The following is a 72,089-nucleotide window of genomic DNA, read 5'->3' as shown; positions in this document are numbered from 1 at the left end:
CACGTTCTAGGACATAAAAACCTCACAATTCTATGCAGTAAGGCAGAAATATTGAATGCATCCTTCTCAGATCATGATGCAATAAAAATTATATGCAATAAAGGGCCAGGGAAAGACAGACTAAAAACTAATTGTAAATCAAACAATTTAATCCTAAAGAATGAGTGGATCAAACAAGAAATTATAGAATCAATCAGTAATTTCATTCAAAAGAAAGATAATAATGAGACAACATACCAAAATTTGTGGGGTACATTAAAGGAAGTTCTTAGGGGAAGTTTTATATGACTGAGTGCATATATGATTAAATTAGAGAAAAGGGAGCTCAATGAATTGGGCATGCACTTAAAAAATCTAGAAGAAGAACAAACTCAAAATCCCCAATTAAATACTAAATTAGAAATATTGAAAACCAAAAGAGAAATTAATTAAATTGAAATTAAGAAAACTATTGAATTAATAAATAAAACCAAGAACTGGTTTTATGAAAAAACCAACAAAATTGATAGACCCTTAGTCAATATGATAAAAAAAAAGAAAGAAGAAAACCAAATTATGAGTATCAAAAATGAAAAGGGTGAATCTACCTCCAATGAAGAGGAAATCAAAACAATAATTAGGAATTATTTTTCCCAATTGTATGCACATAAATTTGAAAATCTTAGGGAAATGGATGAATATTTACAAACATACAAGTTGCCCAGATTAACTGAAGAGGAAGTAAATTACTTAAATAATCCCATCTCAGAAAAAGAATTTGAACAAGCCATCAGTGAACTGCCTAGGAAAAAATCTCCAGGGCCAGATGGATTCGCTAGTGAATTCTATCAAACATTGAAAGAACAATTTATTCCAACACTCTATAAACTATTTGGGAAAATTAGTGAAGAAGGAGTCCTACCAAACTTTTTTTATGACACAAATATGGTATTAATACCTAAATCAAGAAGAGATGAAACAGAGAAAGAAAATTATAGACCAATCTCCCTCATGAATATAGATGCAAAAATTCAAAATAAAATATTAGCAAAAAGACTACAGCAACTTGTCTCAAGAATAATACACTTTGATCAGGTAGGATTTATTCCAGGAATGCAAGGATGGTTTAATATTAGGAAAACCATCAGTATAATTGATCATATCAACAATAAAACTAGCAGAACCACATGATCATCTCAATAGATGCAGAAAAGGCTTCTGACAAAATACAATATCCATTTTTATTAAAAACGTTAGAAAGTATAGGAATAAATGGAGCCTTCCTTAAACTAATAGGTAGCATCTATTTAAAGCCATCAGCAAGTATTTATTATATGTAATGGGGAGAAGCTAGAAGCATTTCCCATAAGACCAGGGGTGAAACAAGGGTGTTCACTATAACCGCTCTTATTCAGTCTGGTACTAGAAATGTTAGCAGTAGCAATTAGAAAAGAAAAATAAATCAAAGAATCAAATTAGTCAAAGAAGAGACCAAGCTATGACTCTTTGCAGATGATATGATGATATACTTAGAGAATCTTAGAGAATCAAGTAAAAAACTACTTGAGACAATAAATAAATTTGGCAAAGTTGCAGGATATAAAATAAACCCACATAATTCCTCAGCATTCCTATATATTTCGAATGAAATTCAACAGCAAGAGATAGAAAGAGAAATCCCATTTAAAGTTACTGTAGACATTATAAAATATTTGGGAATCTACCTGCCAAAACAAACTCAGGACCTATATGAACATAACTACAAAACACTTTTCACACAAATAAAGTCAGATCTAACTAATTGGAAAAATATCAATTGCTCATGTCTGCATCGAGCTAATATAATAAAAATAACAATTTTACCTAAATTAAATCATATATTTAGTGATATACCAATTAATTTACCAAAAAACTACTTTATAGAGCTAGGAAAAATAGTAACAAAATTCATTTGGAAGAATAAACGGTCCAGAATATCAAGAGATTTAATGAAAAGAAATGCTAGGGAAGGTGGACTAGCTATACCAGATTTCAGTCTGTATTATAAAGCAGCAGTCATCAAAACTACTTGGTACTGTCTGAGGAATAGAGAAGTGGATCAATGGAATAGATTAGGCACACAAGATTCAGAAGTCAATGACTATAGTAATCTATTGTTTGATAAACCCCTAGACCCTAGTTTTTGAGATAAGAACTCAGTATTTGACAAAAACTGTTGGGAAAACTGGAATATAGTATGGCAGAAACTGGCCATAGACCATTATCTAACACCGTATACCAAAATCAAGTATAAATAGGTGCATGATCTACGTATAAAGGTTGATATTGTAAGCAGTCTCCTAAAACAAGGAATAGTTTCCCTATCAGACTTGTGGAGAGGGAAAGACTTTATGACTAAACAAGAATTAGAGAACATTATAAAATATAAAATGGATAATTTTGACTACATGAAATTGAAAAGCTTCTGTGCAAACAAAGCAATGTAACCAAATTTCAGAGGGAGGTGGGAAATTGGGAAAGAATCTTTACAACCTATGTCTCTGACAAAGGACTCATTTCTAAAATATACAGAGAAATGAGCCAAATTGATAAGAAAACAAGTCATTCCCCAATTGATAAGTGGTGAAAGGATATGAACAGGCAGTTTTCAGAGAAAGAAATTAAAGATATCTATAAGCACACGAAGAAATGCTGTAATTCAATATTGATTAGAGAAACGCAAATCAAAACAACTCTGAGGTACCACATCTCACCAATCAGATTGGCTAAGATGACAAAACAGGAAAATGACAAATGCTGGAGAGGATATGGGCAAATTGGACCACTAATGCATTGTTGTTCGAGTTGTGAACTGATCCAGCCTTTCTGAAGAGCAATCTGGAATTATGCCCAAAGAGCTATAAATACTTTCATACCCTTTGATACAGCAATACCACTTCTAGGGTTATATTTCAAAGGTGTCACAGAAATAGGAGAAAGACCCATATATACAAAAATATTTATAGCAGCTCTTTTTGTGGTAGCAAAGAATTGGAAATTAAGGGGGTGCCCATCAATTGGGCAATGGCTGAAGAAGTTGTGGTATATTCATGTTGTGGAATAGTATTGTGCTATAAGAAATGAGGAGCAGGCGGTCTTCATATTTATCTGGAGAGGCTTATACACAATGATGCTGAGTGAGAAGAGTAGAACCAGGAGAAATTTGTGCATAATTACAGACACAACATACATGTGATGACCAACTTTGATAGACTGGACTCTTCTCAGCAATGCAGTGATATACGTCAATCCCAAAATACTCATGATGGAGAGAAATATGTGCATCCAGAGAAAGAACTAGAAAGAACTGAGTTTATATCCAGATGGAAGCAAAATACCTGATCTTTTTCCTTCTCTTATTTGATTTTATGTCCTCTTTACCATTTTTCATTCCATCTGATACAATCCTTCTTTATAACCTGACTAAAGTATAATGTGAAAATATTTACAGATCCTATACTTGACTAATGTCACCATGGTGGGAGGGGAGGGAGGGGAGCAAAATGTGAAACTCAAGGAATTGTGGAATCAAATCCTGTAAACTAAAAGTAAACAAACAAATTAATTTAAAAAAAAATAAAAAAAAGAAATAAGACCCAAGGGGAAAAATAATAATGTGTAGTTAGTAATAATGATAAAAAAAATTCTTTGGTCTGTCTATGCTTCCTTTGCTTGCTCTTCTTGACAGCCAATTACTTGATTTTTGAGCTCTTTTCCTTGGTAGAACTCTGGCCCCACAATGGAGAGAGCTTGGTCCCAAATCACTGAGGTTTTTGCAAATATTGTCAGAGGTATGAGGAAGGCTCCCTCTCTACACACATCCCAAGCTGTGGCACACTGTCCACACAACCACAGACCACCACCCAAGACTGTGATCCAGATCCAAGCAGATCAAATCAATCGTGATCACCTTCTGAATGGTTGCATTGTCTCCCTGCAATCTACAGGCCAGGAGCTCTGGAGGCAGCCACGTGGCATCAGCTGTAGCTGACACTCCTCCTCCACCTCTTACCCAGGGGCAGGGGCCAGATCATGCTCTTCTGTCTCCTCATTCCAACAGAGTTCCTCCCTGACCTTTTACTTTTTCTTTCTTGTTTATGGGTTTAGAAGTCAGGAAACTGGCACAACTGCTGGTGATTCACTCTGCTAAAGTCTTCTCCAGCTGGTCTATGTCACTGGTCAGGGCTGCCTCAGGGCCAGAACTGTATTAGACTGTGCTAGGCTCCCAGCTCAGTGTGACAGACCCTCCTGTGAGCCTGCCAGGCTGCCTTCAGTGAAAGATTGGGTTTTTTTTCTGTCACTTTGTTGATTAAATAACTCCAAATTTTATTTAGAGTCATATTGTACAGGTATTGGAGATGGTTGGGGTGGAGCACAGATAACTTCCTGTTTTTACTCCACCATCTTGGCTCTTTCTCCAGTTCTGGACTCAGCCAATTATTTTAAAAACAGAAGTGGCAAAATGGAAAATATAGTTTCTCTGAAGAAAACAACTCCTTAAAAAATACAATTAGTCAAATGGGAAAGGAGGTACATAACCTAACTAGAGAAAATAATTGCTTGAGAGTAAAAATTAGAAAAATGGAAAAGGAGATACTGAGGTAAAAAAAAATCACTAAAAATTAGAGTTAGACAAATTGAAGCTAATGGTTTTATGAGGCATCAAGAATCAGTCAAACAAATCTAAAGAATAAAAAAATAGAAGAAAATGCAAAATATCACACTGAAAAACAACTGACCTTGAAAAGAGATCGAGAAGAGATAACCTAAGAATTACTGGTCTACCAGAAAGCCATGATGAAAAAAAGAGCCTGGTCAATGTCTTCTAAGAAATCATCAAGGAAAACTGCCCTGACGTCCTAGAACTAGAGAGTAAAATAGTTATTGAAAGAAGCCACTGAAAACCTCCTGAGATTCCAATTTGAAAACTCCCAAGGAATGTTATAGCCAAATTCCAGAATGATCAGGTCAAAGAGAAAATACAACAAGCAGCCAGAAAAGAACAATTCAAATATCACAGAACTACAGTCAGGATCACACAGGAGCTTGCACCTCCTATATTAAGAGAATGGAGGGATTTAAATACTGTATATTGTAAGGCAAAGGAGGTTGGATTACAATGTAGCATCAACTGATCGTAAAAATTGGGGATAGCTTTCAGGCAAGGAGATTATCATTCAAAGAAATAAGGCACTTCCAGACCTTTGTGATGAAAAGGTAAGGGCTCAATGGAAAATTTGATCTTTAAATACAAGACTCAAGTGATAGATAATAAGCTAAACAGGGAAACACACAGAATAACAAAACCTTGCTATTCAGTAAGAGCAAACTGTTTACATCACTATATGGGAGCATGATGATTGTCAATATTGAGAATTGTATAATTACTGTGACATTTAAAAGGGATATACATAGATAGAGGGTGTGGGTATAAATAAACTGATGTGATGATAAAAATCCTAATTAAGGGGTGCAAAGGAATTGTAATGGCAGAAGAGGAAAGGAAGAGGAATAAAAGGGTAAATTATCACAAATGAAGAAGCGTAAAGAGAATTATAACTGCGAAAAAGAATTATAATTGTGGAAGGGAGGGAGATGAGAATTGTATGTGCATTACACTCATTGGTTTTCTTTCAAGGAGGAAATAACATGCTCAGCTAAGTATAGGAAACTTGCATGAAGAGACAATAACTTTATTATACTACATGTAAAGAAGGGAGGGAGAAGAGAATTATTTGAGATTTACTCTCACTGGATTTGGTTCAAAGAGGGAATAACATACTTTGTTAAGTATAAAAATCTAAAGTGTCCTATGATCAGTAGGAGTGGAAAGGGGAAAAAGGGAGGTAGTAGTTAGAAGGGAGGGAAGAAGTAGTAAAGGGAAAGAGTATGAAAAGAGAGGGGGACTGATAGGGAGAGAATATAGAGGGAGATGGTGATCAAAAGGGAAACTTTTAAGGAGGGAAAGGGATAAGGGAGAAATAAAAGCATAAACAGGGGAGGGAATAGGATGGATAGAGACATAGATGGTAATCATAACTATGAATGTGAATGGGATGAATTTTCCCATAAAATGGAGACAGATTGCAGAATGGACTAAAAATAAAAAAACCTACAATATGCTATTTACAAGAAACACTTCTGGAACAGGGGCATATACAGAGGGTAAAGGTAAAAGGCTGTAGTAGAATGTATTATACTTGAGCTAAAGTATAAGAAGCAGGGGTAGCAATAGTCTCTATTTCATTCTGTCTGTCTGTTTCTTTTTCAAATGTTGGCATGTATCCTTATTTCTGTCATATATAATTAGAGCTGAGGATAAGAGAGAGATGTCAGGAAATGATCTCACTTAATTAGTATGAAACAAAATTTCAGTTGAAATAGTTGGAAGTAAGGGGATCAACAGAAAGGTTAATTTATTAAAACTTTTGGAAAGTCACTCTACTGAGTCACTTTGTAAATCAAGTGGGTTGTGTGTAAAAAGGGAAGACAATGCAATCAAAATTGCCTTGCTCCAGTGAAGATCCTGTTGAGATTGTGTAACGTAAAATTTTAATGTGTCCAGTCAGCATTATTTTATGATTTTCTCCAGCTTCTTTCATCAGTGTGGGAAGAATAATAAAGGCAGGAGGTAGTGGGAAATAATATAGGAATGGTGCATATCAGGGTAATGTTATAGATAGAGAACAAAGGAGTAAAGAGAACAGTATATAGTTGGACTGGTTCATGTTGCCATCAAAATGGGGAAGGATGAAAGGATAATGACCTTCAAATGACCTTAGGATGGAGGACTATAATAAAGATGAAGAAAAGTATTCCGAGTTTCAGGGCAGGCAGGAGATGTAGAATCACATTATATTGTCACCCAATAATGGAATTTCTAATTTTATAAACATATAAAATAACATTTTTGAGGGATAACTAGGAGTGTGGTCTGACCCTCTGTGTATAGCTGAGATAAGATGGAGGAATAAGGCACTGGAAATGAATTCCTATCAATATATTTGCTGATATCACCTAGCATAGGAGTTGAGTAGAAAAGAGACTGAATCAGGAGCTTAACTCAGTAGAGATCATATTAGAATCTTGATTGGAGATAAATATTGATTGAATGACCTTTCAAAGGAACTTTCAAACTTTCAGAATGAAGTAAGTTACTGAGTAATGCAAGGAGAGGCAGTCTGGAAGTGGTAATGGGGAAAAAGGACCATTCCAACTGCCCAACTTAAGCTAAAAAAAAAACAAGGAAAAACAAAAAAAATGTTTCATATATTTGTAAGTACTTACATAAACTTTTAAAATCATATGAAGTTATTGAACATAAGAGAGTGAAAATCAATTAGTAAATTGTTGATGGCATACTGTTGTGTATAAATGCATTGGAATATCATTGCACAGTAATAAGCATTGGAGTCAGAGACACCTGGAAAGTTTTACATGAACTAACAGCAAATGAAGTGAACAAAGAAAAGAGGAAAATTTATACAAAACCAGTATTGTAAATAAAAATGACTTTGAAAGTCATTTAAAAATTGTCAGTGACCAACTATGGTTGCAGAGGATGATGATAAGGTTTTGAAAAGTAATTCACTTTATACTGTGTCATGGCTGCAAGCTTTTGAATAACTCCACTGGGATGTTTGTGTAGTTTTGAAAATTCCATATAGGGGTAGACCCAAGATGCCAGAGTAGAAACACAAACTTGATGTGAGCTCCCACTTCAATCATTTCCAATCCATGTGAAAAATGACTCTAAACAAACTTTACAGCTACAAAACTCACAGAAAGACACAGAGAAACAAATCTCCCACTGAATGGAGCCTGGCAGTCTCACAGAAAGGGTCTATCACACTGAGCTGGAAGCTGAGCACAGTCCTACAGGAGTCACACAGTTTTGGCCCCAGGGTGGCCATGAGCAGTAGTGGCCAGAGCATACTTCAGAAGAATGAACCACCAGCAGCTGTGGTGGTTTCCTGACTTCTCAACCCATAAATCCTAAAGAAAAAGCAAATGGTCAGTGTGGAACTCTGTTGGTACAGGAGTGGATGGAAGAGAAGATTCTGGCCCCTGACCCTAGGGCAATAAGATGTGGAAGTGTGGCAGCTGCACCACATGGCTTCCTCAGGAGCTCCTTCCCTGCAGATTGTAGGAGGATCAAGTGACCATTCAGAGGGAAATTTCTCTTGCTTAACCTGCCTGGATCTGGATCACAGTCTTGGGTGGTGTTCCTGGGGTGAGTGGCCAGTAAGCCAGAGATTGTGGGGGCAATAGAGCATGTGCTCCCCTAATCGCACCAGAACCTACAAAAATCCCAGCAATCTGGGACATAGCCCTCTCCATTCTGGAAGCAGAGTTCTACGGTGGAAAAGAGCTCAAAAGTCAAGTAATTGGCTGGTGAGATGAGCAAGCAAAGAAACACAGACAATAGAATCCTTTTTGGGGAACAAAAAGCATCAAGGCATGGAGTGGGAGGAAGACAGCAAAGTCAGAACTCTTGCATGAAAAGCCTCCAAGAAAAATATGAACTGGTTACAGGCCATGGAGAACCTTAAGAAGGATTTTGAAAATCAAGTAAGAGAAATGTAGGAAACATTGGGAAGAGAAATGAGAATGATGCAAGAAAGTCATGAAAAGTGAGTCAACAGCTTGCTAAGGGTGACCCAAAAATACACAGAAGAAAATAACTCCTTAAAAATAGGCTAACTTAAATGGTAAAAGAGGGCCCAAAAGCCAATGAGAAGAAGAAAGCCTTGAAAAGCTGAATTTGTCAGAAGAAAAAGGAATTTGAAAAATTCACTGAAGAGAATAACTCCTTTGAAATTAGATTAGAGCAAATGGGAGCTAAGGACGTTTTGAGAAATCAAGATACTATAAAACAAATCCAAACAAATGAAAAATTAGAAGGCAATGTGAACTATTTCATTGGAAAAACCACTGACCTGGAAAATAGATCCAGGAGAGATAATTTAAAAATTATTGGACTAAGTGAAAGCCATGATCAAAAAAGGGCCTACACATCATCTTTCAAGAAATTATCGAGCAAAATTACCCTGATATTCTAGAACCAGAGGGCAAAATAGAAATTTAAAGAATTCACCAATTGCCTCTTGAAAAAGATCCCCATAAGAAAATTCCTAGGAATATCACAGCCAAATTCTAGAGTTCCCAAGTCAAAGAGAAAATACTGCAAGTAGTCAGGAAGAAACAATTTGAATATTGGGGAAACACAATCAGGATAACACAAGACCTAGCAGCTACTACATTAAGGAATCGAACTTCTTGGAATATGATATTTTGGAGGTCAAAGGAGCTAGGACTAAAACCAAGAATCACCTAATCAGCAAAACTGAGTATAATAATACAGAGTAAAATATGATCATTCAATGAAATGGAGTATTTTTAAGCATTCTTGATGAATAAAACAGACCTGAATAGAAAATTTGACTTTCCAATTTGACTAGAAGCAAGAGAAGCATAAGAAGGTAAACAGGGAAAAGAAATCATATAGAACTTTTAAAATTGAACTATTTACATTCCTACATGGAAAAATGATATTCAGAACTCATAAGACTTTTCTCAGTATGAGGATAATTGAAGGGAATATATATATATATATATATGTATGTGTGTCTGTGTCTGTATCTGTGTGTATACAGACATATATATGTATGCATAAGAGGGTGTATGTGTATATGAATATATATGTAAGTGTGGTCATATGTATGTTCATTTATACATAGAGAGAGGGCACAGAATGACTTGAATATGAAGGGATGATATCTAAAAAATAAAATTAAGACGTGAGAGAGGTGGGTGCCTAGGTGGCACAGTGAATAGTGCACCGGTCCTGGAGTCAGGAGGACCTGAGTTTAAATCCGTTCTCAGACACTTAACAAAAGAACTAGCTTTGTGACCTTGGGCAAGTCCCTTAATCCCAATTGCCATCCAAAAAGCAAAAAAAAGAGGTGAGAGAAATTTATTGGGAGAAGGAGAAAGGGAGAGATAGATTAGGGTAAATTATCTCATATAAAAGAGGCAAGAGGAAACTGTTAAAATGGAGGGGGAGAGCAGGAAAGTGAAAGGGAATAGGACAACCTGATTCTCATTGAATTTGGCTTAAGAGGGCAATAACATACACACTCAGGTATCTTAACCTACAGGAAAATAGGGGGGCTAAGGGATAAGGGGGGGAGGATAGAAGGGAGGGCAGATTGGGGAAGAGGGTAATTAGAAGCAAACATTTTTGAAAAGGGATAGTGTCAAAGAAGAAAATAGAATAAGTGGGGAGTGGGATTGGATGGACGGAAATATAGTTATTCTTTCACAATATAACTACTATGGAAATTATTTGGGTAACTACACATGTACAACGTATATTGAATTTCTTACCTTCCCAGTGGTGGTGGGTGAGGAAAGAAGAAGGGAAAAATCTGGAACTCAAAGTTTTTTTAAAAATGTTAAAAAAAATTTTTTTACATGCAACTTGGAAATAAGACATACAGGCACTTGGGTATGGAAATCCATATTGCCCTGCCAGAAAGTTAGGGAATGATGGGGGAGGATATAAGAGAGAACAGATAGGGCAAAGGCATATTCAATAGGCTTGCTATTTTGGGGTGGGGGTAGGGGAAAGATGGGGAGAAAAAATTGTAACTCAAAATATTGTGTAAATGAGTGTTGAAAACTAAGATTAAATAAATAAAATTATTTTTTAAGTTGCCTATATTATCCATCATCAAGTTAGATTTAAAGTTTTCAAATTTAACACTGACTGTTCTTCAGTCTCTCTTTAAAACATATCAAACTTTCAATGTAGAAATAAAGCTGCTTTCATATATCTCCCTATCTATAACTAAGCGTTCTTCTCTGAGTTCAAGGAAGTAATTGAGAGTATGCATAGAAACCTTTAAATGTGCTGCAAAGGTTAAGATTGAATCACATTCTTTCACTGCAGCCAAGAGGAAATGTTACAGTTATTTATCATTGAACTGAAAGTCAAAGTAGACTTTAAGAAGAAGAATCACCTCTATGACTTGTCATTTGTATTGTCACACATTCAATAGTGTAAGGAAGAATGGAAATCTGTATAGCAAACCCTTTTTTAACTGAGTAGGTCATCTCATTAGGTGCCCTTCCTTTCCTCTCTCCAACAATTAAAAGACACTCTCATCATTGCAGTCCAGAACCTGCACTTTCCACACCATTGCTCACTATTCCCTTTATCAGAAGTATTCTTTGGGAAAAGAAAACTCATAGTAATAGTCAGAGACAACATACCACATGAGGATGAAACACAGATAACGTGATGTAGTGCTTAGAGCAATGAACTAGTATTAAAAACAAATGGCTTGTAGTTCAAGTTCTCCCATTAATTGTATTTGAGACTGGGGAAGCTGTTTTATCCCATGCTCAGGGATTTTCTCTGGATAATGGGAAATTAGACCTGTAAATCCTATAGGATTCCTTCATATTATTAAAGTTTAATGACACAGACTATTTCTTTGATAATAAAGGTTGTGTTTTTCCTTAATTTTCTAAAAGGACCATGGCATCAGGTAAATGATGACTTTGATTTGACTGAGGGAGTGTGCAGTGCTCAAGGGCAGGCCCACACTCTCCCATGTTTAAGTTTTCAAAATTGTACTGATGATATCATTGGTGTAGGAATTTCCAGGCAAGATACAATTTCCACAAATGAAAGTTTATTGCCTTCTCGGAAATATGTAGTCTCTGAGAGTTGCTTAGAGTACAGAGAGCTAAGGGACATGGCCAGGGTCACAGAGTCTCTATGTGGCAGATAGATTTTTTTAACTTTAGCTTCCTGACTCCAAGATCCACTACCTAACTATTTCATCATACTATGCCTCTCAAGGGACTGATGGATCTTCTGAAAGTGTCAGGGTCATATTGCCCACCTGAGGATACTTATAGAGGTCAAATAGCGTCCCCATCTGGAGAGACAGAGCAGATGTGGCTCCTCCAATGACAGTCACACACTTGTCCTGCTCCCAGCAGCTGTAGTTAGGGATGAACTGGCCCAGCCCAGAGAGCCACCTCAGGGAGCTCTCCAAGGTCCTTTCATCACTGTGGTAGCAGTTGTAGAGGTGGAATCCCAGGGTAATGTTGGGTAGCAGGTTACGGTCCTTGTTGATCTCTTCTACAGCAAACATCAATGTCAGGGCTTGTTGGTAATTTTTGTATAACCACCTAAAGGGAAGAGAATCAGAAACCATTGCAAAGCCTGTAGAAATGATTCACTTAAGGGAAGTGAATGTTCCAGCCATATGAGGGTCAAACCTATGGACCCAACCTCATTTTAAGAGAGTTAATAAAATCTTCTTGTGTTCCTATACTGCTTCCCTCTTGTGGTTGGAATATTGAAGAAGATTTAAGTTCCTAAAATGGCTCTACCTGCTTGAATCAGTCACTCATTCACTAACTCATTCATTCATTTAACACATATATAAAAAACAACTACCATTTCAGAATTGTACTGACCATCATAACATTTCTCATAACTTACCTAGTCGTTTCTTCTAAGACCGGGGGAGGGACCCTGCAGCCTGAAAACCACAAGTGGCCCTCTAGGTCCTCAAGTGCAGCCCTTTGACTGAATACACAATTCATATAACAAATCTCTTAATAAAAACACATGTTCTGTAAAACTTGAACTCAGACAAAAGTCCACACTGAAGAACCTAGAAGGAAAACATAGAATCCCATCCCTGCTCTAAGAGATAAATGAAGAAGTCCTGGGAAATTAAAAAAAAAGTTAATAAATTATTTAATCATTTTGCAAGAGTAAGAGCAAAGTAACTGCCTGAAAGCACATTCCCTTTTGGATTCTGTGTTTGAATATCAGCTCACTCACACATTCCCCTGGCCTTCATCAAACTTTCGTCAGAATTAGTCTGGAACTTGACCCACACCCAGGTATAAGCTCCCATGGCCCCACTCTGAAAGACTGATTCTGCTTGTCCCAGATAATAACTCTCATCATTCTTTCCCTCCTCAGAAAGCTTACTCTGTCCAAGACTCCATATGACTGAAGTGTGTCCCTTCTCCTTTTGTACCCTGTACCTTTGTGAGCATCTCCTTGATTCATGCCAAAAAATCTCCCCTCCTATAGTTTCTCCACTTCTGCTTCCTCTTGTCTCTGTCCAATGTATCTTTACCCTCCAGAAATGCCAGTTCTTGCAGAACTCTCTTCTTAGAAACATGTGTGACTAACAACTCAGTATCTGCACCACTTTTCCAACTGTTCTGATTTAGAGAAAATAGAGAACAAGGAATGAATTGGGAAGCTGGTGACTCAGTGCCACTGACCCCTGGCTATTCCTTGACATGATGACTGTGTCTAGGGGTCTTATTAAAAACTGCATTGCTATCCCCCAGACACACAAGACAGAGAGATAAGGGAGATTTCTGTCTTTCCTGGGTGAAATTCTAATTCCTGCCTCTGTGTTAGGACAGAACCTGACAAGGGTATATTCCCGTAATTTATGCAAATAACCCCTGTCCCCAAATATTAGGATAGAATAAAGTTTGATTAGTTCACAAACCAGTAAGCTAAGGCAGTAGGGAACATTGGACCTGGGAATGGTTCAGAGAAAGTAGGAATATGGAGCAGGAGGAGGCACCTTCCCAATAGAGGAAAACTCCATGAAGTAAATCATAGCCCTGGAAGGATGGGGATATTCATGGGTGAAAATGGGAATGCCCAGTAGAGGGAAATGAGTGGACAAGGTCACAGAAGCATGCTTGAAGAATAGGAAGTGCTCCAGATATATATGAGGGGATCTGCAAGAAAGTGGTGTCTAAGCACATTAAAGGCAATATCCAGAGAGTTCACTCTACCCTATCTTCTCTCCTCATCTTTTCCCCTTTATGGTAGGGACTGAGAAAAGCAAAGAGATGGAGAGACACAGAAAGAAATAGAGAGAGACAGACAGACAGAAAGACATACAGAGAGGCAGAGACAGATAGAGGGAGACAGAGAGAGGCAGAGACAGACATAGAAAGAGACAGAGAGATGGCTATGAAAAATTTAATCATGCAAGGGGTGGCTAGGTGGCTCAATGAGTAGAGCACTGGCCCTGAAGTCAGGAGGACCCGAATTCAGTTCTGGCCCCAGACACTTAACACTTAACTAGCCATGTATCCTTGGACAAGTTACTTAACCCTAATTGCCCTCCAAAAGGCAAAAAATAAAATAATCACCCAGCCCCAAACTCATAGCCAAATAGACCTCATATTTATGTCAATATGCTCCAAAAAGTGTAGAATCCAGAAATATTTCTCTAGCAATTCTCATCTTGAAGATAATTCAGACCTGTATTCCAGAACATAAATAAATAAAAGGGAATCTTCAGGCTTCTCATTCACTCTATCATTAACAACCAAACTGACTTTCCATGTATTAACTACTTATTTTCAGAGAATTTGAAAGCCTTTTTCCATTCTTTCTTCATTCAGTCTTGCTAAAATTACAATAAGGGAGAAAAAAACCCAATTCTCATGTCCATGTCCTCAAACACTGAACTCAAGCAAATGTCTGACAAAGGCTACGTAGAAACCAAAAAGGAAATTTGGTTCACAATGGTCTTTTATCCAATGTTACACATAAGGTGAGAGCATGGTTCCCTGTTTCTTGATAACTATCATGCACTAGGCTTAAGTGGTGAAGAATCACAGAATAGAAAAGAATTGGGAATATATTAAAATATTTAAGAAATAGAATCACAGGAAAATATTTCCTAACTTAAGCCAATGGAGATGAAAATATGGAGGAGAGAAAAGAAAGGCACAAAGGATGTAAAATTCAGAAAGAACTCAAGAACAATAGAGAAGCACTGACACAGAGACATACAGAGGAGGTCACAATGGTCATCTTCCAAGTCCCATTCTTAGTGTCCCAAACCATGGCTGCAAATCTCTTTTCATGGTTATGCTTTGAAGGAACCTCACAGTGACATTGTACAGGGATATCACTGGAAGGAGAGAGAGAGAGAGAGTGTGTGTGTGTGTGTGTGTGTGTGTGTGTGTGTGTTTAGGTCTAAATCCAATTTCTATATTGAAGATATTCATTGTTAATATTTGAGGTTTCATTGCTTGATACTGGGTCCTTGTATTTACTGGAGTTGTTCACAACGTGAGCACAGCCAAGACAAAACTCCAGAGATCTTCACTGCCTCAAGGTCAGTGAGAGAAGAGAAAGAATATAAGTACGTGCACAGAGAAAGAGAGAGGAAAAGACAGAAGAGAGACGGAGAGACAGGCAGATATAATCCTTTCACTCTAAAGCTTTAAAAGAAAATTAGATGGATGCAAACTGACTATCAGCAAAAAAGCCAGGGAAGATGTGGTAGAAGAGATCTCAGAATTAGCAAGCAAGGTCCCATCTGCCTGTCCCTTCAGTAAAGTCCCCTGAAATCATCGACCTGGTCAGAGCCATAGGTAGCTAGGCACTTACTTATAATCCCGACAGTCCTTGTCAGGTTTACTTCCAAAGAGTCCTGTTCCTTTGACACTGCTCACTTCAACTGAATACATGGGGATAAAAGTCCCAATTGTGAGATCCCCATTTCTGACAATACTGGGGCTGATTTGGGGGAAGCATAGTGGCTCCTTTGTCCTGTTTTCAGAAGTTGGAAGCTGCAGTAGCAGTGACAGGAGCAGGACAGAAAGGAACAGAGAAATCTTTCTCTGAACAGGAGGCCACATAACCTTGAGCATTAGATAAAGTCCCAAACCTGGCAGAAGCCAAGTGGCTGCCAGAAATAGAACAAAATCCAACATCCTAGGCTTGCTCTGCTGAGAAAACTCCTGGAGCTGTAAAGTCCTATTCTGGGTCAGATGGCCAGGTCATGTCCTCCCTCCATATCTGAGGAAACACAAAGGGACATTAGTTATGCCCATGTTAAGGACAAGGAAAGTGATGTAAGACCAAGGGGTGATTGATTATAAGGCTTCCCTGGCCCCTAAACTGCATTCTGTCTCTCAGTGAGCTTGTGGTGTGGTGAGTCACTGACTATGTTCTCCACAAAGACATGCAGGTCCATGAGGAGTTCTGGGGACCATTCCCGCCTCAGGCATCCCACCTGTGTCCCTGCATCCAAGGCAGAAACACAAGTAGGAAAACATGTTTTATATTCTCTGTCCCTGTTGTCAACAGAGGCTATTAGAAAGGAGCCCTCATGGAAAGGTGTGTGTGCCCCTGTGTGACCCAGGGTTCTGCAGATTCCTGGAACTGGAAAGTGTTGCATCAGGGAGAGTTTGATTTGAACAAATAAGATTAAAAATTTTCAGAGAGAGTAGGTAGGCTGGAGTCTACAGGACACAAGGCTGGGATGTCCACTGACTTCTGAGACAGGGTCATTCTTGTCCTCAGATGAACTCACAAGTCCTGACTCCCTTGATGCACAATACTGTAGAACCACAGAGACTTGGGGAACAAAAATGGAGCATCAGAAAGTCCAAATGGTGCCTGAAAAGAATCATCATCTATAATTCACAGCTTTATTCCTTTATTATCATGATATCTTATGATACTGACATGATCTGGAAATGCATAGTTTTCTCTAGAGTCCTACGATCATGGGATTTAGAACTAGAAGGAACGGAATAAATAAAGTTAATCCAACATGTGATTTTTAGAGATAAAAAATCTAATGTAAAACATCTTGCCTAAAAGCATTTTATTAATAAGTAGCTTAATCCATTAGCTTGCAATTACATAATGCCTTAAGGTTTATAATGCATTTTACATATATCTCAAATATCTTCCTCACCACCACCCTGTGAGATAGACACTATTATTATCAACATTTTACTAATGAGGAAACAGGCTAGAGAAAGTCCAGGGCTTTGACTAGGATGTAATACTCCATATGTAGCTGAAGAAAGATTCAGATGCAGGTCTGGCTGATTCCATCTATATCCCCTTCTGTATTATGGAGACACAGGGTTCCAAAGTGAGAGCAAGGTCAGTGAAAAGTTATTGTTGGCATCCAAACAAGGGAAATCAGTAATAAGAGGGCCTTGGACAGAAGTGTAATGAGGTGACCTTGAAAGTTTGGTGATCCAGGGACAGCATAGTGAAAACTAAACCTTTAGGCCAAGAAGGCCAGCAAAAGGAAGCATGCACTCCCTGGTTGTTTGACCCCTGGAAAGGTCAGGATTATGACTGTGAAAAAAACAACAAGACACATGGAAACACAGACACACATAGTCACGCGCGCGCACACACACAGACACACTTTTAGTAGCTAAATGGTACACTAGACCTAGAGTTAGAAAACTGTTGCTATTGTTCATTCATGTCCAACTCTTTATGAACCCATTTGGGGTTTTCTTGGCAACAATATTAGAGTACTATGCCTTTTCCTCATTTTATAATTCATTTTAAAGATGAGGAAACTAAGGCAAACAGGATTAAGTGCCTTGCCCAGGGTCACAGAGCTAGCAGGTCAGTCTGAGGTGGGAATTGAACTCATGAAGATCAGTCTCCATAGCTTCAGGCTTAGCACTCTATCCATTGGACCAATTAGGAGGTAGACCTAGTTAGCAAAGTTTCATGACTTTTTGAACATGAATAAGCTATATATCATTTCTGATTGGGAGATTAATACACACTTGAGGTATACACGGTATGACCATTTATAGTACAAGTTATTCAAGAATAGTAGATAAAGTAGAAGTAAATTTTCATGAAAGTGTCAATATTTAGAAGGGAGGAGAGTGTAATTAGAATGTGAGATGACTTGGAGATGTACTGAGTCACAGTCGGTAAAAGATTATGTTTAGGCATAATATGAAATGGGAATAAATGGAATAAGAAAAGGTTACAAAATGACAGAAAAAGAAAATGAGAAGTGCTGGAGAAAATGGATAAAATATGTGCACAAATTCACTATTGGTGGAGGAGTAAACTGATTCAACTATTATGGAGAACAACTCAAACCTATACCCACAGGGCTATAAAACTATACACACTCTTTTGCTCATGAATATTGTTGTTGTGTATGTACTACAAATAGATCAAATAAAAAGGAAAAGGTCTTATGTACAAAAATATAGCAAATCATTTTGTGGTGGCAAGAAGATGGACACTGAAGGGTTATCTATCTGTTGGGCAATAGTCTGTAAGACCAATGAAATATTCTTGGCACCAACAAAGACTACGAATATGCCAGCATGATTCTGAATCACAAGATGTAACAGACTCTCCCTATAGAAGACAGAAGCAAAACATTTATTTAGAAACCAGAAAGCCAAATACAAACAACAAAAAGTCAAATTCATCATAGCAACAAAGAAGTTAACGCACCATAACACAGAAGGGAGCAACACCATCTCTTAGCCTTCCCACGAACAGACATTCACAAGCTTAGTTGTCTCCTTGCCTGTGTCTTCCCTCCTCCCTCCATCTAGCTGCACTGACTCCCAACTTTCTCTGGACTCTGTTCAACTCGTTGAGCAAATTGTACCTACTACAGGTTCCATGTGATTACATTAAGCCTATTAGGGGGCAGGGAAGATCTTCAAATTCGAATAGGCCTATTAAGGGGCAGGGAAGATCTTCAAATTATCATTACCACTACATAGCAAAAGAAGTTACAGTGTACGAATAAGAAGGAATACTGTTGTGTTGTAAAAATGATGAAGGCATGGTTTCAGAAAAATGTGAGAAGACATTTATGAACTGATGAAAACTGAAGTGAGAACCAGTAGAACAAAATGCACATTAGAAACAATATTGCAAAGATAATCGACTTCAAATGGTTTAATAACTCTGATCAATGCAATAATTCAGCACAATTCCAAAAGACTTATCCTATAAAAAGACTGTCCACATTCAGATAGAGAATAGTCTCAATGCAGACTGAAGCATATTATTTTTTTCTTTTTGGGGAATATGTCTAATGTGAAAATATATTTTTTCATGACTTAATAAGTATAATGCATGTATCCCTTGCATTCTCAATGGATGGGGATGAAAGAATGGAATTTGGAGCTAAAAATAAAAATAAGGTTTAAAAATATAAAAAATTAACTTGCTTGTACTAAAAAAGAATTACATTCATATAAAGCAATTGTAGTCCATGGATGTGAGTGGAACATCTGCAGGTGTCTGCAAGATTAAGGGTGATATCTTTTTTTTTGGTAAAGAGTAGTGAGGAATAGATCATGTAAATTGAGGAACTAGGAAGTTATGGCATTTGAGGGAACATCAATTGGATTGTTGAAATCTAATAGAGGAAGATCAGGAATTATTATAGAGAGAAAATTTTGTGAGTATATTAAGTTATGAGTGAAGAGAAATATTCAAGGTGGGGATAACATCATATAATAACCAAGAAAATCTAGATTGGCTGTCTGATTCTGGGTAACATGAACATGAAATTGAGAGAGATTTTTAAATGATGAATGTTGACAGAAAGCCTAGAAGTAGCAAGGAGGAGCAAAAATAAATTCTGAATGTCCCACATCAACTAATGAATTAAGTAATGGGTGGGAGGCATGGCAGAATACATAGAGAATACTGGAAAGTGTGAAGAAGGAAGGAGGCTTATCTGGAGAGAAGTATTAGCAAGTACTCATACATGAGAGAAGTGAGAAGTTAAAAGGCTGAAGATGAAAGGACGTTTGCTAATTACTCAGTATGCATTTCAAAGAACACAGTGGAAGGAAGAATCAAATATTTAGACATCAAATATTAGAACATTTGTTGAAGTTTTAGGTAGGTTGGAATTAGGAAGGTAATAACTAACATTTGGGGACAAGGCATTATTTGTAAGCTGGAAGCTCAGTCTCACTGGGATTGTTAAGAATAAGGGGGGGGGTGACCAAAACATTTTATTATTAATCTAGGCAGCACATCAGTGAGTGACAAGATATTTTCCAAAGGATACAGGTGATTAGAAATGTCAGTGTGATTCCTCAATCTTCACATTATGGTAGATTGTGTTTCCATGTGTCAGGAAGTGTCAGAAAATGCATTTGAGGGCAGGCACAAACAGAAGGTAGTGTGGAATTCTGCAATACTGGATAGAAGGCATATTGGTATGTTTATGCTTAAAATTGATTATTCCTCTGGTAGGCATTATCAGGCAATGATACAGAATGATTCTTGCCTGTGGAATCTACTTTATTCTTTATAACTTCCTGGTTGTTTCTGATTGGTCTTGGTAGGATCATATAACACTTGGGAATAAAGATGCAATTTAGTAATCTAGCACTGGATGCCAGCATGGAGAAGATTTCCACAGTGAACATGGCCTTCTCCTTGGTGCTCTGGTGTGTTGGGAGGAAGGAGACCCAGACACTGCAGAACACCAGCATGCTGAATGTGATGAACTTCACTTCTTTGAAGGTATCGGGAAAGCTCCTGGTCAGGAAAGCCACCGTGAAGCTGCCCAGAGATAGGAATCCCATGTAGCCATGGACAGAGTCGAAGGCAATGACAGAGTCCTCATTGCACTCAATGATGATCTGACCTGACTCAGAGTGTGTATCTCTGCTGGGAAAGGGGGATAGATTGCCACCCAGATGCCACAGAGAATGACTTGAATCCCAGAGCAGATAATGACAAAAGAGTTTGATACTCTGGATTGTACCCATATTCTGCCTCTGCTTCCTGGTATTGTGAGACCGAAACCCAAGACTACCAGGCTGGTTTTGTCCAAAATGGAGGACATGGCCACAGTGAACACAATCACAATCAGGCAGGTGCCTGATGTTTGAAGGCCAATGAAAAGCAAGAAGCAGAAGAAATAGAAGTTGAGGAAGATGAGGTGAGTATAGCTGTGAGCTAAGTTGTTGGCTTTCACTATGGGTATGCCTTGAAACTTCACAAATACCCATAGATCAGAGCTATCATTAGAGAAAAGGAAAGAGCCACTCAGATTAGAGTGATCACCAGAGGTTCTGAAAGAGCCAAGGAATTCACAACCTTGAGGAGGCATCACATTTTTTCTTTATTTGAATACTCATTTTCTGGGCACTTCACATAATGCTTCATATCTACAATGGACAAACAGGTACTTAGGATTTTAGATTCAACAAATTTTTCCCAACACAGAAAATTGGCACAATTTCTCAAAGTTGTATTTCTTACTTCAACAGGTATATCTCTTTCTATGCAGGAAGATGGTCAATGATTAGTAATCTAGTGTTCAATCCAGGCTCACTAAAGCTACATTCGTTGTGTTCTGAAGTTCATTTTATTTTTCCAGTATTCAGATTTTCTAACAGATGTAGCAGCAAGCACCCCAAGGGTCCTCAGGGTTTGCTGCCACCACAGGTTCTTGGATCTGCTTTGTTAAAGGAAAGCAACTCAAAATGGGTTAACAAACTTACTTTAATCAGTCAGACATATATCGTTTACCTTGTTCAGGGGAAAAGGTCAGCACCCCAAACTTCAAAGTACACAGACAGAATTATCAAGACAGAAACAGATCTAGTAGACAGATTTCAAACTGTACAACCATTACATCCATACCCAGTCAACATCTGGTTTTCAACATCTGCATTTTTTCAAAGCCGGGGGGCTCAGGACAACGGCTTCCCAGAATCTATATCAAATCACAGAACACTTCTCAAAGTGAGTCCCCAAAACAAAGCCAGCCATCAGGGCTTATATAGCCTTCTCCTGGCTCAGAGAATGTAACAACCTTTTGGACCCACTGGTCAATCAAAAAGTATCTACTGAAAAACAAGCCTCCCACCCCAGGCTCCAGGTGCACTTTAGCCTAGGGGCAGGGAAGATCTTTAAAATTTACATTCTCATTACAACAGACTATACAAAGTTTTCATATGAGTCTACTGTTATAATACAATGACAGAAACTGGACCCCTTTCATACTGTTCTCTCAATTCTTTTCTGAATCCACTATATTGTAGCAATAACTCTAGATTGAGATAGTTTGAGAAGTTTGCTAGGTATTAAGCAATGAATCCACAAATTATTTATTTCCTCCTCTAGGCCAGGAACTGGGTAAAGTGCTTCAGTTGCAAATACAAAGAATTAAATTTCAAACAATTACTCATAAGTGCCTTACTTTTTAATAAAATATAGGGTTATTCATGGCACAATTTGTCTTATTAAAAATATTCTTTGGACATCTGGGGATGGGGTGAAGATGGCGGAGTAGAAGCATGACTTCTGAGCAGCTCGGGCTTCCACCTTCCCCAATCAATGTAAAAAGGGGACTCTGAACAAACTTTGGAACTGCAGAACCCACAAAATGACACATAGAAGCTACCTCCCGCTGAGGACAGCTGGGCAGAGAGGCAAGAAATGGCCAGTGCAGAGCTCTGGGAGCCGAGCCCAGACCAGTGTGAGCCAGAGATTTCAGCCCCAGGGTGGACCTGATGACCTCTGGCCAGAGGAACTCCAGATCAACAGCAGCTGTGGCCATTTCCAGAATTATCAACACATAGATGTGAAGGACAAAGTGAGAGGTCAGTGCAGTCTGGACTTTGGGACCCAGTAAGTAGAAGTGCATCAGCTTTTGCCCCTGGGGCGAGAAGCTGCTTTGACACCTGCACAGCCAGCCAGCGCTATGTGGCAGCTTCAGCTTCTGGCTTGCAGAGTGTAGGGGCACCAAGCACCAGTCTGAGGGGTAATCGCTCTTGCTTTAACCTGCTAGGATCTGGATTGCAGTCTAGGGTGCAGGTCCTAGGGTGAGTGTCCAGCTTGCCAGAGAGTGTCGAGGCCTCAGAGAGGGCACCCATATAATACCTCCGGCAGCTGAGAAAAGACCAGCATTTGGGATGAAAGCTCCCCTGTCTGGCGGTAGAGTCCTACTGTGGCAAAAAGGCCAGGGGTCAAGTGACTGAGGGGCAACATGACCACACAAAGGAAACAAAGGAGACAGAAAATTACAACATTAGACTCCTATTTGGGGGACAAAAAGGAGCAAAGCATGGAACAGGAGGAAGACAGTGAAGTCAGAACTCCTGCACCAAAAGCTTCAAAGGAAAATACAAGCTGGTTATAGGCCATAGAAGACCTTAATAAGCAGATAAGAGAAGTGGAGGAAAAATTGGGAAGAGAAATGAGAATGATGCAAGAAAATTATGAAATGAGAGTCAACAGCCTGACTGAGGAAAATAACACCTTAAAAAATAGACTAACTGGAATGGCAAAAGAGGCTCAAAAAGACAATGAGGAGAAGAATGCCTTAAAAAGGCGAATTTACAAGATGGGAAAAGAGTCTCAAAAGGTCAATGAGGAGAATCATTGATTCAGAATTAGATTGGAGCAAATGGAAACTAATGACTTTATAAGAAATCAAGATGCTATTAAACAAATCCAAACAAATGAAAGAATAGAAGGAAATGTGAAATATGTCATGGGGAAAAGCACTGACCTGGAAAATAGATCCAGGACAGATAATTTAAAAATTATTAGACTACCTGAAAGCCATAACCAAAGTGAGAGCTTAGAAATCATCCTCTAGGAAGTTCTCAAAGAAAACTGCCCTGATGTTTTAGAACCAGAGGGCAAAATAGAGGTTGACGGAATGTACCGATCACCTCCTGAAAAAGATCCCAAAAAGAAAACTCCTAGGAATATTATAGCCAGGTTCTGTAATTTGCAGATTAAGGAGAGAACATTGCAAGCAGCCATGAAGAAACAATTTGAATATTGTGGAAACACAATCAAGATAACCCAGGTTCTGGCAGCTTCTACACTGAGGGATCGAAGGGCCTGGAATATGATATTCTGGAGGTCAAAGGAACTGGGATTAATACCAAGAATCACCTACCCAGCAAAACTGAGTATCAGGTTTTAGGGGAAAATATGGTTATTCAGTGGAATAGAGGACTTTCAAGCATTCTTCATGTAAAAACCAGAGTTGAATACAAAATTTCACATTCAGATACAAGAGGCAAGAGAAGGTGAACATTGAAAAGAAATCATAAGTAACTTATCAAAGTTGAACTATTAATATTCCTACATGGAAAAACAATAATTGTAACTGATGAAACTTTTCTCAGTAGTTGAAAGGAATAGAAACATATAATGTGTGTGTGTGTATGTCTATATGAGGGTATATGGGCATATGAATACTTATGTGAATGTGTGTATATGTTTACAGGTATGCATAGACAGAGGGCACAGGACCAATTTAACAGGAAGGGATGATACTTAAAAGGTGAAATTAAGAGGTGAGAGAGGAATATAACGAGAGGAGATGGGGAGAGATAGAATGGGGTAAACTATCTCATAAAGAAGAGGAAAGGGAAAATGGTTACAATGGAGGGGAAGAATAGGAAGGCAAAAGGGAATGGGTCAACCTTATTACCATTGAATTTGGCTTGAGGAGGGTGTGAAATACACACTAAATAGGGTATCTCACCCTCCAGGAGAGTAGGGGGGAAGAGGATGAGAGGGGGGATGATGGAAGGGAGGGCAGGCTGGGGGGAGGGAAGTTGGAAGCACCCACTTTTTTTTAAAGCAATCGGGGTTAAGTAACTTGCTCAAGGTTACATGGCCAATTATTTCTGGGTGTGGGGCTGAGTATCTGAGTCCGGATTTGATCCAGGTCATCCCAACACTGGAGCCGGTGCTCTTACTCGCTGAGCCACCTGGCTGCCCCTAAGCAATTGGGGTTAAGTAACTTGCTCAAGGTTACACAGCCAGGTGTTTCTGCGTGGGTGCTAAGTGTCTGAGCCTGGGATTTGATCTCCAGGTCTTCTCAACACTGGAGCCGGTGCTCTTACTCGCTGTGCTACCTGGCCGCCCCAGAAGCACCTACTTTTGAAAAGGGAAGGGATCAAAGTAGAGAATAGAACAAGTGGGCGGTGGGATTGGAGGGAGGGAAATATAGTCAGTCTTTTACAATATATCTACTATGTTATTGTTTTGCATTAGCCACACATGTGCAACCTATACTGAACTGCTTATCTTCCCAGTAAGGCTGGGTGACAAGGAAGGAAGGAAATGAATCTGGAATTGAAAGTTTTAAAATCAAATATTCAAATATATATATGTATATGTGTGTGTACATATATATATATATATGTATATATATATACATACTATTATTAATACCATCTTACATGTAATTGGGAAATAAGATATACAGGCACTGAGGCAAAGAGACCCACTGGTAAAGTCGAAAGGGGTATAGGAAAAAATATGGGAGAGAGCAGATTGGAGGAAGGGATATCCTGTGGGACTGCTATTTGGGGGGGGGGTAGGGGAAAAACAGGTTGAAAATTTGTAACTCAAAATCTGGTGGAAATGAATGATGTAAATCAGAGGTTAATAAAGTATTAAAAAAAATTAAAAAAAAAGAAATGGACAAATGAAATGGACATGACAGCAAAGCCAATTATAATTTGAGAGCAGTGTTTATTAACTGCAGGGACTGCCTCCCCAGTATGGAAGACAACATCTAGTCTCCTGCAAGATGCATTTTTATAGAACTAGGTGTTGCTAATCAACAAAATGTGGTTCCAAGAGGAGGGGTACCATTTGTAGTAAAGTCTTGGGTACCTAACAAGAACAGATTTGTATCTGGGCTAACAAGAACAGACTTGTAACTGGGGTATGTTTCTAGCAGCACTTGTGAAAAGTTCCCTCATTATTATGGCCTATCAGGTAGCTTCCAGGAACCCTGGTAGGGGCCCCTTCTGGCAGGTTTTTGGGGGCTTTGGTGTATAATTTCTGGTGGGCACTTCAGGATGATGTAATAAAACAATGAGAAGTGAACTGCTGCTTTCACTAGCCAGGCCCAGACCCACTTCTTAGCATGCACAGTACCTTGCCTTTGGCTGTGTACCTCACCCCACCCTAATACCTATTGTCTTCTCCCATTAGACCATAAGCACATTGAGGGAAAGCGCTTTTTCTTTGCTTTTATTTTTATCCCAGGTCATAGCTCAGTCTGTAAGCAGAATGAAAAGGTGGATTTTATGTTGGAGGACTTGAATTTGACAGATAATCATTCAGTCCACTATTGGGGCTTCAGTTTTCTCAGCTGAGAAGTGAAGGAGTTGGACTACATGGTCTCTTGCAATTCTAACTGGATGGTCCCAGGAGTTCATGAGGACACAGGTACCTCAGAAGTAACAGCTAGGTGGCACAGTGAACAGAGCAGAAGCCCTGGAGTCAGGAGGACATGAGTTCAAATCCAGCATCAGGCACTTGACTCACTTACTAGTCATGTGACCTTGGGCAAGTCACTTAGCCCCAACTGCCCTGTCTCCCTTCCAAAAAAAAGTACCTCAGAGACCTCCTAGTTCAGATTGGACCAGGCTGAGAATAACTTTAGGTCATTTGGGATAAATTATCATCTATGTTCAACTTCAAGACTGCTAGTAATAGGGAATAGAGAATCCAGTCTACCTGTGTAACAATCACAGTCCACTCCCCCATGATCCAGGTTCTTGCTTCCTCCCCTTAATGAATGAGTATTGGGAGTGTCTACTAGTTATTATTCAGTCTGCAGAGCCTAGATATTATTCATCTCCTTATGGCCAGGAAATGGGACACTTGGGCCCCTGTTACCAGGTGAAAGGTCTTTCAGACATTCAAATTTTTATTAATAAACCTTCTCTGTTTAAGGCAGCAAAGCTACCTGCCATCATGGATAGATGACCAGTAGAGGTTTCAGGCAGACCCAGCTTCTAGTCATGTTATGGCTGTGTGACCCTAAGAGAATCATTTAAACTTGAAGGGCACTTGGCAGTTCTTTCTGATTCCAAACTGCAAATGAATTGCTGATCTTTACTGATGGAAAGTGTTTCCATAACAGAAGTTCCTTACACTTATGAAATCCCAGGTCTACCTTATACCATCACCAAAATCTCCCCAAAATGAAAAGCACTGTGAGACAAAACATAATATTTCCTGTCCTTGGAGAAGCTTACATTCCACAGGAAGTGTTTACTTTATAATGTTAGAAGTTGGAAGCTTGATTGTATTATCCCTAAGGTTATACTTCCTCTCCCTACCTCACCCAATCTATTTCTTCAGGTCCAAGGTTGTCCCCTAAAGATATGAAGTAATGCCATCCTCTTCAAGGCGTAGGCTACTTTTTTCTGAATTCAATTCCATTATGCTATCCCTCATTCCATACTTATTCAGAGTACAATATAGAACTTCGTTCAGGGATCCTTCTTGCCACCCTGTAGACCTTCCTACCACACCATACCTACTCTTATTTCTGAAAAGAGAGAAGGGCTGGGGCTCTGTTCTCAGGTGGTTCCATCTCTGGCACTTTACTGTTTCCAGTGAGTGGGGTTTTCTGTGTCCAAACCAGATGCGACCTCCCAGTTGGAGCAAGGGGAAGTACCTTGGATGCCAGAGGGAGAAGACCCAAGCATCAATTGTCCCCAAGCCTCTCCTGGGCACTTTGGAAGGAGGAGCATTTCTTCAATAATGAAGAGGAAGTAGGGCTCAGTATCTCAGGCCAGCAACGAATACAAGAAACTGACTAGCTAGACAGGCACTTCCAGAGTCTTCTCATAGTTCAGGTCACACCATTCCTGCCCTCTCTCTTTGTCCAAGTCCCTCCATTCTCTGAGGAAAGGGAGATCAATCAGAGGTTCATGGACTTAGAGGCCCTAGCACGCATCTAGTCCAATATCCTTGTTTTATTGATGAGGAAACTGAGGCCCAGAGAACCAAGCAACTTGCCTCAGGTCACACAGGGAATAAGTAGAAGCAGAGTTAGCTCCATGGCATGCTGCCATACTGCCTTTTATCTTCTACAGGAGTTGTGCTCCCCCTGGCTCTTAAATGGGGTTATTAACTTGTAGAAACTTAGAACCATGATGTTCTTTTCATTTCTGAATTCCCTTCTTACATCTACCTCAAGAGTGTCTTCTGTCAGGATCATGCTGCTGTTGCTTTTTATACTCATGAATATGTGCCCATGTGTCTGTGTCCAGTAAGTGTGTCTAGTATGTGTTTGTGAGTCCAGTGTCATAACCGTGTGTGTGTCTAGCATGAGTGTGTGTTCTGACTCTTCTTTCTCCAGTGCGCATCACTGTATTTAATTCTTCTTTTAATTCATTAAGTAGGCTCTTTAAACAATTTTTTGACACTATTCCTTCTCATGTAGCTACACATTGTTTTCCAGAAAATCTGGATGAATTTACAACTCCAGTAAGAGTATGTGGTTGAGCCTATCTTCCCCTAGTGACTCCAGCATTGATTGTTTTCTGTCTTTGCCAATTTGAAGGGCATTAGGTTATCCTGTGTTCTTTGCATTTATTTTCTCATTGCTAGTCATTTGGGGTATTTTTTCACATTATTTTGAAATCATTATTAAGGAAGTGATGAAGTAACATCTGTAAGAGGAATTGGTGACCGCAAAGGACTTGCATCATTTTATCAAGATGGGGGGTGGCAGTTTACCTTTCTTTGGAAAGAGCCATGAAACTGGAATATAAAAAGGCCATAGATACAGTTTACTTAGATTTCAGCAAAGTTTTTGATAAAGCACCTCATTATCCTTTCAGGAAAATGGAGAGATGTGGGGTATAGACTATAGCATACTTTGGTGGACTTGTAAGTGGTTGAGTGTACAGATTCAACCAAGAGTTTATTGAGCCTGCAACTTCCCTCAAGGAGCTTACATTACATTGGGGGAAAGAAAATGCATGTATACAAGTATATGCAGAAAAGATGCGAAACTAATGCAAGATACTTTTGAGAAGAAGGAAGCAGAATGCTAGCATATAGACAATTGGGATAGGCTTCATATAGAAGCTGGTGCTTAATCTGAGTCTTGAAGGCAACTGAGAATTACAAGAGACAGAGGGGAGGAAGGTTCATAATCTAGAGCTAGAAAGGATCTCATGGGGAGCTAGTCTAACTGTATTTTACAAATGAGGTAACTGAGGCTAAGAGAAGTTAAGTGACTCACCCAACTCACATTGGTAATAAGCATCAGAGGCAAGATATTAACTGTGCCTTCTGCCTCCAGAGCCAGTAATCATTCAATTCTACCAGAGAGTACATTTCAGACATTAAAATGAGCCAATGTGAAATTAAGGAAGTACTTCACTGAATGTGAGTCCCAGCAGGACCGCCACCTTGGTAGAGTGCATGGTGAGGGAATAATGTACAAGGATGTTGAAAAGATAGGAAAGAGAATATTGGTGAAGAACTTAAAAAATGAAATAGTCATGTATGCTGTCCTGGAGGTTAGTGACTATCCCTATGCTTTAGCAAAATTGCTTTGACAACTGTGTGGAGAATGGAAGTCCAGTTAAGTGAAAGCAGGGACTCACCTTAGCTCTCTGACAAATCCCTTCAGATACCTGTGAAAAGTGAATCTGAACAAACATTAGCGTGGCAGAATCCCTTAAGAGATGGAATGTGGCATATTTCCAGCCCAGGACAACCAGGAAGGTCCATGGGAAGGATCTGTTATACCAGGCTGGGAAATGAGGGCAGTCTAGCACACAGGCTGCCCCAACACAGACTCAGGCACATCAGAATTGGAATGGACCCCCGAGGACTGAATCACTGTTGGCAGTGGCAATTCCCAGACCTCTCAGCACAGGATGGGGGTGTCTCAGAACTGATTCATAGAGAAGCACAATCATATTCAGGGTTTGCAGCAGTGGCAACAGCTGCTCTGAGGGCTATCAGCCCATATTAAGGTGTATGAAAGTCACCTAGTTGAACTTCCAGAAACCAAGATAGTGCTGTTAATAGTAAGTGCTCTCACACTCCTCTGCTAACCTTGAAAAGTCCGAAGAATATTGCCCCTGGAAAAATCCAAGAATGGTGGAAGCAGCAGAAAGAAAGAGGACAGCAGTTCTTCAGCTCAGAAGGCTAGGGGGATTTACAGGAAGGGTCCCGCTTTCTGCGTCTGAAGGGAACCAGTTCAGGATGGGAGGCATCCCAGCAAACCAGAATCAAGTGCCACATAAGCAAACCAGCAGGAGATCCTGTGCTTCAAGGTGGTATAGGTGGCAAGCAGCAGCACCAGGACCACCTGCGCAATTTCACACAGACACCAGCCTGGACATGCATCCGCCAGTGGCTAAGTCTCTTTGTGCTCTGTAATAGTCAGAGGGGAGGAGGAGATGAACCCTGCCCCACATCTCATGCTGTGAGATTCAGTGTAATGTGGGGAGGGGCAGAAAGAGCTCTCCTGGCCTCGGCACACACCAGCCAGCTCCAGCTTAGCACCAGCTAAGCTACAACATTATATAATTCCAAGTTGCTAGAACCAGAGACCATAGCACACAAAGCCAATAACAAGGCTCCTGGGCCCCACATAAAGCCTGGGACAGAGCCCCCTGCACTCCAGAAGCAGAAATACACTTTATAAGCCAGAAAAAAGGTGGTCACAATTAGCAAGAAGCAAATTAGAAAAGCAAAGATATGAGGCACAAAAATGTACTAGGACACAAAAACCTCACAATCCAGTGCAAAAAGGCAGAATTATTAAATGCATCCTTTTCAGATGATGATGCAATAAAAATTATATATAATAAAGGGCCATGGAGAGATAGACTAAAAATTCATTGAAATTAAATTATCAAATTATGAAGAATAAGTGGGTCAAAAAGCAAATAACAAAACAATCAGTGACTTCATTCAATAGGATGATAATGAGACAACATACCAAAACCTATGGGATGCAGCAAAAACAGTTCTTAGGGGAAGTTTTATATTTCTGAATTCTTACATGAAAAAAATAGAGAAAGGGGATAAATGAAATTGCCATGCAACTGAAAAAACTAAGAAAGAACAAATAATAAATCCTCAATTAAATACCAATTTAGAAATATTGAAAACCAAAGGAGAGATTAATAAAACTGAAATTAAGAAAACTATTTAACTAATAAATAAAACTAAGACTTGGTTTTATGAAAAAAAAACAATAGAATTGATAAACTTTTGGTTAATTTGATTTAAAAAAGAAGAAAATCAAATTACCAATATCAAAAACGAAAGGGGTGAATTCACCACCAATGAAGAGGAAATTAATACAATAATTAGGAATCATTTCACTCAATTTTATACTGATTAATTTGACAATCTTAGTGAAATGAATAAATATTTACAAAAATATAAATTGCCCAGAATAACAGAAGAGGAAATAAAATACTTACATAATCCCATCTCAGAAAAAGAAATTGAAGAAGTCATCAATGACCTCCCTAGGAAAAATTCCTTAGGACCAGATGGATTTACAAGTGAATTCTATCAAACATGAAAAAAAAACAAGTAGCTGCAATACTACATACACTATTTGGAAAAATTGGTGGAGTCCTAAAAATTTATTTTTAAGACACAAATATGGCACTAATACCTAAACCAGAAAAGGCCCAAACAGAGAAAGAAAATTATAGACCAATTCCCCTAATGAATATGGATGTAAAAGTTTAAAATAAAATGTTAGCAAAAAGATTACAGCAACTTATCAAGAGAATAATATATTTTGATCAGGTAGAATTTATACCAATAATTCAAGACTAGTTCAATACTGAGAAAACTATGAGCATAATTGACCATATCAACAACAAAATTAAAAGAAACCATATGATTATGTCAATTGATGCAGAAAACGTTTTTGACAAAATACAACACTCATTCCTATTAAAAACATGGGAACCCATAGGAATAAATGAAGGCTTCCTTAAAAAGATAAGAAGCACTTAAAACTTTCATCAAGCGTTATATGTAATGTGGATAAGGATGAATTTCCAATAAGATTGGGAGTGAAATAAGGATATCCATTATCACCACTGTTATTCAATGTGGTACCAGCAATGTTAGCTTTAGCAATAATAGAAAAGAAATTGAAGGAAAGAGTATGGACAAAGAAGAAACTAAGTTATTGTTCTTTGCATATATAATGATACACTTAGAGAATCAAGAAAAATAATACTTGAAATACTAAACAACTTTAATAAACAACAACATTACAGGATATAAAATAAACCCACATAAATCACTGACATTTCTATTAGCATTTCTTACCACACTTATAAAGTCAGTTCTAAATAATTGGAAAAACATCAGTTCCTCATGAGTAGGCCAAGCTAATTTAATAAAAATGATGATTCTACCCAAATTATTTAGTCAGTGACATACCAATCAAACTACCAAAAAAAATTTTATAGTTCGGGTCCAGAATATCAAGGGAATTCATGAAAAGAAAGGCTAAGGAAGGTTGGCCTAGTCCTAATAGACCTTAAGTTGTATTATAAAGTAGCAATCATCCAAACTACTTGACAATGGCTAAGAAGTAGAGTGGTAGATCAGTGGAATAGATTAGGTACACAAGACACAGTAGCAAGGATTATAGCAATCTACTATATGATACACCCAAAGACCCCAGCTTCTGGGAGAAGAACTCACTGTTTGTTAAAAACTGCTGGGAAAATTGGAAAATAGTATGGCAGAAAGTGAGCATACACCAACTTCTGACAGGGCACCAAAGTGAAGTCCAAATGGGTACATAATCTAGTTATAAAGGCTGAAACTATAAACAAATTAGGGGATCAATGAATAGTTTATCTATCAGATATGTGGAGAATGCAGGAATTTATGACTAAACAAGAGGGAGTGAACATTATGAAATGCAAAATGAATAATTTTGATTACATTAAATTGAAAAGATTTTTTTTCACAAACAAAGCCAATGCCATCAAGATTAGGAGGGAAACAGAAAACTGGGAAAGAATTTTTACAATCAATGTCTCTGGTAAACACCTCATTTCTAAAATATATAGAAAACTGAGACAAATTTACAAGAACACAAGTCATTATCCAGTTGATAAATGGTCAAAGGATATGAACAGGCAGTTTCCAGAGGAAGAAATTAAAATTATCTATAGTCGTTTGAAATAATGCTCTAAGTCACTATTAGAGAAATGTAAATCAAAACAACTCTGAGGTACCAAATCACACCTATTGGATTGGCTAACACGACAAAACAGTAAAATTATAAATGTTGGGGAAGATCTGAGAAAGTTGAAGCAATAATTCCTTGTTGGTGGAACTGTGAGTTGATCCAATCATTCTGGAGAGCAATTTGGAACTATACCCAAAGGGATATAAAAATGTACATGTCCTTTGACCCGGCAATACCACTTCTAGGGGTGTATCCCAAAGGGATCATAAAGAACCCAGATGTACAAAGATATTTATAGCAGTTCTTTTTGTGGTGGCCAAGACCTAGAAATTGAGAGGATGCCCATCAGTTGGGGAATGGATGAATACATTGTGGTATGTAAATATCATGGAATACTACTGTGCTATAAGAAATGATGATCAGGAAAACTTCAGAAAAACCTGGAAAGACCTCTGTGAACTGATGCTGAGTGAAGTGAGAGGAACCAGGAGAATATTGTACACAGTAACAGCCACAGTGCGCAAGGATTGATTTTGATAGACTTTGCCCTTCTCAGCAGTTGAAGGCCCTAAAATAATTACAAAGGACTCCTGATGGAAAATGGCCATGAACATCCAGAGAAAGAAATATGGAGTCAGAATGCAGAATGAAGCAGACTATTTTTTTAAAGCAATTGGGGTAAAGTAACTTGCCCAAGGTTACACGGCCAGTTTTTTTGTTTTGGTTTTTTTTGTGGGTTTTAAGTGTCTGAGGCCAGAACCGATCCCAGGTCTTCCCGACTCCAGGTCCTGTGCACTACTCACTCACTATGCCACCTAGCTGCCCCCAGGCTATTTTTCGTTTTGCTTTGCTTTCTCATGGTTTCTACTTTTGTTATAATTCTCCTATACAATATGACTAATGTGAAAATATGTTCAATAGGAAAGCATTATAGAGCCCATATCAGATTACATACCATCCTGAGGAGAGGAGAAGAGAGGGAGGGGGAGAAAATTTAAAACTTCTCAAAATGAATGTTGAAAACAAGACAAAACAATAATAATAATTAATTAATTGTAAAAAAGAACACTATATACCAAAGAGCAAAAGAACTGGGTTTCTGGCCAAAAATACCATACACAGCAAACTAAGGATAATTCTGAATGAAAAAAATGAACATTTAATGAATAGTTAGACTTTCAGGACTTTGTTTAAAAAAAAACCTGAATTTAATAAAAGATTTGACATACAAGAGCCAAGAAAAATATAATGTACATATCAATGGGGACTCAATAAGGATAGGCTGTTCACTTTGTATGTATGCAAAATGTAAAACCTATGTCTAAAATTATTAGTAATTAGGTAGTTTATAATAAAGATAGACCTAAGTATGGCATGACTTCAAAAAGTAGAACAGTTCAAGAACAGCTAAAAAAAGTAATTATTGGCTGTTGCCAGCTGCTACGCTACTGCTATTGCTATGCCTGGGACATGGGTGGTGCCTGCTCAGTCAAACACGGCGTTTTAATAAAAGGTCCATTCTAAATTATTACTTGTGTCTTGCTCACATTAATCGAGGTACAGCATTTAGAGGTCCCACCGAGATTTGACAGTTCTGTGTTGCTGTCTAAGGCCCAAGATCCTGGCTTGGCCTCAGGGAATGGAGGCCCCCTCAGCTTTGACTTCCTTGAGTGGCCGGCATCTGAAATTTTCTCAGAGCTCAGAACTCAAGGCTGAGAAAGTCCAGACCATCCCCGGACATAAATCAGATCACATTTCGGCTCTTTGGACCCAGATCTCTGTGTCAGTCTCCAGAGGTGGTCTATTGCATTTGTGTGCTTGCCTTTCTGTTTGTCTGTCTGTAACTAACAACTTCTGTGGTCAAAAAATAGCCAGGGAAACTGTTGGACTTCCAAATCTCTCCTTATCTCCCCTTTGGAGAAACAGATAAGAAATTGGGAAGAGTGGGGAGGAAGCAGCCCTGGCCAGTGTGTGGGGAGCCAGTGAGATTTTGCTCTCAGCCTCAGGGGTAGGCGTCTGCTCGCCCAGATTTCTAGGGGGGCTAGCCCCTGATGAAGTTCCAGGGCCCCAGGTCTTGAGGAGGGAAAGATTGCACCTGCCTCCCGACTTCAACCGGCTCCTTATTTGACCTTTAACGTATTCAGGACCACAAAATAGGGGTGAATCTGTTCTGTTCTGCTGAGATTTGAGGGCTAGACGTAGCCAAAGTACCTCAGGGAGGTATCTCAGTCTCCAAGCAACCTCAGGATGCTGAGATCTTGCTTGTAAATGGCTCCAGCTGGTACTGCTGGAATTTGTTCATCTTTCTGTGTGTCCTTTCTATTCCTAATTGGCCATATTGAGCCTGGCTGGGGTGGCCACATGGCTCATCCACATGACAGGGGCTGGGGTGGGAGGCACTGTCCCGCCTGGCTCCTGGGTCAGGCCCAGGGCAGGACTGATCACCCCCCACCCTGAGCTGCTGCTGACTAAGGCAAGGGAAGGTGATGTCCCCCACACCTAGCCCTCAGACACTGCTTGTGGGGGTGGGGAGGAGGAGTTCTCCACCCACTGAAGTGGAAACGGGGTGGGGTTGGGACCTGCAAAGCCCTCCCTCGGGAGGAAATTCGGCAGTTGGGAAATTTCTCTCCAAGACTTCACGGGCAGGATAGGGTGGGGCCTTGCCCAGGATAGAGACTCTCCAGAGTCCTTCAAAGAAACTCAAGGCCAGGAGGGGCACCTCGCTCCACTGGAGAAAAACCTTTCAGCCCGTGCTGGTCCCTCACCTTCCCGTGGGGCATTGGGGGAGGTGGGGAGGTGGGGAGTTGGGCCCCTCTTTGGGAATCCCTCCCCTCCAATCCAAGAAGCACGAAGCCAGGATCTCCTGCCTGACCAACTAAGGCCAATTAAGTCTGGAGCTTTGAGATTGGCAGATTCAGAGCTCTCACTTTCAAAAGGTCCACCAAGATTCTCCCTGTCTTTGTAATATTTTGAAATTTTTAATTCGGGAAATTTACAATTTCTTTATAGTCTCGGTCAGCCTGAAATTATAATGAAAGTTAAAAAAAAACCAGACAAATAAAGTATCTTTGCAAATTCTGAGAATTAATCATTAAGAAATTGGAAATAGGATATTGGGATTGCTTAAAAAACAGAAGTTTTTTAGGACATTGGCATTGCTTAAAAGGAAGTATTTTTTGCTATCTCAGCTTGACTTGTTCCTTGAATTTGTAAAAGGAAAATTAATAGCGTTTGTGAAACACTTGTGATCAGAACTGTATAGTGATTGTGAAATATAATGACTGGCATATGTTGGTATCTCTCTAACTTGGAATCCATGCCAAAATTGATAAGGTCAATTATTGTAGAAGTCATTTGGTGTTATTTGATATTCATTTCTATTTTGTTGACATCTTTCTGAGATTGTATTCTGTTTCTAAAAGTCTGTTTAGCTAAGTGAATTTAAGAAATATTTTTGAAGCAGGAATAGTATTACAGCTATTAAAAAATATTTTATATATATATATATATATATATATATATGTTAACTTGGATGTATGTGAATATACAATGAATGTCTTGGAAAAATTTTATTAGGAGCATTTTTACACCAAATTAGTTTTCGGAAATTCCCATATTTGAAGGTTGATTTTGTAATTGTTTTTTGTCAACCTTAAGTGAAAACTTTCTTGGGTGTGAGGTTTGTGTCAATGGTTATGGGATGAACGATTTTCTGTGCAAAGCAATTTGGAAATTACTAAATTAAGATCACCAGATTGGTAATTACTTGATTTTGGTTTGAAGTTTAAATTTAGGTACATCATAATTGTTTCTGATATTGTTACTGGTAAACATTGGTTTTATGAATGTTATGATAGAAGCAGTTTCTCCTACTCTAAATGCTATTAAATTAAGAATTATACTGACAGAGGAACAAGAAAATGATGGTGAATGAAGTACTCTGACCATGTCAGAGTATTAGTTATGATGTTCTGAAATGTTGTAATTTAAGAAATCATACACTTTTAAGTTTTTCTTTGTTTTGTAGGAAGTTTCAATTCATAAATCAAGTATTTAAAATAGCATGCTTGGGAAAAAACTACTTATTGGTAATTATGTGAAGAAAAGACCCTGTGAATCCTCTTCTAAATGAGAATATGGAAAAGCGGGTTTAAGTGTCCCTGGAAACAATTTGGGGGCAAGGTCCTAAACTCCCCCCAAATAAGGGGGGTAAGGGGAGTTAGGGCTTGTCTTAGTTATGAAGCACCTTATCTTTTATACCAGAACAACTTTAATTATGCAAAAATGTTGTAAGATTTTTGGGCATTTTATCAACTATGTATAGATTTTGTAATATTCAAACTTACTGTGAATGTTCTGAAGTTTCTAGATGGGACCCTGGTATTTGGGATTTAAATTAAGAATGTAATCTCTACATTTGTGAGACCTGGTAAATCTTTATTGGATTGCAGCCCATAAAAATGCTCTAAATAGTAATTGGTGAAATTTGCTGTTTAAGGTGACTTTTTTCCTTCTTACAAATTTCCTATGATGAGAGTACGTAGTCAGTGAAAGATGTGTTATTTTGTTAGCTTAGTGGAAAATTTAATATTATTTCTCATCTAGAATTAGAGCATGTGCAGAAAGTTATGCAAACTGCTTGAGATCATTTTAAGTTTTCAGCTAACTTTCTTCATAAAGGTTTAATGAGATTGTAAAAGTGGAAGAGATCTTGCTGCTTTGATCTGAATTTGTAGTTATTTCATGCTCTAAGCAAAAGTTAACATTTGTAACTGAATATATATTAAATATTCAATTTCTGAATTATCTATTTCTTCCAGAATGAATATAATCAGAGGATAAACAAACTTTGTGAAACAAGGATGCATGTCTACTATTCAGTTGTGAGGTTCAAGTCAGGAACCTCTATTGTTTAAGGCAATATAGTTATGGAACAAAAGAATAATAATTTATGAAGTATCTTGTTTATGTAGTTTGTAGAAATATAGAGGAAAGTTACATAGTCTGAGTAATGGATTATACCAACCCATCCTCACCCCACTTCTGGTTACTTTCCTCATACTCCTTTTTGGCCCTCGTTTAATCTCTTTGCCAGATTTGTTTCTTCTAGAAAATTATAAACTGAGAGTCAACAGCCTGACTGAGGAAAATAATACCTTAAAAAACAGACTGACTCAAATGGCAAAGGAGGCCCAAAAAGGCAATGAGGAGAAGAATGCCTTAAAAAGCCAAATTTGCCAGATGGAAAAAGAATCTCAAAAACTCAATGAGGAGAATCATTGCTTCAGAATGAGATTGGAGCAAATGGAAGCTAATGACTTTATGAGAAATGAAGATGCTGTTAAACAGATCCAAACAAATGAAAGAATAGAAGGAAATGTGAAATATCTCATGGGAAAAACCACTGACCTATAAAATAGATCCAGGAGAGATAATTTAAAAATTATTAGACTGCCTGAAAGCCACGACCAAAGTAAGAACCTAGAAATCATCCTCCAGGAAGTTCTCAAAGAAAACTTCCCTGATGTTTTAGTACCAGAGGGCAAACTAGAGGTTGAAAGAATCCACCGATCACCTACTGAAAAAGATCCCAAAAAGAAAACTCCTAGGAATATTAAAGCCAGGTTCCAGAATTCCCAGATTAAGGAGGGCATATTACAAGCAGCCAGGAAGAAACAATTTGAATATTGTGGAAACGCAATCAGGATAACTCAGGATCTGGCAGCTTCTACTCTGAGGGATCGAAGAGCTTGGAATATGATATTCTGGAGGGCAAAAGAACTGGAATTAAAACCAAAAGTCACCTACCCAGCAAAACTAAGTATCATGTTTCAGGGAAAAATATGGTCATTCAGTGGAATACAGGACTTTCAAGCATTCTTGCTGAAAAAACCAGAGTTCAATAGAAAATTTGACATTCAGATACAAGAAGCATGAGAAGGTAAACAGGGAAAAGAAATTGTAAGAAACTTATCAAACTTGAACTATTAACATTCCTACATGGAAAAACAATAATTGTAACTTATGAAACTTTTCTCAGTAGTTGAAGGGATTAGAAATATATATATATATTTGTCTATATATGGGGGTATATGAGCATATGAATATATATGTGAATGTGTGTATATATGTTTACAGGTATACATAGATAGAGGGCACAGGACCAATGTAACAGGAAGGGATGATACTTAAAAGGTGAAATTAAGAGGTGAGAGAGGAATATAATGAGAGGAGATGGGGAAAGACAGATTGGGGTAAACTATCTCATACAGAAGAGGCAAGGGAAAATGGTTACAATGGAGGGGAAGAATAGGAAGGCAAAAGGGAATGGGTCAACCTTATTCCCATTGAATTTGGATTGAGGAGGGAGTGAAATACACACTAAATAGGGTATCTCACCTTCCAATAGAATAGGGGAGGAAGGGGATGAGAGGGGGGATGGTAGAAGGGAGCGTAGGCTGGCGGGGAGGGAAGTTGGAAGCACTCACTTTTGAAAATAGATGGGATCAAAGTAGAGAATAGAACAAGTGAGAGGTGGGATAGGAGGGAGGGAAATATAGTCAGTCTTTTACAATATATCTACTATGTTATTGTGTTGCATTAGCCACACATTTACAACCTATACTGAACTGCGTATCTTTCCAGTAAGAGTGGGTGACAAGGATGGAAGGGAATGAATCTGGAATTGAAAGTTTTAAAATCAAATATTCAAATATGTATATGTGTGTGTGTATATACATATATATATATATATGTATATACTATTATTAATACCATCTTACATGTAATTGGGGAATAAGATATACAGGCACTGGGGCATGGAAATCCACTGGAAAAGTAGAAAGGGGTATGGGAGAAAATATAGTAGAGAGCATATTGGAGGAGGGGATATCATATGGGACTGCTATTTTGGGGCAGTGGGTAGGGGAAAAAGGGGGAGAAAATTTGTAACTCAAAATCTGGCAGAAACTAATGATGTAAATCAGAAGTTAATAAAGCATTAAAAGATCTCAGTTCTTTTCTGTGCTGCCTCCAGGAGCCTCAGGAGAAAGAGGCTGGTGTCCTACTTGCATGATTGGAAGCAGCGAGTGCAAATCAGCTTCCCACCTTCCTGCTTGTGGGCACATTCCTGCACTTTCCATGTGTGAAAGGCCACATTTCTTCCCTTACATTGGAACAATGGTGTTTGTGATGAAGGAGAGGGCTGAATGTGCTGATCTCGGGTTCTGTGGAGAGGAGAGGAGACAGGGATTGCAAGGGAATGAGTAGGCATTTCAGTTCCCTTCCATTGGCTCTATCCTTGGGGGGTCCTCAATGACTGTGGGGGTCTTTGGGGCCTCTCTCCAGCAGGAGGCAATGTGGGGTTGCCTTGGATGAGTCCTGAGGCTTGCTCATAACTGATTAATCACTCAATCCTATGTAGAGTTGGCAGAGGATGCCTGCCATGCCAGCAGCTGCTTCCTGACTGGGCTCCCTGGGGTAACTCCAGGGCAAGCCCTGCCCCTCTGACATAACCAGGCATGTCCCAAGACCTAGGAGCAGACAGGTGGTGGAGAGAAGCATTTGCATGAGGCAAACCTATAACCTCCCAGAATGGGCAGTGGGGGGATAAGAGGCACTGGCTGGAGCCCAGCCCAGCTCTGGACCCAGGAAACAGCACCTGCACCATGGCCTTGACTGCCCTGCTCATCGTGCTGCTCGCTCTTAGCAAAGGTTGTGGGAGAGAGACCTGGGGTGGCTGGGGGGAGGACTGAGCATCAAGGTAGTGATGCCTCTGGCACCATCCTGATTGTCTCTCTGTCTGTCCTGTTGTTTTCAGGGGCCAGTTCTCAGGCTGTGGTGACTCAGGAGCCATCTCTGACTGTGATCCCAGGAGGAACAGTCACCATGACCTGCAGCTCCAGCACAGGGGTGGTCACCTCTGGGCACTATCCTGGCTGGTTCCAGCAGAAATCTGGCCAGCCTCTGAGGCAGCTCATCTATAACACCAACAGTCTTTCATCAGGTGTCCCTGCCAGGTTCTCAGGGTCCCTCCTTGGGGACAAAGCTGCCCTCACCATCAAGGGGGCCCAGCCTGAGGATGAGGCTGATTACTACTGTGCCTTGTGGTACAACAGTGGAAATCAGGGGCACAATGATAGAGTCTGATGAGGAACTAAGACAAAAACTTGCTGCCCCAGCCTTGGCAGTGCCACATAATTTACCCTGCCACTGCTGAGGTAACAAACCCTTGCTCCTTTAGTTAAATGAAAAGTTAAGTCCAAATGACTTTATCATTTTATTACACTTTCCTTGGATGACACTGCTCCTTTGGATGTCATGTCAGACCATCATAGACATAGGTGTCTGAATGCACGGGAGACCCAGTGCCTGTCTGGGCGTTTATCTAAGCTAGAAATGTTTGGATTTGGAGCAATATGAAATCTGAAAACTTTGCTGAGGGCAGTTCTTTTTCAGCGGTTCCAGTCGTGTCTGACTCTCCGTGACCCCATTTGGGGTTTTCCTGGCAGAGATACTGCAGTACTTTGTCATTTCCTTCTCCAACTCCTTTTACAGATGAAGAACTGAGGCAAACAGTATAAAGTGACTTGCCCAGGGTCACACACCTACTGAGTGTTAGAGGCCAGATTTAAACTCAAGAGGATGCATCTTCCTGACTTCAGGTCAAGCACTCTATCCACTGGGCCACCTAGCTGCTCCATTTTGGGCAGACATGACTAAAATGTAGAGCTCACTATGAATATTTTTTCTTCCAAGCCAACTATGGCCCTTGGGTTCTTCCCAGTGACATCACTGGAAGGCTAAGCCTTGGGTGGCCAGCCTGGCCCTCTGAGATCCTACGAGTATAAAGGCCAGCCAAAACCCCCATGCATTGGAACTCCCATGACCTCAGAGTGGACAGACCACTAACCAGTGGGGTAATTCATTCCTCAGACTCTCAAGGATGGGGTGTTTTTCTCTTAGTCACTGCTGACAAGAATTTTTTAAAATTTTATTTAAGACTCAAATACTAGACCACAAAAAGGAAAAAAAAAACATATCACCTACTTAAATAGTGGAATTTAAATACTAAGCAAAAAAGCATGCTCTGTTCATAGGGGAACATGAGAGGGTTCAAAATACATAACAATGAACTTTCAATTCAAGAAAACCTGTATGATAAACACTACTTGTGTTGAGAACTGTCCATCTTTTCTTTGCTTCCTTGTAAATTTTCATTTGTTCTCTGCCAACTGGCCCCTAAAAATATTCTCTGAACTTTTTTACTTTGTTCTTTTTTTTTCTCTCTCCCCCACCCTAAAGGCTACAATCAAGTGAAGATATATTTCTCTGTACTTTTAGATATATACATATACATATACATACACATATATTTTCCCAAAAAAATTCTACTCCTAACCTTTGTTTTTCTATTTGTGTATATCCCGTGTTTCCTATCCCTCCTACTTTCTCTACTTTACTTCTAAACCCTACCTTGACCCCCTATTACTTGCCTAAGAAGAGCCAGGCATAGAACCCCTATCCTACCATTTCCATAAGTATAGGTTACAATTATTGTTTTTCCATGTAGGAATGTTAATAGTTCAACTTTGATAAGTTCCTTATGATTTCTTTTCCCTCTTTACCTTCTCATGCTTCTCTTGCTTCTTGTATCTGAATGTCAAATTTTCTATTCAACTCTGTTTTTTTCAGCGAGAATGCTTGAAAGTCCTCTATTCCACTGAATGACCATATTTTCCCCTGAAACATGATACTCAGTTTTCCTGCGTAGGTGACTCTTGGTTTTAATCCCAGTTCCTTTGACCTCTGGAATATCACATTCCAAGCCCTTCGATCCGTCAGTGTAGAAGCTGCCAGATCCTGTGTTATCCTGATTGTGTTTCCACAATATTCAAATTGTTTCTTCCTGGCTGTTTCTTCTCTCCTTAATCTGAGAATTACACAACCTGGCTTTAATATTCCTAGGAGTTTTCTTTTTGGAATCTTTTTCAGTAGGTGATCGGTGGATTCTTTCAACCTCTAGTTTGCCCTCTGGTACTAAAACATCAGGGCAGTTTTCTTTGAGAACTTTCTGGAGGATGATTTCTAGGTTCTTACTTTGGTCATGGCTTTCAGGCAGTCCAATAATTTTTAAATTATCTCTCCTGGATCTATTTTATAGGTCAGTGGTTTTTCCCATGAGATATTTCACATTGCCTTCTATTCTTTCATTTGTTTGGATCTGTTTAACAGCATATTGATTTCTCATAAAGTCATTAGCTTCTATTTGCTCCAATCCAATTCTGAAGCAATGATTCTCCTCATTGAGCTTTTGAGATTCTTATTCCATCTGGCAAATTCAGCTTTTTAAGGCATTCTTCTCCTCATTGCCTTTTTGAGCCTCTTTTGCCATTTGAGTTAGGCTATTTTTCAAGGTGTTATTTTCCTCAGTCAGGCTGTTGACTCTCATTTCATAATTTTCTTGCATTGTTCTCATTTCTGTTCCCAATTTTTCCTCCACTTCTCTTATTTGATTCTTAAGGTCCTCTATGGCCTGTAACCAGTTTGTATTTTCCTTTGAAGCTTTTGGTGCAGGAGTTCTGACTTCACTCTCTTCCTCCTCTTCCATGCTTTGCTCCTTTTGTCCCCCAAATAGGAGTCTAATGTTGGAATCTTCTATCTGCTTTGTTTCCTTTGCCTGGTCATGTCGCCCCTAAGTCACTTGACCCCTGGGCTTTTTGCCACAGTAGATTTCTGCCACCATACAGGGAAGTCTTCATCCCAAACACTGGGGTTTTCTTAGCTGCTGGAGGTATTAGATGGGTGCCTTCTCTGAGGTCTCCACATGCTCTGGCAGGCTGGACACACACCCCAGGACTTCCACCCTAGACTGTAATCCAGATCCAAGCAGGTTAAAAATAAGAGTGATCACCCCTGAGATTACCCCTCAGACAGGTGCTTGGTCCCCCTGCATTATGCAAGCCAGGAGCTGAAGCTGCCACGTGGCACTGGCTAGCTGTTCCAGGAATCTCAGCAGCTTCTCGCCCCAGGGGCAAAAGCCATTCACTCCCACTTACTGGGTCCCAAAGTCCAGACTGCACTGATCTCTCACTTTGTCCTTCACATCTATGTGTTGATAAATCTGAAAACAGATTCTGCTGATCTGAAATCCCTCCCGCTGGGGGCTGGTCAAGCCCGCCCTGGGGCTAAAGCCTAGGAGAGAGGCTGGCCCGGCTCCCAAAGCACTACCCTGGCCTATTTCTGCTGGCCTGGCAGGCTGTCCTCAGCAGGAGGTTAGCTTCTCTGTGTCATTTTGTGGATTCTGCAGCTCCAAAGTTTGTTTAGAGACCCCTTTTTACATGGATTGGGGGAGGTGGAAGCCGGAACAGTGGAGAGGTCCTGCTTCTACTCCACCATCTTGACTCTGCCCCCAGAACCATGTGTCTTTCATAATTCTAATTGTGACACCATCATCTTTAAATTATTTTATTTTTGTTGCTTTTAATATTTTATTCTTGAACTGGGGGTTTAAGAATTTGACTATGATATTCCTATGAGTTGTCCTCATAGTATATCTTTCAAGTGATAATGAATAGATTTTTCTATTTCTACATTTCTCCCCTATTCTTATACTTAAGGATAATTTGAAAATATTATTTCTTCTATTGTATTAAGATTCTTTTTTGATCATAACTTTCACTTAGTCCAGTTATTTTTATGTTTTTTTTCTGCTTGATTTGTCCTCCAAATCTGTTATTTTTCTTATAAGATGTTTTACTTTCCCTTGTATTTTTCATTATTTATATCTTGTTCACCTATTTCTTGGCCTCCTAAAATTTTGCTGACTGAACTTGCCCAATTCTAACTTTCAAGGTGTCTTTTTCTTCCTTATGATTCAGTATGTCCTTTTCTAATTGGTTGACTTTCTTTCATAATCTTATTTTTCTTGGATTATTCTTATTTTTTTTTAGTTTTTGCTCCATCTCTGTTATTTGATTTTTAGAGATCTTCTATGATTTAATTTTTAAGATCTTTTAATATCTTTTATGAATTCTTTTTGATCAGGTGACTATTTGATAGCTCTCTTTGGATAGAAGAGGGGTTCTTTCCTTCAGTATCCTCCTCTGAAGATGAACCCCAGTTATCTCTATTCCCATAATATCTTTCTATTATTGGATTCTTTCTCTTTTTTCTGTGCACGTTTTTTGTGGTGTAGCTTAATTTTCGTAATCCCCTGTAGCCCAGAGCTATGAAGGATGATGCCTCTTGCCCCAGATCTTCAGTTCTCCCCTCTAAACTGGAACCAAAACCAAGCCTCCCATCTCCTGTAAGTGCCCACAGCCAGGGGCTTTCTGTCCCACTGCTTCTGCACTCACCAGGTGTGTGCATGTTCCTTCTTGCCCTTGGTGCTCTTTGCAGCACATCTGGGTCTGGCCTTCCTTGTCAGCAGAGGTTTCCTTAATCTTCCTGGGCTCAGATGCCCAACTCCCCTCGCTATTGAAGAGGGAAACATTCTTGTGACTGGGGCTGAGGCAGCCTCTCAATCCTGCTAATGCCAGGGCTTGCTGCTTGTTGCTAAAGTGGACCCTAGCCTGGAGGTGTTTACTCTTCACAGGGACTAAACCTTGTCCTGGGATTTTTCTTCTTATCTTCTCAAATTGTCCTAGGGAGGCCCCTCTTGTGCCCCTATTCTTGTTTATTTTTACCCACACTTTGTTTGCCCTAAGGTGCTATTTCATCTCTTTTGTGGGTGAAAACCTTGAAAGCTTGGAATTTTCTGACCTACTCTGCCATCTTCTAAGAATCCCACAAGATTCTTATCCTATCCATGTCAACCTATGCTTAACAGACTGATCCTTCACCTGGAAGTTTGTCTTCTACCCAACAACCAGTGAGACCTCAGAAAGGGTGGAGGAAGGGTCAACAATGGAGGGAAGCAGGGCTGTGTGCTTGCTCCCATGCTTTTTAGCATGGAGTCTCCTGCAGTATTGTTGGAAGCCTTCCATGAAGATGATAACAGCATCAAGATCAGCTGCTGCACTGATGATTATTTAGCTTGGAATGGAACATGAGCCAAGACAAAAATGGAGGGAGACTTGATTCTCAACTCTTTGTTTGCAGATGATTGTGCACTCAATGCAGCCTCCAAAGCTGAGATGCAACACGGATGGATCCATTCTCTGCTGTTTGTGCTTATTTTGACCTGACAATGAACACCAAGGAAACAGTGATTTCCTACCAGCCAGCACTGCACCATCCACATGTGAAACCATGAGTTACAGCAAAAGGAGGAAGTGTGAATTCTGTGGATAAGTTCACCTGTTTTGGCAGTATACCTCCCAGGGACATCTACACTGATGATAAGGTTGATGCACAAATTCCCAGAGCTAGATCAGGGTTATGAGTGAAGACCTATTACACTCTTACCAAACTGAAGGTACAGTCTGTTGTGTTGACCTCAGTGATGTATGCCTGAGAAATCTGGAAAGTCTACCAGCACCATATGAGGAAATGGAATTGCTTCTGGTTGAGTTGTCTTAGAATGGTTCTGAAGATCACTTGGTAAGATAAGGTATGGGAAAATGAGGTCTTTTCTGAAGCTTAACTGAAGCATTCAAGCCCTACTGCAGAGAGTGCAAATCTGATGGGGCAGCCCTGTTGTTCAAAGTCCAAATGTACATTTGCCTAAAATATTATTTTATGGAGAACTCACATAAGGACATCTCTCACACTGAGATCAGAAAAAAAATGATACAAGAAACTTCTCAAGGTCTCTCTGAAAAACTTTGGTATTGATTGTGAGACATGGGAGTCACTGGCACAAGACCAGCCAGTATAGTGTGCCCTCATCAAAGAAGGTGTCTTACTCTATGAATACATTACAGTAGCTCAAAGGAAATGCAAAGTGGCAAATTTAGAGACACTTCCATTCCAAATGTTCATATGTGTTGCTTGTGCCTGATGTGCAGGCACACCCTTCTGAGTTATATTGGTCTCATCAGCCATAGTTACACACACTGCACACAGGTCCTGACAGAGTGGTGTCATTTTGGTTCTCTTTGATTACAAAGGGCAAGAACCAACTAACTATATGTGTATACATACATACATACATACATACATACATACATATGTGCGTGCATGCATACATAAGTATATGTCTCTTTTTGGACAGGGCTAATAAAGACATTTGATTTACCTAATCCTACATGTCTGTAAGTGGGATTTTGTTTCTTCTTTTTTCCTCAGTTATGGTTGGTTAGAGGAATGGAAGGGAGAGAAGGACAATTTTTGCTGACTGAAAAAAAACAAAACAAAGATATATGGGGTGCCCTGTTATTGGAATGAAGGAAAAGTTCCCATTGGTCATGTGGAATTGATGTCATGCTGAGATATGAGAACCGAGATCCAAATATATACTTTGGCTTTTATTAACTGTACTTAAAAGGTTAGATTGTTAGTACAAAGAGAATAACAATTATTGCCTAAAATGCAAAGGTCAATTTCAGTATCGATAATTTTTCATAAACTTGCAGGCATCCTCATGATGGGAGAGTGGCAGGTGCTCTTTCCATACTTACAATAGTAGCTGCTGATATTGGGACCTTCAGACCAGCTTTTTCTTTTACCTGATCAGGGCAGAGTAAAAGTCCCTCCAACTTTAGAGACTTCTGCCCCCTGGGGTCATTGTGAGGATCCTATGATACCATACTTCACCAACTTTAAAGTGGGATGTGAAGGCTACTTATTACTGATGTTGCTATGACTACAAGGAAGGTTTGTAGTAGACACTGGGGGAATGAAGTGGGTAACCCTGGTCATCTTGTCTGACTAGGCTGTTCCTGAGGACAGTGTGCAGAGGAGGGGGTTGTGATCCTGTAATAGTAATGGAATATGAAGATCCCCCTGTATTGGCTTGGTTTTTGGTTTGATTGTGATAAAACACAGAGCTTGTTTCTGCAGATAGAGAATGAATTAATGAAGACACTGGCAATGTATCTTGTGGCCTTGCTAAGCTTTGTCTCCCCAGGAACAAAGATTGCTGAGAACTTGCCTCCTGTCAAGATGAAGAAAAGACCTCCATTTGGGTATTAAGTGCTGTGCTTAAGCTTGTTGTAACTCTGGGGTAGATTCAATTGTGATCCGGGGGTGGGGAACTTTTGACCTTTTTTTGTTCTGTGATTGAACGAATGAATGTACTTTATTTATGATTGGGAACTAATCTCCATTTGAGAAGAGGGGCTTTGTGATGGACTAAATTGAATGTACAGCCTAGGTTAGTATTTAGAAGAGGAACTTTGTAATTGATTGAATGAATGTAAGGTCCTGGGGTGGGGTAGTACTTGGAGATTATTTAATCACACTTAGTAAATGCTGTATTTTGAATGATGTCATATTTTGATCTTCTCTGTTCTGAATTTGTCACTGAATAAAATGGAGAGCACCTATGCTGGTAATTTGAACCTTGGGAAGTTGCCTTTGCTTGGCATTATATTACATTATTTTTTATGGGGGAATAAGCTAGATCATTTAGTAAAATACCAAAAGACTGAGTCCCAAAACCAGAAAGTCAAAGCCATTAGAGTAGTTATGAAATTGGCACAGGCAGATAAAGTAGAAAGTACCCTTCTCAAGCCTTTAAAACAGAACAGGCTACCTCAGGCAAAGGTCCTCCTCTCCCCACTCACAGCAACCACCCGGGCATCCAGGAAGCGGAAGGAAGTGTATTCCCCACCCCTGGATCACAAGTGAATCTACCCCAGAGTTACAACAAGCTTAAGCACAGCACTTAATACGCAAATGGAGGTCTTTTCTTCATCTTGACATGAGGCAAGTCTCAGCAATCTTTGTTCCTGGGGAGACAAAGCTTAACAAGGCCACAAGATACATTGCCAGTGTCTTCATTAATTCATTCTCTGTCTGCAGAACAGTCCTAGGACCCCTGAAAACATTAGCAAAACCCTCTTCCAGGATTTCTGTAAACATACAACAAGAGAATCCTTCTTCAGGGCTTCTGAACCAACAGCAGGGTTCCAAGACCCCTACAACAACAGCACTGTCCTTCACCAGTGGACAAATCTGGCAAAACAACATCAAAACAGACAAAGTACCAGCATAACAGCCATGTCTCCTCAGTCCTTGGCAGCTCTGGGTGGCAGCTTTCAAAAGTCCAGGGCAATTCAAAGTGGCCCTCAGCAATCCTCTCAGTCTCTGTCTGACTCCAAAATTGCTGCTTCCCAAAAAGTTCTTCTGCCTCTCTCTTGTGTCTCTCCACATCTACGTCACCAGCTCCTCCCAGTTAAGCCCTCTCTTTTCACGTCAACAAGTCCATCCCACAAGTGGGATTAACAAGCTCTCGGTTTTAACATGATCAAACCAAAAATCAAGCCAATACAGGGGGATCTTTATATTCCATTAGTATTACAGATACCAAGGCCACAGTCCAAAGAGATAGGATGATGAAAGCAGATGACTGGCACACCCAAGTACCTAAATTAAGTGTCCTTGGTGGTTTCTGGCTAAAAAGAGATGGCCGGGGGGCTTGGCTCCAGCATGGCTCACTGTGGTAATGCCATGGGTGCATGATAGCTACACAGAAGGAAAATCAGGACAACACCTAGGGGAAGAGAAGAGTGTCTGGGGGCCATCTGATAGAGGGAAGGTAACTGAACCTTGTCATTAAGAACCAAATCAAATGATCCATAACTGCTCTGGATGATATAGAAATATACATGAGTTTGATCCATGGTGATACTGAGAGAACTGAAGCAAAATACAAGTTCAGAAATGGATCTTTTTGTTGATAGAAAAAAAAATGTGTATTTTCAGTGCCAAGTTTATAAATGGTATTTTCATCTGTAAAAGTCTCAATAGTTGTCTCTCTAAATGAGTCCTCCAAAAGACAATGATTTATTGAACACAGAGTTGAGATTCTAATGTGACCTCCTACTCCAGCCATTGCATCTTCCCTATGCTCTCCAAAGGAACCAGGATATATTCCTGCTTCTTTGTTGGAGTTTTGCCCACTGTAGATTTCTACATGAAACCTATATTATTAACATTTGGGCAATAGTTTTCTTTTTATAATAAAAGAATAAAACATGGATAGTATTTTTTCTTGTTTTTTATTTGGGAAAAATATAATACACCTGTGCATGTTTTTGTTTGATTTAAAAGTCTTATTTCAAACAAGAAAATCTAATCATTTTCTAATGAAGCTTAAATGTGGATTTCTGCTTTCATGAAAGCAAGAATCTGAGAGTGAGAAAGGAGCTAGTAAAATCTAATACAACATTCAAAGGGCATTCTAATTATAATAAGCTGAGAATTAGGCAACCAGTCTATGACTGAAAATCTCCGGGGAATATGACCTACCTGTACAAACAATCCATTCTTTTTCATACATGGTTGATATTGTTATAATTCTTAGGAAACAAAAGATCTTCCTTCTATCTAACCTAAATACTTTTTGTAACACATGGATGAAAAAAAAATACTGAGTGTGTATCCTGTTTCAAGCATTGTGCTAAGTGTGGAGATACTAATACAAAATAAAATATAATCCTTCTTTCCCATACTTTATATTTGTATTGCAGAAGACAACACATATGGAAATATATTGCACAGGAAAGAATGTTGGTTTTTTTTTCTGAGAAGTCATTCCTTTGGGTATACTTCCAAATTGCTCACCAGAATTACTGGATTGGTTTACAACTCCACCAACAATATATTAGTGTTCCAATTTTCCTAATCTTCATCAACATTTATCATTTTCCTTTTCTGTCACATTAGACAATCTGATAGGTGTGAGGTGGTGTGGGGAATCAAGCCCACCCAGGGAACCCTGCACTTCTGTGGCAGTGTCTGAGATAGTCATAGAGAGGAGACCTGCTAGCCAGAAGCAGAGTGGAGAAGGAAAAGTTAGGTAAAAAGATAGATAAAAGGGTTACTTACCCAGAGGTTAACAATCATAAACAAAACAGAACTCCAGTATGGTGGAAAACTGAGTCAACTTTATTCAGCTAAGAGTCCAGTTTATATAGTGTAAAACTGCATAATCATCATAAACCACTACCTTTGGTATTACACCATTGTCCTAGATCCCATTCGCCTTATACATGAGAGCCATGTATCCTATCCTTGTTATCAGGGTGCAAGTACCAGGCAGGATGTTCCAAACCTCCCTCAACTTACCTAGAACAGAATGGAGTTGTACCAAGGTTTCTAGTTAATATGACATTGCAATATTATGCTAGTTTCCGTAGAGAACACTGCGAGTGTCCTTGTACCCAGGTCGAGAACGCATACCACACTTCCCATGGAGATGTGAAGCCCATGCCTGTGAGCCTTCCTGGGGGATGGGGAACAAATCCGGGCCTGGCTAGCAGGGTCTTATGCTGAGAGGGCTTATTCAGCCATTAGGGTCAGAGCCACACTGGCTATGCTCCTCTACAAGGTGGAACCTCAGAGTTTTATTTTTATTTGAATTTCTCTAATCAAAAGTGATTTAGAGTATTTGTTCATATGAATATAGATAGCTTTAATTTCTTCATATGAAAACTACCAGTTTATGTCCTTAGAACATTTATCAATTGGAGAATGGCTTATATTATTATAAATTTGATTCCATTCTCTATATATTTGAGAAATGAGGCTTTTATCAGAAACACTGTAAAAGTTTTTTCCCAGATTTATTACTTGATTCTCTAGGAGTATCTAAGTATATCATCATATCATATCATCTGCATAGAGTGACAGCTTGGTCTCTTCTTTGCCCAATTTGATTCCTTTGATTTCTTTTTCTTCTCTAATTTCTACTGCTAACATTTCTAGTACCAGACTGAATAAAGGGGTGATAGTTGATACCCTTGTTTCACCCCTGATCTTATTAGAAATGCTTCTAGCTTATCCCCATTACATATAATATTTGCTGATGGTTTTAAATTGATGCTACCTATTATTTTAAGAAAGGCTCCATTTATTTCTATAATTTCTAGTGTTTTTAAGAGGAATGGATATCGTATTTTGTCAAAAGCCTTTTCTGCATCTATTGAGATAATTATGTGGTTCCTGCTAGTTTTATTGTTAATATGATCAATTATACTGATGGCTTTCCTAATATTAAACTATCCTTGGATTCCTGGATTAAATGCTGCCTGATCAAAGTGTATTATTTTTTAGATAAATTGCTGTAGTCCATTTTACTAATATTATATTTAAAATTTTTGCATCTATATTCATGAGGGATATTGGTCTATAATTTTCTTTCTGTTTCATCTCTTCCTTATTTAGATATCAGTACCATATTTATGTCATAAAAAGAATTTGGTAGAACTCCTTTTCACTAATTTTCCCACACACTTTGTAGAGTATTGGAATCAATTGTTCTTTAAATGTTTGATAGAATTCATTAGTAAATCCATCTGGGCCTGGAGATTTTTTCCTAGGGAATTGACTGATGGGTTGTTCAATTTCTTTTTCTGAGATAGGGTTATTTAATGAATTTACTTCCTCTTCAGTTAATCTGGGCAACTGGTATGTTTGTAAATATTTATCCATTTCCCTAAGAATGTCAAATTTATGTGCAAACAATTGGGAAAATAATTCCTACTTATTGTTTTGATTGCCTCTTCATTGGAGGTAGATTCACCATTTTCATTTTTGATATTCATAATTTGGTTTTTTTCTTTCTATTTTTATCATATTGACTAAGGATCTATCAATTTTATTGTATTTTTTTCATAAAACCAGCTCTTCGTTTTAGTTATTTATTCAATAGTTTTCTTAATTTCAATTTTATTAATCTCTTCTCTGGTTTTCAGTATTTCTAATTAGTATTTGTTATTTTTATAGGTTTTTCAACTGCATGCCCAATACATTGAACTCCCTTTTCTCTAATTTAATCATGTATGCACTCAGGGATATAAAACTTCCCCTAAGAACTGACTTTAATGTATCCCACAAATTTTGGTATGTTGTCTCATTATTATCATTCCCTTGAATTAAATTACTGAGTGCTTCTATGATTTCTTGTTTGACCCACTCATTCTTTAGGATTAAATTGTTATTTTCCATTTAGTTTTTAGTCTGTCTTTCCATGGCCTTTATTGCATATAATTTTTTCTTGCATCATGATCTGAGAAGGATGCATTTGATATTTCTGCCTTACTGCACAGAATTGTGAGGTTTTTATGCCCTAGAAATGGTCGATTTTTGAGTGTATGCCATGAAGCCCCTAGAAGAAAGTATGTTCCTTTTTATCCCCATTCAGTTTGCTTCAGAGATCTATTATACCTAATCTCTATAAATGCTGTCCACCTCCTTAACTTCTTTCTTGTTTATTTTGAGGTTGGATTTATCAAGTTCAGAGAGGGGGAGATTAAGTTTTCTCACTAGTATAGGTTTGCTATATATTTCTTCTTCTAATTCCTTTACCTTCTCCTCTCAGAATTGAATGCTATACCACTTGGTGCATATATCTTAAGTAATGATATTGCTTCATTCTCAATGTTGCCTTTTAGCAGAATATATTTTCCTTCCTTATCTCGAAGAGAGATAGTTTTAAAATTGTTGGACTACCTGAAAGCCATGATAAAAAAAAGAGCCTAGACATCATCATTCAAGAAATTTTCAAGGAAAATTGCCCTGGGGAGGCTACCTGGCACAGTGAATAGAGCACCAGCCCTGGAGTCAGTAGTGCCTGAGTTCAAATCTGGCCTCAGACACTTAACACAAAATTAGCCGTGTGACCTTGGGCAAGTCACTTTACCCCAATTGCCCTGCCCTCCCCCCTCCAAACGTCCAAAAAATAAGAACGAAAGAAAATTGCCCTGATATTCTAGAACCAGAGGGCAAAATAGTAATTGAAAGAATTCACAGATAGCCTCTTTAAAAAGATCGCCAAAAGAAAATTCGTAGGAATATCATAGCCAAATTTCAGAGTTCCCAGGTGAAGGAAAAAATATTACAAACTGCCAGGAAAACACAATTTGGGTATTGTGGAAACACAATCAGGATAACACATGATTGAACAATTTCTACACTAAGGGATTGAAGGGCTTGGAATATGATATTCCAGAGATGAAAGCAGCTAGGATTAAAACCAAGAATCACCTAGCCAGAAAAACTGAGTAAAATGCTTCAGGGGAAAATATTGTTATTCAATGAAATAGAAGACTTGAAAGTATTCTCAATGAAAAAAACAGAGCTGAACAGAAAATTTGACTTCCAGACACAAGAAGCAAGAAAAGCATGAGGAGGTGAAAAGGAAAAAGAAATCATAAGGAACTTATTAAAGTTGAACTATTTACATTCCCACATGGAAAAATGATCATTTTAACTCATGAGACTTTTCTCAGTATGAGGATAGTTGAAGGGAATATGTATGTATGTGTGTGTGTGTATATACATACACAAATCTATGTATGTATAGGAGGGTATATTTGCAAATAAATACATATGTGAATGTGTGTATATGTGTGCACATGTATACATAGACACAGGGCACAGGATCAGTTGAATAAGAAAGGATGATATCTAAAAAATAAAATTAAGAGGTAAGAGAGGAATATATTGGGAGAAGGAGAAAGGGAGAAATAGAATAGTATAAATTATGTCATATAAAAGAGGCAAGAGAAAACTGTTGCAATGGAGGGGAAGAGCAGGAAGGTGAAAGGGAATAGGTGATCCTTACTCTCATTGAATTTGGCTTAAGGAGGGAATAACATACACACTCAATTGGTTATCTTACCCTACAGTAAAGTAGGGGGGAAGGGGATAAGAGGGGGGATGATAGAAGGGAGGGCAGATTGCAGGAGAGGGTAGTTAGAAATAAACAGTTTTTAAAAGGCACAGGGTAAAGAGAGAAAATAGAATAAGTGCGGGGTGCGGGATAGGATGGAGGGTAATACAGTGAGTCTTTCACCATATAACTACTATGGAAAGGCTTTGCATAACTACACATGTACAACCTCTATTTAATTGCTTGTTTTCCCAGTGAGGGTGAGTGAGTAGGGAAGAAGTGAAAGAATCTGGAAATCAAAGTTTTAAAAACAAATGTTAAAAAAAATGTTTTTTTACATGCAACTGTGAAATAAGATATACAGGCACTGGGATATAAAAATCCATCTTGCCCTTCTAGAAAGTTAGGGTGGATGGAGGAGGATATAAGAGAGAGCAGATTTGAGGAAGGGATATACAGTAGGCTGTCTATCTTGCAGGGGGGGTGTAGGGGAAAGACGGGGAGAAAATTTGTAACTCAAAATCTTGTGGAAATTAATGTTGAAAACTAAGAACTAATAAATAAATAAAAGATTAATTATTTTTAAAAATCTAGGCTCAAATCTTACCTTTGATATTTACCAACCATATTCTTCACCAAGTTTTTATCCACTCAAATGTCATTTTCCTTTAAAAAAAATTAAAGATTTGGATTGGATTGCATCTTCCTGTTCTCAGTCCATGTTTCCATGAGACTTCAGTAAAGCAGCATCAGCTCTCCTTATGGCTCCTTTCCCTTTGCCTGATCCGTCTTCTATGTACTTTTCTTCTTAGTGACCTCCACGCTCCGATCTCCAAGGACATCACCCACCTCTACTCTGACTTTACTTTCTTCTCTTCCAGTGTGGATCTTCTAACGTGTTCCACTTCACACCCTGTTCTCCTCTCAAACACTTGACCCCATTTCCCTATGGATGAGCATGCCCTACCTAATCTCAGTCCTGGATGATCCTCAAAAGCTCCCTTCAGTCATCCTCAATGTGGCCACTGAGCCCTGCTGGAGGAAGTCAGTGAGCTGAGCTAATGGGGTCCTAACCTACCACATGACGTCATCTAGTCCGAACTGGGTCCTCAAAGCAGCTAAACCTTTCTTTGGGAAATCTTTAATTAACTCTATTAGCAATTCTCATAGAAGGTATTCTAATTCTTCTGTGCTGAATCTTCTCATGTCACCTCCTCCTCCCTTATAACTAAGAACTGAACCTCATCCCTGAGAAAATAGAGAACATTTACTCTGAAATCCTGACTTTATAGAGACTTCTTTTTAGAGAAGATATACTCTAAACTCCTTCATACTATCACTCCTCATTCCCTCCTTTACTATCTCCTGAAGAGCCTAAGTCCTTTACGTGTGGATCGGAATCTCCTGAGCCCTAATCATACTTCAAGATAAATCTGACATGAGGAAATGCCCTGAAAAAAAATGACATCTGTGCAATAATACCCTTAAGAGAAGAGTGTTAGTAGATGTTCAAAACTCCAGTATCCAAGGGGCGGCCAGGTGGCTCAGAGAGTAAGGGCACCGTCTCCAGTGTCGTGATGATCTGGGGTTCAAATCCGGGCTCAGACACTTAGCACCACACCCAAAAATAACTGGTCATGTAACCTTGTGCAAGTTACTTAACCCCAATTGTATATAAAAAAAAAAACTCCAGTATCCAGTAACCACAGTTCCGGATGGACAATATCTCCAGGATGTCCTCCCCTCAAAACCAATGCTCCAATGATCATTCCCAAGGAGGTCACCACCATATGTAGCATGGATTCTGGGGCTAAATCAACTCTCTCAGACACTGATGGTTCCTTGAAGTGTCTCTCCATGACCTGGAGCAATGGTTCTCAAAGGCGTGGCCATGGAACTCTGGGGGTCCCAGAGACCTTTTCACTGAGTCAATGAGGCCACAATTATTTTGACAATAGGAAGGTGCCATTTGCCATTTCCATTCTCATTCTCTCCTAACTAGACAGCAGAGTTTTCCACAGGCTCCATGAACTAGGAGTGAAAGCTTTAACTGCATATATGAAGATTCTCATCTTGACAATTGGACTTTTGTCTTTTTTCTGGAGGAGATTACAGACATGGCTTTACTTGTTGCTCTGATCCTATTAATCCAGGATCAACATCACCTAATCATCAAAGATCTTCCTGTGAATGCTTGATCACACACACAAAACTGGTGCTGAAATATTCCCAGTGAAGAATAATTTTGTTGAATCTCATGGTTTATTCTGAAAGGAATGTGTTGACATTGCAGTGATGGTGCAAAATCAACAGTGGGTAAGGCTGCTGGAGTCTTAGCACCAATGATGCAGTGGCACCAAATCTTACTGGTATTCATTGGATACTTACTTCTCTACAATACACTCTCAGTTTTTAAAATGTCCATTTCCCTTTAGAATGTGCTACATGAAGCAGTGAGGATGATTCATTGTATTAAAGCTCAGCGCTTCAGCATTTTTTTTTCAATATTGGATGAAATGAGAAGGCCACCTAAAGCTAATTCCTTCCTTGTGTATGATGTTTTTTTTTTGATGAATTCCTTGTGGGATAGTTTGAGGGACAAGCTGAGATAGCCTTTTTTTTTCTATGAAACACCACTTTTACATGAAAAAAATGGCTTACACATATACTTAACAAGATTTTTATATTTGGCTAATATTTTCTAACAAATATCCATAGCTGATGTATGTGGAGACAGTAGAGAGAGCACTGAGCCTGAAATCAGGAAGACCTGAGTTCAACTCTGGCCTCAGATATTTACTTGATGTGTGACCTTGGGCAAGACATTTCACTGCTGTTTACTTCAGTTTCTTCAAATGTAAAATGGGCTTCATGGTAATACCAACCTCATAGTGTCATTATGAGGGTAAAATGTGATAATATCTGTAAAGTATTTAATTATGCTTTGCACATTATAAGTGCAATATACATGCTACTTATTATTATTATTATGAAAAATGAATGAAGTCAGCCCGCTGCTTCAAGGAAAGCAAGCAATAGGACTTTTTGTCAATGACAAAATTTGATTGCTTAAAATATTATATTTATGGAGAACTCACACAGGGCAAGTGCACATATGGAGCTCAGAATAAGCATTACAGGGACATTCTCAAGGTCTTTCTGAAGAATTTTAGTGTTAAATGTGAGTCATTGGAGAGGACCACCAAGCATGGTGCAGTGTATCAAAGAAGGTGTTGTATTCCATGAGCAAAACAGAATTGCAGTAGCACAAAGGATTTGTAAGCTGTACAAATCCAGAGACATTTTGATTCCAAGTGTTCCAAAGGAGTCTGCATGTCTGACCTATAGTAGGGCCTTTTGAGCTCATATTTGACTGAACATCCCCAGCTGAACACACTGTACCCTGACCCCAATATCATGATGTCATTGGTCCTCTTTGCAAAGGAAACATTGTAATGAAATCATACCATTCAATTTAGAAAGAGATTACTTTATAGAATGAGGCAAAATGACAAAACTGATGTTGGAGAATAAAAAGGAATGAATTTAATGAGAAATAATGAAAAAAAGTGGAATGAAAAGAGCAAACACGGACATGGTACTTTACATGTAGGATAAATGATATACACATAATGCATAGATACATACATAAACACACTTTATATATATAATAGTCAAGTCGCTTCTCTATGATCACACAGTGTGATAGTAATGGCAATTAAAGATTCCCCTGTATTGGCTTGGTTTTCAAATTGATTGTGTTAAAACCCAGAGTTTGTTAATCCCACCTGTGGGATGGGCTTGTTGATGTGAAAAGAAAGTCCTGAACTGGGAGGAGCTGGTGAAGTAGATTTGGAGAGACACTAGAGAGAGGCGGAAGATCTTTTTGGAAGCAGCACCTCGTGGAGAGAGAGAGACTAAGAGAATTGCTGGTGGCCGCTTTGAATTGCCCTGGACTTTTGAGACCTGCCCCCTGAGCTGCCAAGGACTGAGGAGACATGGCTGTTTTGCTGGTACTTTGTCTGTCTGTTTTGATGTTGTTTTGCCAGATTTGTCCACTGGTGAAAGACAGTCCTTTTGTTGAAGAAGTCCTGGAACCTGGCTGTTCGCTAAGAAGGCCTGAGACTGTCCTGCAGACAGAGAGTGAATACCGTCCACTGGTGAGGGATAGTGCTGTTGTTGCAGGGGTCTGGAGACTGTCCTGCAGACAGAATGAATACTGTCCACTGGTGAAGGACAGTGCTGTTGTTGCAGGGGTCTGGGAGCCTTTCTGTTGGTTCAGAAGCCCTGAAGAAGGATTTTCTTGTTGTATGTTTACAGAAATCCTGGGAGAGGGCTTTGCTAATGTGTTCAGGGGTTCTAGGACTGTTCTACAGACAGAGGATAAATTCATGAAGGGACTGGCAATGTATCTTATGGCCTTGCTAAGCCTTGTCTCCCCAGGAACTAAGATTGCTGAGAACTTGCCTCGTGTCAAGATGAAGAAAAGACCTCCATTTGGGTATTAAGTGCTGTGTTTAAACTTGATGTAAGTTCCTGTGGTGGGATTTGAACTCAGCTCTTCCTGACTTCAGGTCTAGCAATCTTGCCATTTGTATTACCTAGCTTTGCCAAGGGAACCTAGCATTGCCATGTCTTGTGTCACATTGCAAAGTAGTCATCAAAACTACTTGGTGACAGTTATAAAAAGAAACAAGTCAAGATATTCCTTAAGCCATCTCCAGCTCTCTCTTTTCCACCTCGTTGCCTCCTCCACTGGTGCCCTTTCTTTGGAAAACAATATGGCAACTCACCAAAAGTGCCACAATGATAAGACACTCTGGGTTTCCTCTACTAGTCAACCATGTAAGTACATCATTGAAAGGAAAAAGGTACATCTCTCTACATGTGTGTTCATATCATCTTCAGAAGAAAGAACAAAAGTGCAGAAACTGGTCCTGAGTGCAAAGACCAGAAGGTTACCGAATATATTTTGGCATATGGACATTTTCTTGCACCTTTTTCATGTCAAGTCATATTGTATATTCTTGGACTGAAAGGTCTCTGAAGAAGGTAACTTTAGTTGTCAAATTAAAAGATATTTTCTCCTTGAAATCATATCAGAAGAAAAGGCAGAGACATCAGCCTGTCAAGAAATGCCCATATAGTCAAAACTATGGATTATCCAGTAGCAATGCATGGTGGTGAGAGCTGGATTATAAGGCAAGCTGAGGGCTGCAGATCTGACACCCTCAGATTATGATGCTAGAGAAGACTTTAGACAGTCTCCTGGACAGCAAAAAGATCCAAACAGTTAATAATTAAAGTAATTAATTCAGGCTACTGACTGAAATGTCAAATTATGAAGCTGAAGCTGAAATGCTTTGGCCACATAACAAGAAGACAGCACTGATGGGAAACAAGTTTGGTGTTGGGGGAAAATGAAAGTGGAAAGAGAAGTGGAAGGAGGAGGATTAGATGGATGGATAGTGTCACGGACGCAATGAGCACGAGCTCGGACAGACTTGGGGAGAAGCTGGAAGACGGAACAGCCTGCTCTGTTATGGACCACGGAGGCCCCAAGAGTTGGAGATGACTGAACAACTCAACAGCAGCAAGAACAAAGGGGCTGGGAGGTTCAGGACTTAGCCCCCCTTGCTGAGAAGAGGTACTGTTTGTCATGTGGGAGAACTCCAAGATTCTCTGCAAGGTGAGATGGGAGGCAGAAGGCCTAGCTATGAAACACGTGGATGATTAATGATCAGCCCCCTAACAAAAAAGGAATTCCTAACAACAGGTTGGAGGTGGCTTCCCTTGCCAAATCCAGGAAGAGTCAATAACATATCTAAAGTGGGTATATAGATAGATAGATACATAGATAGATAGAAATGGAGATATATACATGTATGTATATATACATACAAATTGTATGTTTATATGTATATATGTATCTATGCATACATGTGTGTATACAGGTGCTTTTATATGTAAGTGAGGATATGTGTATATATATTCATGTGTATATGTATATTGTGTATGTGTATGTATTCAATGCATAGCATAACTACACACATATATATTGAATTGCTTGTCTCCTCAATGGGATGGGGTAGTGAGGGTGGAGAAAAGAAGAGCATCTGAAACTCAAAATTTTTAAAATAAATGTTAAAAATTGCTTTTACATGCAACCGGGAAATAAGATATATAGGAAATGAGGTGTAGAAATCGATCTTGCCCTACTTGAAAGTACGGGTATGGATAAGGGGGATAACTAGATAACTCCAGCAGACTGGAGGAAGGGGTAATCAGTATGTTTCCCATTTTGTGGTGGGGGAGAGACAGTGAGGAAATTTGTAACTCAAAATCATGCTGAAATGAATGATAGAAACTAAAAATAAATACATACAAAAAATAAAATGTAAACAATACCAAATATGTCTAATCTTAATGCTTTCCAAGCAATATTTCATCACTGTCTCGTCTACATTAAGCACCTGGCCAGGGCTAGGTGAAGAAGGAATCTGAATCAACAAGATTCTAAGGAGGAAGTCCAGCCATCTGAAGGCTGACTGTCCTTGGAAGCTAGTGGGGACCCCACAGTCGTGGGAGAAGCACCAGAGCAGCTGTGGAGGGGCCAATGTGCCTTCAGGGTGTGGCACACCTCCCCTGGTGGACATCTTAGGTGTTGGATTCCCCCTGAGGTATTAAGGTGGCTTTCTGCTCACTTGGGTTTAAGGCAGCCAACACACAAAGTAACCTGGGCTTCAGAGACTCAAGTGCCAGCTGGGGACCCATCAAGTGACTGGGAGGTCACACTCTGTGTCACACTGATACCCTTATGTAAGAACACTGCTGTTAAGTCACACCTAGACCACAGACCCAGAACCCAGCCACCTTCCCATCACCTCCACAGGTCCTCTTCCCCTGAAAGGCTTTTTATTGGGAAAAGGCGTTTCCTATCTGTTCATTCAGTCTGGTCATCGGGGGGAAAGGCCTGTTCACCCAAAGCCAGATGCAGAGGAGCATCTGAGCTTTGGAGGGAGAAATCACTAGATCAGCTTCCTTCTTCGGGACCCAGAGAGGCTGAAGGGGAGCCCAAAAGAGAATGGACCTGTCCCTTTACTGGGCCAACTGCCTTATCTCATGTTGGTATTTGTGCCCCTCGATCTGGCCTTGGTCCTGATCCTCCACCTGACCCCAAGGATATTCCCCTTCTTCCTCTTCTCTCCCTCTATTGGATTCTCATTCTCAGACTTTCCTTCTACTTTTCTTCCCTTGAGTCTTAAACCCAAATGACGAAAAGGATGTCAGTAGGAGAATACATCACATGGCATCCTTGGTCAAGAAGCAGGACTTCATATTGGGCTGTCACTACCAGGGTGGGTGAAGAAAACTTGGGCCCAGGGTCTGAGAAGCCAAGGACAGGCTATGAGGTGGCCCTTGGGAAACAATATCCTAGTCAATGAGCCAATAGAGACTTTTGAATATGTTAGTCTGGTACAAGGTTAAATGCACACAAACACACACACACACACACACACACTCACACACACACACAGCATTAGAACCCTGACCTCCCAGGGTATATCAGACCATTGAACTTTCTCCATCGAAGCCTGGACCCACACCATCCCCACGGTGATATCTGTCCATGGGCCAGCAGGTGACACTGTGAGACTATGTTTGGGGACTGGGGAGCTTTTTCTAAACTGTCTGAGGGGAATCTGCCCTGCCCACACTCCCACCCCAGACACCTGCATTAAGATCATTGGGCTATTGGATGGCCCAGCAGCTGTTTCTCCCCAGGCCCTCCCAGGGGGCACAGTCAGAGCCTCTGTACTGTTAGCAATCCCGCCCCTGCCTACAGTCCTCCCCTGGCTCTCCTTCCATTTTCAGGGCCCTAAAAGGGTGAGAAACAAGGAAGTGGCAAATTTGCATGAAGGACTTAGGGAAGGATAAGAGACACCGGGCAGACGCCATCACCAGCTGATGGGTCTCAGGGAGCAGAGCTCTGGGGGCATCTCCACCATGGCCTGGATTCCTCTCCTGCTCACCCTCCTCACTCTCTGCCAAGGTGACACCTTAGGGGTCTCTGAGAAAGGGGGTGCTCAGGGCCAGGCAGCTGTCTCCTCTCTCCCCCTGGGTGAGGTGGGCAGGGGAAGGTCCCTGACCCCTGCCTCACAGCTCTCTTTCTTGCTGTCTTTCCAGGTACTTGGGCCCAGTTTGTGTTCACTCAGCCAGCATCAGTGTCCAGGGCTCTGGGGCAGTCAGTCACAGTCTCCTGCACCAGAAGCAGTGGGAGCATTGGTAGCAACTATTTGCAGTGGTATCAGCAGCTCCAGGGCCAGGCCCCCAAGCTCATCATCTATGATTGGAGTAAACGTCCCTCGGGGATCCCAGAGAGATTCTCTGGCTCCAAAGACAGCTCAGAGAACTCTGCCTCCCTGACCATCTCTGGCCTCCAGGCTGAGGATGAGGCTGATTATTACTGTCAGTCCTATTACTACAACAGTGGCTACTACTATACCACATTGGGTGGGGTTTATGGGGAAGTGAGACAGAAACCCATGAGCTGCCTGGTCTGGTACCTGGCTGGCTCTGTCACTAGCCGGGCCTTAGGCTGCTCAGGGTCCTGTGGGCAGGGCCATGGTCTGACCCCGAGGGAGGGAGAGGAAACAGGAGACACAAATCTAGCCTCCTGTGCCAAGGTGTGTGGGGACCAAACTCAGGGAAACAAATGTAGTGTGGTACAGGGAGGAATCCATTCATTCTAAAGTCAGTGGGTCTTGGTTCAAACCCTGCCTCTGAGGTTATCACCTTTGTGACTGTAGCCAAGGAGCTAATCTCCCAAGACCCCAGATTCACTCTCAGTTTAAGATGGGCCCTCTAAAGTCCCTTCGACCTGTACATTAATGGTCCTGTGATTTCTCCTTCAAGCACCAGGAGCCTTCCCTTCTTCCACCTCTCCCTTGTGCTCATTTTTCCTAGCTGGGCTTTCCTCCTCTTCCTTCTTCTTCCCAGTGACCTCCACTTAGGGTGTCCCAGGCCATCACTCACCCTCATCACCTCCCTTAATTCCTCCTCACGCTGCTACTGAGCACCGATGTGGGGAGCTGAAGGGTCGTCCTAACATGGGGCCGTCCAATCTGAACTGGGCCCTCAGGGCAGCTGAGCCACCCTTCAGGAACTTTTCCATAATTAACCCTATTTTGCAATCCTGGCAGCCAAGATTTCTCTTCTCAGTCTCCTGATGGTCCACCTCCCGGCTCCTGCAGTCCTTAGCACTTTCCTTATTATGTCCCAGAGAAAACAGAGTCTGTTCTTCTGGAGCATCCTCTGGAATCCCTGCCCTCCATCTACAACCCCCTCCATTCCAGCCTCATTCCCTCCCCTAGTCTCATGAGTAGTTGGGCCAAGGCCACTGTGACAAGCTCTGGGGCTACTCTCTGTAGCAGCAAGAACTCCAGCATCCCCAGGATGGCTGCGAGCACAGTTTCCCAGATCTGCTTTTCTAAAAGAAACCAAAATAGGTTAACAATCTTACTTTAAGCAAACATATGTCATTTACCTAGTTGAGGGGAAAAAGTTCAGCACCCCGAACTTCAGAAAATACAGAGGTTACAGGCAGAAAACAAATACAGACAGAGAAACATCAGCAGACAGGCTTCCATCTGTCTGACCATTACATCATACTTAGTCAGTTACCAGAGAGGGAAGCACCAACATCTGGGTTATCAAAGCCTGGGGGCTCAACAGCTGCCCAGAGTCTCATGTGGCCAAATAACAGAACTCTTACTAAACTGGGCTCCAAAAGAAAACCTCACATCAGGGTATTTACAGCCTTCTCCTGGCTCAGTGAGCTGAGCCCTCTTGACCAACAGCCCAATCACAAAGCAACCAGGTGTGGGCATTCCTGAAAAACAAGCCCCTGCCACAGTCTCGGTGTGACCACGTTCAGCCTATTAGGGGAAAGTTCTCAGAGGCCCTTAAGCCTATCAAGGGGCCAAGGGGCAGGGAAGATCTTAGATTCCCATTCCCATAGCACTCTCCCAAACCCCACTGACCCCGGCACATGATTCTGACATCTGGAATCCCAGGAGACAGTGGCCCTCCTCGTCCATGCTCACACTCTGAAACATTGGGGAATGTCATTAGACTGAGGCAGGTAGGGGACTGCCTTCGAGGGCTGGTGAGACTCCATACCTTCCCAGGGACTCCCAGGCCCTCACCTCTTAGACTTGGGCCCATGGGTCTATATGATGTTGGGCAGCTCCCTCCTTCTGAGCCCATCCCATGGGGGCAGAGTCAGGGTGATCTGTCCTATTATCCACCCTCTCCTCCACACTGAGACTTCCATGGTTCTAGACCCAGGCTCTGGGCCCAAACAGGGCTGAAACACAGAAGAGTGGATGTAGTGCAGGGATCTGGGGAGGGATGATTTTTGTGATATTTTGCAGCAGTCTCATTACCACTATTTTATTTAAAGTTTTGCATTGATATTTATTAAGGATATTCGTCAATTACTTTCTCTGTTTTGGCTCTCCATGCTTTAGACTTCCAGACCCCATTTTTAATCTAGAAGGAATTAATAGGACTCCTTTTTACATATTTTGTAGGTAATTCATATAGTACTGGAGTTAATTTTTCATCAAATGTTTTGTTAGAATTCACAAATAAATTTCTATGGTTCTATATTTTTCCTTTGGGCATTATGGTGTGTTAATATTTTTTTCTCAGAGAAACTTAAGCACTCTAACTTGTGTTATTTTAACCTGGGGAGTATATATTTTTGTACATATACATCCATTTCAATTAGAGTGTCACTGTTATTGGCATATACTTGGGTGTCCTCAGGAGACAGTGAGGATACCTATTTACCAAAATCCACTCAAAATTCTCTGTGGATCCCTGGTTGATTTCACACTGAGGAAATATTGGGGTTGATCTCAACCTTCCCCTTATGTGATTATATTGTTCAGTTGGGTTATTCCTACTTGACAGGGGGCATGCCTGCCTTCCATGCTCAGTAGGGTATACCGAGAATTGATGTAGAAGAGAAATAGGGAAGGAGGTCTTCCCATTCCTCTGCATTACCATCATCCCCACTGCCACCCCTTACCCAGCACCCTGTGTTGTAAGAAATCACAAAGGGGGGGGCAATTGCAGAGAAATCTGGGAAGTAAGACTTATTTGAACAGATGCAGAACCAAGAGAACCATTTATACAGTGACAACAATACGGTAAAGACAAAGAATCTGAAGATGGAGAAACTCTGAGAGGCCTAATGACCAACCACAATTCCAGAGGAGAAATGAAGAAACATGCTGCCCATGTCCTGATTGAGAGGCAAAGGACCGGGAGTAAAAAATTATTTTATATATGCGTGTATATGTGTGTGTGCTTGTGTGTATGTGTGTGCGTGGGCATATGTACATATACTAACACGGACACATTCACACCCACATACACGTTTCGACATGGCCAGTGCTGGCAGCATGGTGCTGGGAGAGTGGCTGGTGCCCTTTCCATACCTACCTCAGCAGCTGCTGATGTTGGGAGCTGCAGACCAGCATTTCCTAACTCCAGATCAGGGCAGCACCAGATTCCCCCACGACATTAGTAACCCTACCGTCGTTGTGGGGATCCCATGAGGTCATAGATGTAGAATGCTTGGCAAACCTTACAGTGGGATGTGAAGGCCACCTATCACTGGTGTTGCTATTAATATAACGGCGGTTTGTAGTAGACACTGGAGGGATGGAGCTGGTGACTCTCATCAGCTTGTCTGGTTAGGCTGCCCCAGAGGAGGGGGATGGGATCCCAAGGCCACAGCCCTAAGACATGGGGCCATGGAACCAGATGGCCGGCACACGCAGGACCTTCTCCAAGTTATCAGTCCTTAGTGGTTTCTCATGAAAAAGGGATAGCTTGGGAGCTTGGCTCCAGGAGGGGTCACTGTGGGACTGCCATCAGTACATGATTGCAGGGCATGATCACAGAAGGGAAATCATGAGACCACAGCCAGAGCTGGCATTGAGGGCCCTTGAATGCTTGCCACCCCTGCAGCTGTTTCCTGGCTGGGCCAGGGGGGAATCTCAGGGTCAGGGCACAGTCAGCGCCTCCTATCTCATTGTTACCTCTACAGTCAGCAGGGGCCCCAATTAAGGCCACCATAAGTACAATTTCAAGCATGATTTGCATGAAGGAATGCTCCAGCCTCCCAGGATGGGGTCGGGTGGGGACATAAGAGGGACTGGCAGGAGCCCAGTCCAAGCTCTGGGACCCCAGGAAGCAGAGCATGGACACCATGGCCTTGACTCCTGTCTTCATCCTGCTCACCCTCTACAAAGGTTGGGAACAGGCTGTCTGGGCTCTTGGGGAGAAGAAGGGCTGAGCTGGGCATGAAGCAGGAAGCCTTGGCAGTGCTGCTTTTGCCTCTGTTTCTGATCTGTGTCTGTGCTGTTGGTTTCAGGGAGCATTGCTCAGGCTGTGGTGACTCAGGAGCCATCTCTGACTGTGATCCCAGGAGGAACAGTCACCATGACCTGCAGCTCCAGCACAGGGGCCGTCACCTCTGGGCACTATCCCTACTGGTTCCAGCAGAAATCTGGCCAGCCTCCCAGGCAGCTCATCTATGATACCAACAAGCTTTCATCAGGTGTCCCTGCCCGGGTCTCAGGGTCCCTCCTTGGGGACAAAGCTTCCCTTACCATCAAGGGGGCCCAGGACGAGGATGAGGCTGACTATTACTGTGCCTTACATTATAGTGGTCCTTGGCACAGTGAGAGACTCAGATGAGGAAGTGGGACAAAAGCCTCCTCTTGCCCAGCCTGTACCGAGCTGCAGAGGATACTTGAGCTCTGTCAGATCTCCAGCTTCTGGTGAGACTTGGGGTGTATCCACATTCACCCCAGGTCCTCTTTCCTCAGTTTCAAGGATTCCCTTGGTCAGGACTCATTGGGTCTCCACAGGGGGGTCTCAGGAGGCACAAGCCCTTTTATCTAAAGAGCCTTTCTGCAATCTCCCATCCCCAGCACCTTTTGTGACTTTCCTGCACAAACAGTGGGTTAGGTCCTGCCAAACACGACTGCTGGGAACCCTTCCCCAGTATCTTGTTTGAGGTTACTCTCTCCCTCTTGTGATGTATATGAGGTCGAGCCTGGCATGGACAGTCTTAAAACTAAAAGTGCCCCTTGTCTGTGAGATGAATGACATAGCTTCCAGGAGAATGCTGCAGGCTCCTTAAGGCTACTTTCTTCAAAATGTGGGGGGCACCAGCCTGGGAGGCCCAAGACCCACCATAGCTTTAGAGCTAAGAGTCCCCAGAGTATGGTGGTGTAAGAGCTCCAACCAGGGAGGCAGGGTGGTCTGTTGGGTAGAGCACTGGCCATGCAGTCCACAGGCCTGGGTTCCAATCCTGCCTCTGATGCGTAATAGTGAGATTTTGATCCTCCTTTAACCTCCCTGTGCCTCAGTTTCCCCATGTGTAAAATGAGGGGATTTGACTTCATGGTGCCTGAGGTCCCTTAGTGCTGCAGATCTGATGGTTTGACCAAGAAAATCACAGATATAACAACTGATGGATATATAACCCTTTACAAACAGGACCGTATCAGACACTCACAAGAGATCTTTGCAGAGGACACATGGTGGGTGGAGGAGGGTGAGGGCAGATTGAGAAGGACAGCTTCAGAAGACACCAAAGTCTGTGTGTGTCCTCTGGCCTGAAGGGCCAGGGTCAGGACCTCTGCCTTGGCTCCTTTGTTCCAGCTTTCCTGGCCCCTCCCAGTAGAGCTTGCCTTTGATGAAGGCACCGGCTCAGCTCCAGCTCCTGTTGTTCAAAGGGGCTGGGGGCTTCACTTCTGTTCTCTGGAACAGGCTTTTCCAGCTTGAGTTACTGGGATGAGTGGGAAGGGTACAGGGGCATCTCTTCTCCTGCAGGGACCTAACAGGTCCTTCTGACAGTACCTCAGCCCGAAGCGCTGGCCACAGGTTATAAATGTTTGCTGTGTTCCACCATTTCCCAGTGATGAAGTTTCTGCTAGAGTAAGCAGGGGGTAATATGGACACAGAGTGGGACTTGGAGTCAGGAAGACCTGAGTTTACTAGCTGTGTGACCTTAGGCAAGTCACTTAATGGCTCTATAACTCATTTTCCTTATCTGTGAGATGGGCATAATAACCTACCTTAGAGGGTTGTTGTCAGGATCAGATGAGTTAATTTATGAAAACCACCTGAAAACTCTAAGGAACTGAATAATACTTGGTAACATTACATTATCACTATTATGAGTCTACGATTCATACGTTTTCCTATTTGTCACCCTTTCATCACTTACTGCCATATCCCCATGATCTGACTGCCTCTGTGAAAAAGGGATGATTCCTATTTAAAATAATCTGAAGATAAGGCTGTGCCTAAGTGTTGCGTTGTGTGTTGTGTTGTGTGCATTTCCGGGTCTCACGATCTGAAAAAGCATCCATGAAGTGGAAGCCAACCTGGAAAAAGCAGAGCTTGGAAAACGTGTCACATAAAAAGCAGTTATATTGAGAGAAACTTGAAAGTTTTGTGTTGTATTTCATAAAGAAAGAAGAGGGTGACAGAGGATGGGCCAAAGGGGGCTCCTTCCTCAGAGCCTTGTCTAAGCCGTGCCAGTCCAGCTCAGGGGGAAGGCGGTGGTGGGTGGGACTGGGGAATCAGGTTCTGGAAGCATGTGATGGTGTGACGTGGAGGCCTTGGTCTCTACTTCCGAGCATGAGCAGGGAATGCCCTTAATGCTCCTGCCTTCCCCCCATGGATTATTCCCTATTTATCCCATATATACAGAATGTGTCCATAGTTGTTTGCATGTTCTCTCCCTCAGACTGTGAACTCCTCAAAAACAGGGACTTTTTGCCTTTCTCTGAATGTCCAGTGCCTAGAACATGGTCTGGCCAGAACATAAACTTCATAAATATTTATCAAAAAGACTGAATAACTCCCTCTTTCTAGTCTGTTGACCACGGGTAGGAAGAACAAACTTTGGACTCATTGTGTGTAGTACCCAGCGAGAATTTTCATTGTGACTTCATGATATTGGTCCTTCTGTGTTGTAAGGGTTAAGGGATTTAAAGATCTTCCATGCCCCATTGGACTTGCTAATGTAGCAGGAAGGGGTGGAGCAAGAGGAAGCAGAAGCCAAGCTAGAGTTCCTAAGGTGGCTAGCAGTGGTTCCTATGGCAGCAGCAGCAGAAGCAGCGGCAGTGGAAGCGCGAATCCATTTTTGAGTCAGCCAGAATTTCTGCTAAGGACTCCTGCTGAGGACTTCCAGGGGCCGGAGCTGCTGGGGGCATGCTTCCTGGATGGTGGGTGGTTGCTATGAGTGGGGAGAGGAGGACCTTTGCCTGAGGTAGCCTGATCTGTTTTAAAGGCTTGAGAATGTGGGTGCTTTCTACTTTATCTACCTGTGCCAATTTCATAACTACTCTGATGGCTTTGAATTTCTGGTTTTGGGACTCGGTCGCTTGGTGTTTTAATAAATGTTCTCTCTTTATCCCCTGTATAGAAAGCCTGATATATTTTGTGATTGATAACCACATCAGCATATTTACAATTTCCGAAGGCATTGTGAATATTGCATTGCTGCTATATCTGGGACCCCGAACTGACCAGTGTGAGGGGTCGTTTCACTGAGTAAGCCAGCCAACAGGGAAAGAATGACAGGCCTTATGCCAGGTGCTCCTGTTGGATCCTTAAAGGCCTAGACAATGATCTCCTCTAGGAGCTAGATCTTGGTGGTATAGGATAAATATCCTGAGTTTGGAGTTATTTCCCTCCCAGAATTTCTCTTCCCTTGGTTTCTAATCTCCCTGCTACCACTCAAATTGGCAAAATTGGAACAGATTTGACTGATGAAGCCTGTTTTAATACACTAACATAAATATTCTAAGAAAACATTCAAAACGATTGACATTACCCAAGTGGCAGTTTAAAAGCACTTTCAGCATTGTTGAAGCATTTAAATGTGTACTAATGCTTTTTAGTTTTCTGACAATTAGATAGCCAATGACACTGATCTAAGTTTAAGCTACTGGTGGTGAAAGGGGAGGAAAGAGAGAGAGAAAGAAAGAGAGTAAGAGAGAGAGAGAGAAAGAGAGAGAGAGGGGAGAGAGACAGGAGAGAGAGAGAAGAGAGAGGAGACAGAGAGACAGAGAGAGAGGAGGGAGGAGAGAGAGACAGAGAAATAGAGAGACAGAGAGAGAGACAGAGACAGAGACAGAGAGAGGAAAGATACAGGAGAGAGAGAGAACTTTTGAGGTACACATTCTTTACTTATATTCATTTATTAGAAAATATCATAATATGTCACTTGAGTGCCTGAAACCTGGGATGAGAATTAATGTGACAGTGCTTCATCCGTCAGGCTGATGAGTGAGATTCAGTGGGATTGTTGACTAATACAGGTAAGAATCATAACTCCAGAAACCTGGCTTCCTACATTGATTGTTATGATATTTACACCTGTTTCATGTGTAAATAGATTGAAATATTAACCAGTTCACATGTCTAGGTCTTAACTCCACACTTACCACTATATGTGTTACTTTGACCACCTTTGAAATGGTGGGGATTTCAGTTTAGAAAGGCAATCTCACTGAATAGGAGCTCACCATTGCAATACTAGAGTTCTGAATATAGCGAGGCTGATAGTTACCTACTACTATGGACAAAAAGCTTCTCTGGTGAAAGTTAAAGAATAAATCCATTTAATCTGTTACCATCTAGTTTTCAAGGTTCTTAGAGTGGAAGGTCCAGAAGAAACAAGGAAGAGTTCAAGGTAGAGTAATGTTAATATAAAGTTCCTTTGGAAAACCAGCCTAGTGTGTAAAAATGAGAAATTCTGACAATTTGAAGAAATATAAAATTCAAACCATTTTCAGCTCTGTGGAAACAAAGACTCAGAAGGGTTCAGTGCCATTTCTTTCCCTGACTTCATCTCCGTGGTTAATTTCCTCTCAGCAACACAGTTGTAGGTCAGTGGACAGAATACTGAAAGTGGAAACATCTTCAGGAAGAGGCTATCTTTCACTTTTCACATGAGAGAAATGAAGAGATTAGACTAGATGCCAGTCAAATTCCCTACTTGGAGAATGAAACAAAATGGTAGAGAAAAGTCAGGGACATCCCAAAACTCTACAAATTTCCCCTCCAATTTTAAAATAATAACTCAAAATGAATTTCTTGATGTGTGCATAGTAGATTTGCAATTTCATGAACAATCATCTTTTTAATTGTACTATGTTATGCTTGTTTTATTCCATAAGTTAAAAATAGAATAATCTTTAAAAATATTCCGGCTCAAGAAAAGATTGGAAGAAAAGATCTGTCTCAATCAGGGAAAAAGGGAATGCAGTCCAGCAAATGTTTATTGGGCAAGCCTGAAGTGAGGACCAGACAGCCCCCAATCTTCATAAACCAGCAGAGATGCAGATCTGGGGCAGCCCCTTCTTCCTAAGTTCTCAAGCGATTGATGATAAGAAGGTCAGAGA

The 72,089-nt window shown here is 40.5% G+C and overlaps 1 protein-coding gene and 2 gene segments (V, D, J or C); 2 read left to right on the top strand and 1 right to left on the bottom strand.

The window, feature by feature from the left end:
* The window catches only part of LOC138173295 (vomeronasal type-2 receptor 26-like), a 59,402-nt gene extending 43,458 nt beyond the window's left edge, over nucleotides 1–15,944 (bottom strand). The window contains exons 1-2 of the mRNA XM_069103271.1: nucleotides 15,491–15,944; nucleotides 11,934–12,225 (exon numbers count right to left, since the gene is read on the bottom strand). Of these exons, the coding sequence (XP_068959372.1) occupies nucleotides 11,934–12,225; nucleotides 15,491–15,816 (618 nt within the window). The 5' untranslated portion in view covers nucleotides 15,817–15,944. The remainder of the gene's footprint in view (nucleotides 1–11,933; nucleotides 12,226–15,490) is intronic.
* A 24,584-nt stretch (nucleotides 15,945–40,528) lies between these two features.
* Nucleotides 40,529–41,009, top strand: LOC138173291 (immunoglobulin lambda variable 7-46-like). The segment is given in 2 exon segments: nucleotides 40,529–40,574; nucleotides 40,681–41,009. Coding segments are annotated over 2 exon segments (375 nt in total).
* A 25,857-nt stretch (nucleotides 41,010–66,866) lies between these two features.
* LOC138173288 (immunoglobulin lambda variable 7-46-like) lies at nucleotides 66,867–67,359 on the top strand. The segment is given in 2 exon segments: nucleotides 66,867–66,911; nucleotides 67,034–67,359. Coding segments are annotated over 2 exon segments (369 nt in total).
* Nucleotides 67,360–72,089: the final 4,730 nt, after the last annotated feature.

Source organism: Petaurus breviceps, unplaced genomic scaffold (genome assembly GCF_028583685.1).
Source record: "Petaurus breviceps papuanus isolate PSGF00001 unplaced genomic scaffold, PetGlider_PUasm1.0 569, whole genome shotgun sequence".
NCBI classification, from domain to species: domain Eukaryota; kingdom Metazoa; phylum Chordata; class Mammalia; order Diprotodontia; family Petauridae; genus Petaurus; species Petaurus breviceps.
This window is presented reverse-complemented; position numbering and strand designations above follow the sequence as displayed.